Here is a 72,089-nt window from a genome sequence, read left to right on the forward strand (position 1 = left end):
GCTGTCATAAACGAAAGACCCGCCTGTCTCTGTCTCAGAAACACAATCTGCTCTTTAGTGTTTGGAATATGACAGAACTGACTGATGTGGGAGTCAGCATTTTGTGTTTCTCAGCTAATCACAACTGGACATATCTGACTATTATCTGTCTACAAACAATAAATTCATACAGTTGTTTTATAGTGTCAGTCTGTATTTAAAGATCTGTCTACTGTATTATAGCAGGGCTGGTTCTTAATCACTTCTTTCTCTTTTTTTTTTTTAAATCTTGAATAATTTCCAGCTTCTTTACTTCTGTCTCAGGTTCTGAGCTGTGGTACATTCAAGATAACTTTAACTATAAAGCAGCAACAAAGCTGATAAATTGAACAGTTAAAACAATCCTATGGAAAGATTGTTTAATGACTCAAGTCACTCCAGAGCTCATAACTAACTCCTGACTTTACGGTTGGCACTTTACTGGTTTTGAATAAGATGTCATATCTTCTCACTGAACTCCTTACAGTCGGCCGGCTGGCTCTAGCCCCCAGGGTGCATTTGTTGTGATTGATAGTCACTCCGTGTGAACAGGATACAATGAGGCTGACATGGGGACACAAAGTGGAGGCGAGTAACAAGGTTCCAACAAAAAAAGCTTTGTCCCTAACAGGTAAGCTGGCTGTGGTATCTTCAGGGAGTATCCGTCCGCCATCTCAAGTACTCTGCTTTGTGATGCTGCATCTCGCTTGTCATGTATGTGTGTGCACGTGAGACACTATCATCACACACATCTGTGCCAGTGAGGAAAGAAAATGACGCTATTGTTTTTGGACTTGCTCTTCATTTGTCTGTCACCACCACAATGAACCAAACCTGCCAATGAGGCGTCGCTCTCTGAAACAAAAGAGCTAAATCATCCATTTATAGTTGTGTAAGCAAATGACCCCCACACACACGCACACACCCATCCACATACACACACACACACACAAACACACACACACACACACTCTGCCATTACAACAATGCAAATGAAACCGAGATGATTTATCAATTTGTCTCTTTGTCAACATCCCCAGCAGAACTCTCAGAAAGATGAGGATCTGTACCTTCGTGCTGTCATGCATCACTGAACATCAGTTAATGACAAAACCACAGTGGGCTGATAAGACTGACAAAAGATGTCCATGATCTCAGAGACAGAGACAGAGAACTGACAGGTAGAGCCATAAATGACTGGGTTAAAAGAAAAGAGGGATGAGGTGAGAATGAACCTGGACAAAAACCCAAACCAGTTTTGGGTGTTTGGAAGAATTCTGACACAGACTCAAAAGAATGAATTAGAATACGGAACAGTCCATTTCATTACATGAGATGGTAATAATTATTTTCTTTATTAGCTTTTTTGGCTTGATATTTTGTTTTACTCAACCCAAGTAAAATGCTTTATCACTTTGGACAACTGGACATCAAAACCCTGATTTCTTGTGTCTTTAGTCATTTGAAGCAGCCATGATGTTCAAACTGATCATTGTGATCCTCAGCAAAAAATGTTTTGTTGTGGTGGTCATTCAAACTATTGCAAGTTATTGACTGCAACTAACTTTATTTTCTTAAGTTCAAGGTGAGTTAATTCAGAAAGTTAACAACCATGATTTACCTCCAGCTCCCTTTCAGCTGCCTTGACGAGGAGTTCAGGGTCTCACGCACAAGAGAGGCACTACTCCACCAAGACTCCAAGACCAGGACTCCAAGGACCCAAAAGTGGCAGCAGCAGGCAGCAGCAGGCATTGATGTGCAGACAGGCAGGAAGTGTAGGCCCCAAGAAGGCTTGGACACAGCAGAGTCTCGGCTGAGACACAGGGCTCTGGTGGGCACAGTAGCAATTGGACGGGCGAGGATGGGAATCATCCCACAACCATGATGCGATAAGGCCCACAGCAAGGACAGATGCCATTTTGTCCCGGAGGAGGTGCAGGCAGGTGTCAAGGAGCAACAGACCAGTAGGATGGTGGGGCCTGCGGCAGCAAGGAGCATGGACAAGGTGGGAGGGCAAGTTGGAGAAGAGAATCTCTTGGAATGACATCTGTCCGGCAGAACCCCAGCAGATCAAGTTAATGGTTCAAGCCAAATACGACGTCCTGCCTAGTCCAGCAAACCTTCATGTCTGGGGCAAGAGTGACTCTCCAGGATGTACTCTGTGCCCCAGGAGAGCACCGCAGGCACAGCCCAGACCAGCTGTCAGGTAGCTCACCTCTGCCTTGGACTGGGAGCTGCGAGATGACTTGGGGAGGCAGCTCAAGTTCCCGGACCATGTTGTGACAACAACGTTGATGCCAGGTGTGGTACTATCTTCAGCCTCTTCAAGGCAGGTGCTGCTCATAGAGCTGACAGTTCGCTGGGAGGACCGCATGGAGGAGGCCAACAAATAGAAGTGGACCAAATACCAGGACCTTGTAACCCGGAGGAGAGGCTGGAATGCACACTGTGAGCCCATCGAAGTGGGGTGTAGAGGTTTTGTTGGCCACTCACTGAGCAAGGCCTACACCCTGCTTGGCATCACCAGGGCGGCTAAAAGGAAAGCCATCAAGTCCACCATGGAAGCCGCAGAGAGAGCCTCCAGATGGCTGTAGCTCAGGAGGAGTTCCACGTGGGCCGATGCTGCTGGGACACAAGCCAGAGCTGGCTGGGTCGCCTGAGCGAGGGTGTATGACGTTGAAAGACCCGAAACACCATCCTGGGATGTATCCACAATCATTACTCATCCCTGTGATGGACTGGTGACATGTCCAGGGTCCAATGCTTGGTTGTCCCTCCAGTCTCTCTTCTTTCTTCTTTGTCTTCTTTCCACATTAATGAAGAAGATTCATAACTAATCAAGCTTGTAACTGCTGCTTTATTTCTGCCATGATATTGTTAATGATGAGGTAACCTCTGAGTGCTGCTGTGTGTTTCCATTGCCGCCCTAGTGGATATCATTTTTGATTCTCCAGTATAAAAACACTGCAGCTTGTATCATAGCTACTTGTTGACATACGTGCTCTTACAAGCACGTATGTCATGAGTCACAGAAATATAGAATTCTTGGTGTGCACATCTCAAGCAACGAAAAGTGAGTTATTTGAACAAAGTTGCTGAAACTTCTGAACATTTCAGTTTCCAAATTAAAAACATACATTGCAGTGAGTTGCCCTGATATTTGGAGTTCTCCTAACTTTAATTCTCTTTTATTCTGTACTCACACTTCCAGATTCCTGACAAGTTTTTATTCAAGTGCTATTAGAGAGCTAAACTGCTGAATAATCAGTACATGTACTTATTCTGCTTTTATACCTCAGGTTTATACTATTTATTGTTTGTTTTATATTGATTTATATAGGCTGTAATATGTCTACCTGTCTGTAGTTATGTTACTGTATGTAGCACTGGAGACACTTAATTTCATTGTACACTGGGCAATGACAATAAATGCATTGAATTGAAAAGAACTTTTATTCACAGTGCAGTCAAGCTGCATCTAAGGAGATTCCTGCTGTTAATATGGTCGGTGGAGCCCAAACCCAAGGAACAATGGAATATTGATTAGCTTTGACCTAAATTTATCATTAGGTCTGTTTGCTCCAACCACAACACCATGACAATATAATGTCTATTAAATACTATATGTCCTCATGTTCATTTTATTATTTGTAACATGTTTGGTTTTAAAGCTGCCACTTTACCTTTCAGACACCAGACTGAAGAAAATTATTATCCGAGAGAAGACACAATAAGTTTTATTTCCAAGTACAACATGACAAGCAGCCAGTAACTAGGAATAAAGGTTTCAAAGCAACAGCAAACTGTCAACATCCAGTGGTGATTTCAGAGGCAGGTGATGAGAAAAGAATTGGAAGAAGTAGGTGGTAAGAAGTAAAAAGTGAAGAGGAGGTGGGAGGGATTTTCTCTTTTGTCACGATTTTCTCTTTTGTCACGATTGTATTAGACTTAGTAGAGGAGGAAAATGTAGGTGAAGGGATGTGATTATATGTGTGAATGGTAGCATGAGGTACTCTTTGAAGAGATGAGCTTTCAGCCATGGATAGAAGAATAGAGAGTGAGTGTGGCGCTGACTGGAGTAAGAAGGTCAATCCACTTTTGGAAATGAGAGGGGAGAAGAGGTTGGGAGAAGCAGGAAAGTAAAAGCTGGGAGTCGGGACGTGGCTTGAATGAGAGTCCTTCTTTCTCACTGCTGTGAGATGATCCTCTCCCTTCCTCTCAGCTGATGGACATTAGCTTTGGAAGCGTGATGGGGTGAGGAGGTATTTCAGACACTTTACACTGACATCCAATTTTTCTTTTTTTTCCCTACGAAACCGCACTGCAGTGGTCACATTCAATTTCAGCTGCAACTCACAAAAAGTCTTTAAACAATGCCATCACACATACACTGTCATTACTCTTCAGATTGTCCTCCACTCCCTGTAATAACATATGGTCACATGGATTGTACAATGGTTCCATTAAAGCCATCACCCTCAAACACAATGTTCTCGTCAGTTAAATTGCAGCTCTTTTAGCTCATTAACTGAAAGTCATGCATAGGAAATAACTGCAGACCACTTCCTACTTTTTCATGCAGCCACTGCTTTTCCATTCATGTGAGTCCAGTGTGACAATCAACTTGGAGGTACTTGACAGTTGCTTGAAATAGTTAAAGCAGCACAGTGAATGTACATTTCTTGTCAACGGTGCATTACTGTTACTAATGCTGGATCACCACCCAAGCAGCAAGGGGAACTGTTCCAGTGACCCAGACCTCAAGGGCGCCCATAAGCCTCATTGGGGTAATTGTGTAATTTTCTAATGGCAAATTTGTGTAGGAATCTGCACCACTAGTAATACCACAAGTATAATATCAGTTAAGAGGGGTCATTCATTAGTACTGAATCTTGTGGCCCTGGTCTCAAAAAGGGACCCTTCAACTTTTAAATGGTTTAGCATTTATACAAATGTGGTTTTTGGCTCGACTGCAACAGATGGGCTAGCCCTATGATCTGCAATGTCCCTGACTGACAGACAGACCATATTTCTACCACTGGTCATCTGAGTGCCTCGTCTTTGAGTTGGAGTTTCTGGATCAAACAGGTTCATAGGTTCTATTCGGGGGGTGTTTACAGCTGCAGTGTAGCCACCTTAGCTCATTGTCTCTAGATTTAGAGACTTTGTTTCAAACAAAAGGTATAAACCTGGTTCAGGTCTGGGCCGTGTATGGATGCTGAGGGCTACACCTCTTGTTATGGACAGTCCCCCGAGCTGCTCTGGAATTCCAGCTGCTCAAGAACTGCAGGGAAGAGGAGGACAGCTTCCAATACACTGAGCACCTCCAAAGTTCACTTCCCAATGAACACATTAGATCTCATTTTTTAACCCAAATGATTTTATGGTGAGTGATGTGGTTAAACTATTTCCCTCCAGACACAGTGACTTCCTGCAGTCCTGTTGTGAGCATAACGTCAGATCTACCTCATGGACCTCTCTGCATGAAAGTGAAATGCATACATCCCAAAATGTCAAGACCTTTTATCGATGTTGTAAAATCCCGGCTGTTTTTTTACAGCAAAAATCATAATCACAATTATTTTGATCAGTATTGAGATCACAATTATTTAATACAATTACGTATTGACTTTGGAAGCACCGCGCATTTATTGAAATTAAAAACAACATCTTTTTAACAGTGGACATTCTTGAACTTTAAATACAAATCAATGGAAAAACTGATTTTGAAATGATTTAATGAGATAAATAAATAATAAATATAAATAAATAAATAAATATACAATATCAAAATATAAACAGATAAAGATAAAATATAAGAATAAATAAAAATAAATTTAATCAACTACAACGTATCAACCCCTGGCAGCAGCTTGTTGATAGTAAAGCTAATGTCATGAAATAACAAAAATAGATTTCAAAACAAAAAGCGTTGTAACTATAGCTTTTCTGGTTATACACGATATAAGTCAAAGATATGCACGTGGAAAAGCAGCAAAATAAGGCATGTCCCTCCAGACTATATCTAGAAAGGCTCTGAACTGGCAACCTGCACAAGAGGATGCACTGGCACGTACATTGTTAATCTAACCCGGAAGTGGATGGGGGGATGGTTTTTGTAGAGGGAGTTAAATTTGTTGTGAAACAGAATGCAGCACAATCGTCGTTTTATCACAATTATATTGTTTTCATTATCATAAAATTTGATATATCGCCCAGCTGTAATTCAGCTGTGTTTAATTTGTTTTTTAAAGACAATAAAAAACATTTTATAAAAAGAACAGAATTAATGCAGAACTAGAACTTTGTCTATTATTGGTATCAGTTTGTAAAAGATCTTATGTTGCTAAAACGTTATCTTTCCAGGAAGTGAGAGAACTGTTCTTGTTTTCTGTCTGATGACTGAATTTTTAGCTTCAAAGAGGTTTTTCAAAATGTTAAAATCTCTACAACAACAATGTGAGTGTGAGTGTTTATGGGATGTGTCTCACCACTGGGACAGCAACAGAGCACAGTGAACTTCAAACAGTGCAGTGGCTCCTCAGGGGTCCATTATGGTGGGAGTGACATGGTTCTAATGATGCTGATGTGATTCTGGCAACAAAGGTAGCTGAGCAGTTCAAGGGAAGGACGGTCCCATGACAACGAGATGACTGACAGCGCCCGGGTCGTCGTGGTCAGTGGGAGGGAGGGCTTCCTGCACTGATGCACCCCTTGATATGTTGCCAGTGAGCTTGATTGACATGTGATGGTAACAAGGCTTTAGCTCTGCTCATTTTAACGTCCCGCCCTCAGCTGGTAAGACCCATGAGGTCAGACAGGTTAATGCGCACACATTTACCCTACACAATGTGTAGGCTGTTGCCTAAAGGGTCACTTCACCCAAAGCAGGATGTATGTAGCCGTAAAGGTTTTATCTGCTGAGGTTTTTTTGACACATTTCTTTAAGATTTCTGCGTCCACCCAAACACAATGAAAGTGAATTGATTTGTCTTTTCTAAAAACAACTTGGTCCACAGACCTCTTAATGATTTTAACTGGAACTGCTTTTCAGTGAAGGAATAGTCTGAGGCTGTCCTGACCACAAAACTCACAAATGCCTGAAACAGCCCATGTTCACTTTTACCTGACAAGCTGTTGTGACTGGAACGTGAGAACAACGACTCTAAACTGTGTTGTTTCTCAGAATATCATAACAGTGCTATAGATTTGCAATACCTATTCACTGCAATACAGCCTGCAGGTCTGTGAAAAAGTCACTTCACCTGATACTCAGAGACTCAAGAGTCTTGTTTTTCCGTTACAATGTGAATAGAGCAGGAGGGGAGGAGGGTGAGGAGGGTGAGGAGGGTGAGGAGGGTGAGGAGGGTGAGGAGGATGGTTGTGTCAACAAAGCATGTGACTTAGACACCACATGACTCAACTGTCTCTCATTTTCAGTGCATTGCTTTCTCTTTAAACCATGACTACAAACCAGGAAGTAAATGATCATACAGAAATATGTACAGTATACATATACGTAAGTCTCCATGTATGTTTCAATTTTCCGTGTCTTAAAGTAGGGTGACTTATTTTATATACTGTATTAGACTCTCTTTTATTATTTGTTATCACAACACTAAGGTGACATTTCTTTCACAGGTTCACTATGTTGGACTTGGACTTTGGACTGTCTCAGTAAGAGCTGACAAACAGAAGAACGAAGATGATGCTTCTGGTTTGTGGAATGTTATTGTACAGACAGAAATGTAAACAGTGAGAAGGAAGAGAAAAATTCAGTTGAAGAGTCAGAGTGAAGAGATTTATTGATTTCAAAACTTCCCCTTTTGTTCCTTGTTCATTTGATTAAGACTGTGAGCCACAGACGCAAACACCTTCCATTCATCCACACAATAGAGAGGGTGAAGCTGGGTGTGCAATACCAGGGCAGAGCAACAGGTGAGGGAGGGTGTCCGTGCGGGGAACTGAAACACGTTTGAGAGGTGTGTGTGTACATATGTGGTTGGGCTGCTCGGTGAGTACTTGAAGCTGTTGGCTGTGTTTACACACCACAGCTGCATGTCAACAAGGTCACCACCCAGAGCTCATGAGTAAGAGCAGTGACATTTGTAATGGCCCAACACTTCTACTGAAACTGTGTGCTATCAGCGGATTATACTGATTCATAGTCATTATGTAGTGATTCATGTACATTACAGAAATTTAGTAATAAGTTTCATGTTTGTATTGAAAGCCTGATATGTTCCTGTGTGCCATAGAGCTCCATGTTCCTTACTTTGACTCAGTCACAGTCCTGCTGCTGGGAATACTATACCAATACCAAGGAACTATAAGGTTCCTGTGGCCCATTGTTGTCTGCGTTTCCACTGCAGCCTAAATTCCTGGGAAGATTATGCAAAAATATTACTTGACATTACATTATTCACAGCACTTTGAGAACATAAAATTTTGCGTCCCATATGTATTCAATACAGGACGCTTCATTTTATTTTTAAATACAGGACGATCCCGTATTATATGTGACGGGTGGCAACCCTAGTCACGCCGGTTGTTGTGGTCCTTTATTTTGTTGAAGTCCTGTTTCAGTTTTTTTTAACTTCTCACGGACCTGTTTCACAGTGTGGAAAATGTGTTTGCTCGCTCAGTGCTAACTCACTCATATGGATTTTTAAACATGGCGGGTAAAATAAAATGTAGCGAGCACTCGAACAGTCAGAAATGTTCAGCACTGCAGACCACACCCCCCGAACTGAACCTTTGGAAAGTACTACCTCCCGACCAGGTACCTTTTTGGGGGTCGATCAATTACCCCGGAACTAAATTTAGACCCTGGATCCTGCGGTGGAAACACATAGTTCCTCAAAAGATTCCTAGTTCCTGGGGAAAGTTCCTGGGGAAAGTTCCTGGGGAAAGTTCCTGCAGTGGAAACGCGGCTACAGAGTCCTGACAAATACATTACTTTTCCTTCTGTCTGAGTAACGTTAAAGTACAACTGTATATTTGTGACCTGTGTTTTTATGAAGATTTATGTGTTAACTGGAAACCAAGTGCTTCACATGAAAAGAAAAGACATAATCAACATAAAAACATGTTAAAAACATGGAAGTAAAATGAGATGGAATAATAAAATTATAATAGATGAAATAAATAAATAATTAAAATGAAAAAAAGATTACATAGAAAAGCATAACATTGGTAAGACAGTGTCAAAGTCAAATAGCATCTTGTTTATTAAAATGACAACTTTAAAAACTTTTTTTATATTCACTCTGACCTTGCTGCAACTTGTCATTTGATGTCAGATCTCATGACATGTCATGTTCAAAATGAGCGTGGTAAAAGCTTCTTATGCTACTTACAGATGGGATGGCGTTCTATTTTCCCAATCTATTTAAAAGCGGTATTAATCAGTATTTTTGAATCAAATGACATGTAATGTGAAAGGAACTACTTAGTGTGGATCTATTTCTAAGTATTTTGGTGTAAGGGTCTTCTAACATAATACCATGTGTCTCCCTCTTTCTCTCTTTCTCTTTGTCCTTGTGCAGAACGGAGACACACAGGGGAGCGAGCAGAGAATAGTTCATGGATCGTGGATGGCATCGTTCTGATGGATTAAAAAACATACAAATAAAATGTCAAAATGAGTTGGCAGATATATTTGATGGAGTATAAGGGCCACGCTGAGGAAAAATTTCAAGAATGAAGTCATAATATTACAATATTACGGTCATGATATTACAAGATTAGAAATGTAAAATCTTTTGAGAGAAAAACATAATTTTTAGGAATATTACATCAACCAATCAAACAGGTGAAAGGACAGTCAGTGTCAGTCTGAGCTGCTTCTGGCAGCTGCTGTTTGTCTGTCTAACAATAGAACAGAACTGATGCTGATGATGATGATGATGATGATGATGCTGATGATGCTGATGATGATGATGATGATGATGATGAAGCTGATGAGCTAAAAATGTGTCTCCTTATTAGTGAAACCTCTGTTAAAGTAGAACTTCCCAGGATGCCCCACGTTCGTCATTTCAAAGCTTCTGATATTTCCCTCTAAAACACACAACCTACAATTACCACTTTATTCTCATAATATTATGATCCTTTTTCTTGAAATATATCATTTTTTAATTCTCAAAATTATGACTTTATTCTTGTACTGTTTATTATTCTCGAAATTTCAGATTTTTTTTTCCTCACTGTGGCCCGAATACTCCGTGGTAACCTGGGTGACAGGTCCAATTAAGTCTAAGTGTGGGAAACCCTGGTGTTTCCAGGGAAAACATTCAGATAAACCCACTGTACGCTGCCTGCTCAGCGCAGCACAGCCGGCCTGAAACTCAACGTGAACCCTAATGTTGCTCTGTAAGTGCTGGATGTGTATTGACAAATGTGTCACTGTTGTGGTACCGGCAGTTTATTTCCTCGGACCCTCTGAATGTTGCTTGTGACTTTGCTCTCTCCTTTTGAACTGAATCACCCACTGTCTATATTAACTGTATTTAAAATGCGCTTCTCCAATGCTATATGTTCAAACGAACATGTAACATGAAAGAGCAGCAGTTTGACTGACACATGTTTAATATGAACAGGTTCTCTCTGATGTGACAGATACTGCCTCTCCCATGTGAGGAGTTTCTCTGTGGATTATCTTCTTATTATAAGATGTTGACACATCCTTTTGATTATTTGTTTACGCCCTCCACATAACAGAAACCAGGATGAAATTCCACACTCACATGACACAACTGTACGCATGACTGACTAATTAACTCACTCAGTGGAGCTTATCTGTGCAGATGAGTCCAGGGCTGGGCTCACGTTGCCGGGCTCACGTTGCCTGGCTGCCGCAGCGCGCTCTTCGGATCACACAGGAATTTTCCTCAGTGGTCGACATGACTATTTTGCAGTTGTTATGTCGGTATGCAAAATGAGTGCTGTGTTCTCAGTGGCTTTTTCCTATATTTTACACCCATAAAACAAGATATGTAAAGTATGCATACACACACACACACATATAAACACAGACACACAGTTCTGCATTCAAAGCAGCCTCCAGAGAGATTTCATCCTACTCAAACAACTCCAAGCAAAGTCCTCGCAGTCGTCTTCCTACCACACACATAATCAACGTTGACACAGGAGCCTCCTGGGCATTTAAGACACTGGCCCTTGGGTTCTGAACAATGCTAAATTACAGACATGTGGAGAGAGGTTAAGGGCCTAAAAACCTGACTACTCCCGGATGATAAACTCCTCAGCCTCCTCAAAACGAAAAACCCATTACACACCCGCAACGCCTCGTCGCCTCTCTCCGCAGCGCAAGGCATAAAAGCAGAAAAGATAAAACGGAAACGTTAAATAGGAAAAACACGAGGACCCCCCCCCCCCCCCTACACTCTCATCCCCTCCAATCGAGAAGAGAAGCGAGTGATGGAAGCTTCACAATTGTTTTCTCTTTTTGTTTCCTGCTTTTTCCCTGATAAACAGTCGAGGGCTGAGCTCCAGAGCTGTGCAGATTTTTTCATTTTCTGCTGCTGCCTCATAAACAGAGAGCTGTGAGAGACAATGTGGTTAGAAATGATGAATATATAACCAGTGGCTTTAATATCTTTAATACTTGCTGTGGATGTGGCAGAGAGGAGAACGGTGTATTAGACAATGATGAAAAAGAAGAAAAAAGACGGCAAATGCTTCTCAGCTCTGAGGTTTTGTGCTCCATTAGGGTTTTCTTTACTGAAGGTTTTAGTCACGATGCTTCTTTCAGGACTAACAAGGCAGTGTTCTACAGTTATGGCCTCATTGTTCCAAGCTGAATGTCACATATTGGAATCACCACAATGACAGAAGAGCTGCAATCCTGTGTTGCACTGATGAGCAACACAGATGTCCAGTAAACACCATAAAGCCCGACAGGAAGAGTCTGACATGTTGGGAAACACATGTATGCACTGTCTTGTACATGTGAAGATCGATACCACTCTGTATGATACATATGAAGCTACATATTTATACTGCAGCTTTTATTTACTTGGTACAAAAATTGAAGTGTTCAGACTGAACAAACAAGATATATCATGTATAAATATCTGTGAGTTTTAAAGGTTCCTGTGAGCAAATGTTGTGACCTCTGAACAAACCAGCGGCTGGTACACAAAGATGGACTTTGATTATATCTTATACAAATAGTCAGACTTCAGATAGACTGTAAAATGTGATCTTTCTTAAAAACATCTAGGAAAACGATTGCCTTGAAAAAATTAAGTAAATACAAATATTAGTTTCAAGTTATGTTGTTTATATCCACCTGTTAAGTTTTCCTCACATTTTGTGTCTTTACTTTGTTTTATGAAGTTGTTCCAAAATGGCAACTAAAGTTAACTTGCTCTTTTTAAGTTTAGCCTAAATTCATCTGTTGCACAGAGCAGTTTAGTTCTTGACTATCTTAAGCTTGTCTGTCGTACAATGAATTCTGGGTAAATTAAGACCTTTTTCAATATAAAAAGAAATGGCTTACCGGTCATCTCAGTAGCAGAATGTGTTGGTCTTTTGGAAGAATTCAACAGTGACGAGGATGTTTACTTGAAGAGTGAAACAATAAAAAGAAAAATATGATTAGGAAAAAAATGGCTTCCTGTTATTTGCTGTTGGGTTCTAGTCAGCGCAGGTATTATTGACTGTTACCATGGTAACATTTGTTTTTCATTTCATTTCTATATACCTGCATCTGGCTGTTTTCTGTTTTGAATGGCAATGAGTACTCAGTTCATTCATCCATAACATGGAGATTACTGTGATCCCCTTCCTGATCAACTGACACAGCCACATGAGGAGCTGTGAGGCCTGAGGGCCGACTGTTAAACAAACAATACTTCAATTCTAATAAAAAAAAAGAAACTAAAATACTTTCTAGTCTCAATATAACACATACCTCGACACCTCAGACCCTGTTGTGAGGTTTTCATCTCAAATTCAACCTTTTTCCAAAGCGAAGACAGACCCCAGTGAACTGGTGTCGATGCTAAAATAAAGCCAAGAATCTGAGCACCCTAATCTAGACTTGGCCAAGACGTTTGGCGAGCTGGGTGCTTGGCTGTCACAGCTACAATCTTGCCTGTTGCTTGAAACCCTGGCCTGCAGACGCTCTGGCTGAGCGCAGGGAGCTGTGGTGGCCAGCTGATGGGCTATATGAGCTGATTTGGTGGCTGACTGACTGGTATTAGCCAGATATAGTGGAGGGGATGTGTGTCTGGCGCTGGCTCTGTCTTTGCCTGGCTGTATTTTGGAAGGTTCTCCTCCTGACTCACTGGCAGCCTGGCTGGTTATCCAGGCTGGTTGCCTGGATATATTGGCCGACAAAACAACAAGACTGACTCACCAGCTTAGTGACTGTTTGACACTGTACTGGTTCTGTGTCAGAGAGCAGCCATCATCCCACTGATATGATTCTTAATTCTCTGTCTCAATATTACATCACCCACCCCACACACAGCACCCACCCTGGGCCACCTACATACAGCAGGCACGCCTTTGCTACTCTGTGTCCTCTGTACTCACTGTGTTGTGAGACTCATTAATCTCTTGTGTTGTACAATACATGGCCAAGACTATGTGGACATCACCGTCCACTTCCTGTGGTCTGAGGCTGTTTGTCATTGTTTGGGCTCGACCTGCTTTCAATTAAGAAATGTCTGTGAAAACATAATGATGGGTTATTGGGAGTATGTATATATATGTATTTCTGTGGGAGACTATAGAAGGCAAGGAATTGTGTGTTTCACACAAGCAGTTATGAGCGCTGCTCTCACACAGATTTGCAAGCGTTATCATTCTGTTGCTCATGAGGCTTAGCCAAATTATTTTATTATTTCCAATGGCTTGCGCCGCACCACCACGGTTTGTCAAAGTTCAATTTAGTTTAACTTTGACCACTGTGCGCAATGACGAACACGCACGTGGCCAATAGAAACGAGGCATCCAACCAGAGACGGAAAAGTAAACAGAAAGTAGACCTGAAACCGGTCGCTGTGGAAACGGAGCTCCTTCCCCAGGCTGCTCTCTGTACCTGAGGACACCCACAGCCTCTTCCTTGCTGCTCCCCTTCCTCTTCTTGTTAGAGGGGCTAGTGCTAACACTTGTTTCTTAGCACTGGAAAGATACATCTTCGTTAAAAACACAGTGTTAAACACAGTGAGAGCTTCCAGCTTCATAGTGATGTGTCCAACCACAACTTTGAAAAACTCTGCCTATGTTTGCTCTGTCCTCCGCAACAGATCCTGTCCGGTCTGAAAGCTCCATATCTCTTTGCACCTGCCTTGTACGTCACAAGCACCGCTTCCCGCTCTCTCCGAGCTCCACCCGCTCATTCTCATCTTCATCCAATCACAACCTGACATGGTGTCCTTCAGCCAATCACCTGTAAGCTATCAAACTCTCTGATGCCTTTCAGCACCACCCTTCACCACCTCTACCGTTGAGCCTGACCATCGCCAATCAAACCATCCAATCTCATGAAGACGTTCCATCCTCGAGCTCCACTCCTCATCACCATCATCACCACAACCAGCGTCTCTTGGAAGGACCTTAAACCTACGGATCGTTTCCATGGTGATCCACTTCCTGTTGGGGTCTAAGCACCAAAGTCTATTCCTTCTGTTCACAATAAATTTAATTTTACTTAAATTTCTTTTGTTCCTCTCATGAGTCTCTCCTGAATGAAAGTATTGTGTTTCTTTTGATTAGATAAATGAATGTGAGAGTAAATGTTGTAAGACTGTTAGTCCACCCACACGTCCCATTGGTGTCTGGACATCTTCACACTCATGACAGCAGTGACTGACACTGTCAAAAGTTTTGACAAATTCCTCCATAAGAAACGGACTGTGCCACCTTTAGGACGAACTGGAACACCGACATGAGCCAGACCTTATCACCCAACATCAGTGTACGACCTCAAGGATGTGAGAAAATCCCTGCAGCAACGTTCCAAAAATCTTATTGCATGTTGTGTAATATTTGGGTCTCCAGATACTGTATGTTTTAACATCCAGTACATTTTTCTAGATAGAAAATGAAAGATCTGGATTGTTGGTGTCTTATTTCAAATCTTATAAAAGTTGTGCTTCTGAAAACATAGATCAAACTGTCCATCAGTGCTGAGATAAATAATATCTTAAATAAGTAAATCTAAACTCTGTCACTCTCAGGTTATTGTAATAATAACAACAATAATAATATAATTATAATCATTATTCAGTCATTGTGTATTAAAGCAGAGCTACAAAGCAATACAGACAGACAGCGCGTCCATAGGAAAAACATTTTATTGAAAAACATTTTCAGTTTGTAACAGACTGGTGGAATGTGTGTCATTTATCCTCACTTTGAACTTGTTTGAAATTTTTAAAGTTAAAACCATTTTTCACAGCCTGGCCATCTCATACTGCAAGGAAGGGAAGAAGAGGGCTACAGCCACCCAGTAACCATGACGTAACTAAAGAAAACCAGGTGTAGACGAACAAACAATGCAAATATAATACTGTGTTACTTACAAACTGGACTGAAATTAAATCATAAACAGAACAAAGAAGAAAAAAAAGAAACTAATTCAATAAATATTTATGGTACACACTTATGGCACAAATATGCAGCAGTCGGTTTGGCAACTTTTCTCTCATTTTTTTTTTTTTAAACCAAATTACCATGGAAACAGTGCAAAAGGGGAGGGAGTGGGGAGGACATGGGCTTTCCATCGCGCGCTAGCTAAAATACATAGCAAAAAATTCAAATTTTATACAAAACATCTTACTTTAAGAGTTTATAAAAAAATGTTTTTATTGGGTTGTGGTCAATATTTACATCAGCTATTTACCAAAAAAGTAGTATGCTCTGTTTTACTGAAGTGTATTCTGTTTTTTCTGGACTTTTTTCCCATTTACTTCCCTAAAAAGGTGAATAAGGCTATTGTAACAACCCAGGATCCATATACAATACAAACATTAATGTATTTACAGTTTCTTACCTACAGAAGTACGGTGCAAAATTACTGTGTCAAGTGACCAAGGGCTGACCATACGAGCAAGGCATTTACAGTAGCCTGAGGTGCTTCTCCTAGCCCGTGCGCTAAGACTCCCACAGCGTCGCTATGACGTTTCATAACAGGTTGAACCAGTCCTGGTCTCTGTTGGGAGAGCGTTAGTCGAGTGGCTGCTAAGAAAAGGACGTCAGATTTAAAGAAACTAATAAGATTGTCATTTTCTGCCGCAGACAGACAGCAACTAAACAGACATTTCTTTGTTGTATAAGTGTGTCTCTTTTCACCTTTTCTTAAATACCTGTTCAGGTGTGGTATACGTATATATGATTTGTAATGGTTTCATTTTTCACAGTTTACCTTTGTACTACGGCACATAGTTCAAAAAGAAAAGGTTCAAATAATACTACAAATAATGCAGGAAAGAAAAACTAACAGCAGGCTTGTGTGAAGTACTTTGCTAGTTTTGTGTCATTTGTTTGTTGTTACGTCTTTCAGTGGTTAAGAACACTTTCCATAGGTGTTTTTTTTTCTCATAATTGATTAAAAAAATAAATAAGAATTGCATATTTGCAGATTTTGTAGCCTCTTGGAGGCACAAACCTCAGATCATACAAGGCTTGGCTTTTCGGTGAAATTTGATGTTCTTCATGAACACATGACGTTGATGATGGCCTGATAAATGCACGTGACCGGCCTCAGTCACAGTCGTGATCCTAAGCCAAAGATATTAATGAATGTGAAATCACTGAAATATAGACTTGCTCAACACACACACGCGCGCACACACACGCGTACACACACACACATGCACAGAGAATATGAAAGGTGTGTATGAGGAGAATTGGGGGCACTGGGTGTTCATGGGAAATATCCTTTGGGAGATGCTACACAGAGTGAGTGTGGGAGACACAGCTACTCTGCCCTTGTGTACACCAATGTGAGCTATTTTGGGTCAGATAACTCTACTCCCCTGGGGGGCCGGGGGGGCCCAGGTCGCCCTCCCTTGGTCCTCCTTCCCAGGACCGAGCCCTGTGTCTGTGGACGACAGCTCATGAAATATGGTATCAGTGGGTTGAGAGATATCAAATAATCATAAACCTAGATTGCATAATGTGCACTTATACCATAATATATTAACATTACTTCTTCTTCTTCCTCTCCATACCGCCTGACAACACCTGTGCTCTATGTGTCTATCATAAATAAATTCTGCTTTTTATTTTTTTATTTTTTTTATTTTTCATCTTTGCAATGTCCTTTTTTTAAATGTACATCTATTTTGTAACAAAAAAAAAGAAGTAAATCAAAACCTCACAATATGGAAATGCTAATGGAGACTGAGAAACAGTGAAAATGTAAGTAATGTCCCTGTGCTTTTTTTTTTTTTTTTTTTAAACGAGAATAGGAGAGCACCAGTCACACTGATTTTGGGCAACCTTAATCATCAATGGACTCCTACATTACAGTACCTGGAGCTGTTTCAGCTGCGCTAACCTCGACTAGACCTCGGGCCTCTTCTTCACCTGATGCAAAACAATGGCAGTAAGGCGAATTGGATTTTTTTATTGCCCCTAACACTTTCCTGTGTGAAAAGCTCAGGTTCCAGAGACATTGAGGCGAGCTCTTTGCTACTAAATCTGACAGGATACAGCTGCTCTCCCATCTCCAGCTATGACTGTGTCCCACATGGATCGCTGCGAGGAGTGGAGGTACCAAGAAGGGGTTAAAAGTGCTGCTCTATGTTTATGAAAGTCCTCCACTCTTCCCAGGAGCCACCTGGACAGACGGTTTTTGCGCCCTCTCAGGGGGGTAGGGTGCAAAATTACAAAAGTCTTCACTCCCTCTTTTCACGGTCTCGCCACTGTTGGGTAACTTGTGTTTGAACATCACACATGACATGTCACTAAAGGAAAAGAAAAACCACGTATGAAAACCAGATATGACCAAAAATAAGATAAAAGGTAAATGTTGACAGTTAATAAAAAAAAAACTGTCTTTCTGTCTTTAAAACCTTCAAGTAACATCACAAGTTTTCAGCCGGGCGCAGACAGCGATCGGCTGAGAACATCTGGGAATGAGGAGAAATGGTGCGATCCACACTTCAACCCAAAGCGTTCACATTGACCGGCGAGACGGAGTGTGTCTGCACGTGTGGGTGAATGTGTGTGCATGTGATGGTGAGCATGTGGGTGGCAGGGTGAATGGGTGATCTCAGAGAGTCAGTCAGGAGAGTCCCGGAGAGGACTGGTGTGAGAATCTCTCTCCTTCTTCCTCGTCCGGCGGGTAAATCCACAGAGTCTCTCTGGTTAGTGAGCATCAAGGGAGGGCAGCCATTTTGTGAGTTCATGGTTAGCCCATTTCCTCCTTTACCTCTCCTCCTCACTCATTTTTTGTCTCTTTCCCTCTCTTTTTCCAAGCAGTAGTCTCTCTTTAAGGTGAGGTCAAAAATTTCCTTTTCCTCCTTTCGCCCCAGGAAACCTCCACATCCATACGTCCGTTTGTCCTTCCCAAAGAAACAACGCGCTGTGCGTCTGTCAAACTTTCTGATTCAACAATACTCAGTTTTCCCCAAAAAACAGGCAGCGACACCGGGGAAAGAAGAGATTGTTCTCTCCACTTCCCAGAACTCCCAGAGAGCAGCAGCAGTGACAGCAGCAGGCTTCTCTCTGGCCCTGCACTCAACCCATCGGCGCCAACTGTGACCACATCAGACGGCAAGGTATCAAAGACAAGAATAGTGACAAAACAGCAGAGAAGAGGAGGAGGAGTTGACAGAGTGAGAGAGACAGAGAGAGAGAAAGAGAGTGTTTGTTTGCGGGCGTGCCGGCGGTGCCAGAACCAGAAACCTGCTCTGCCCGGGGACTGTTCCAGTTTGTCTCCCGCCTCCCCCTCAGACTTTGTAATAGATGTTGGCCGGGCTCTGAGGCGGCATCTCCTGAACTATGTAGACCGGGTGGCCGTAATCGCCGCTGACCTTCTCGTAGTGCGGGCAGAAGACGCTGTCAGCAGTCCTGAGCGGGATGATGATGTCGCTGGGCTCCGAGCCGTTATTGTTCCCGCCGCCTCCGCTCCGCTTGGGCGTGGCCAGGGTGCTTAGAGACAGCGTGGCGGCGTGCTGCGGCGAGTGCTTGCGGTGCCGCCGTCGGTACTTGAGCAGCAGCAGGACCAGCATGATGATGATGATGATGAAAATGACACTGCCTGAGGCGATGCCGACGAAGATGGCCACGTCAGAGCCGATGATGCTGGAGGACTTTCCACCGTTGTTGTTGTCGTTGCTTTCTCTCGGTGCTACATCTGAAAGACAGAGGGAAGAAGGCGTGAGTGAAATGATGAAACAGCAGGTTTATTCTATTCTTTTCTATTCTATCTGTCGTCTGACTGAAGGCAGATGTTTACAGCTGTGACGAACACATTCGCAGGCGAGGTGAGGAGCAAGCCAATCCCCTTCTGACTATGGAGAGTTGTTGGGGGTTAAAAGAGAGAAAAGATTTTTTATATTCTTCATCATCTTTTCATCATGTCACGGTGAAGGTGTGGAGAACAGGCCGGTGAAGCCAGCCTATAGCAGCCTTTTCTATTAAATACCGTTATTCAAATTGAGCTGGTTGAGACTGCAACCTTGAAACTAGGGCGAGCGCAGCCTGATAGGACAGAGAGCAGCTTGGGAGATTCAGGCAAATGGCACTTTGATAAAATGCATTTTGAAAAACAAAGAAAAAGTTTATTTTCTAAATAACGTCCCCGCATGGAGGAAACTAAGAGGGAAATATCTGATGTTATCATGAGACATCAATTACGAAAGCCAAGCTGTGGGGGCGGTTGTTTTTCTGTTCTCCCCAGGATGGGAGCATGTTCCCTGCGTCTCTGTGTCCCGGCTGCTGCTCTTCTTCTGGGCCTAAAAGTGCTTCTGCTGTGTGATGGGGAGTGGACACAGGAATGGCAGGAAGCCCGAAAGCAAGGACCCTTCCATTGTTTAACAAGGGGATTATGCTGCCTCAGACACTCTGGCCGTAGCACCTATATGCTCCTGCTCGCCGCCCAGATGGATGACACATAAAAAAAGAACAGGAAAACAAAGAAAACAAAATGCTGATGTCTGCAAAAAAAACCTGTGCCAGCATGATTTAAAGAGCAGCGCCATCCACGTCAGATTTGGGAGTGAAAGCACAGAGTGTCAGGCGAGGCCACACCCACAGCGAAGCAGGACACAGGGGGAAGGAGCACAGGACTGTTTATATAGGTCACTTTGTTTTTGTTCTCAGGCCCTTCCTGTTTCTTTTTTCTGCACACAGCTCATTGCGGAAATTGCCTGATTCAAATTTTCTTCTTGGGAGATTTTTAACTGCAGTGTAATGGCAGAGATAAGGGGCGGCGTGCACGAAGTTGCGTGTCTGTCTGTGTTGTGATTTGGCACAGGAACAAGTGTGTGTCATTAAAAAGATGGCAGACTGAGATCGGATCATTTTCCCGAAAATGTCACTTAAGAGGTGTGTTCAGGCTGGAATGGGGCCAGTGTGGAGATACCTTATAAGTCCTTGAGAGGCCAGAGATGCTTATCAGTTTTATGGGCAACATTCAATTACTGGCTGATGAATCTCTGACCTTTCTTTCCTTCGCTTTCACACGCACCTCAGTGTCTCTTGCAGCCACGCACACACTCACTCCACGCAATCTGCTCTCGGCCGGCTGAATGGTCGTGCGCCCAAATGCCAAATTATTTCGATAAATCCTCCACTCAATTACCACCATCCCCGGATTTCAGCTCAGAGTCTGTGATCTCACCTGGTTTCTCCAGCACGTCATTTTGGTTGTAGTTTTCCTTGCCGTCCGAGTGCTTGGGAGAGTAGGGCACTCTGGTGGGGTTGTCTTTGGGTGAAATAGGGTCAGAGGGATCTGGAAGAACGCAGGTAAGACACACAGGAATTAATGAGCAATTCTTTTTCACAGCAGTGTGTGTGTGTGTGTGTGTTTGTGTGTGTGTGTTGTTTCATGTTAAGCAATAGCTTCAGATTTTTTCAGGTCAACCAGGTAGGCCTGTTCATCCTGGTTTTCGTGTTGTTTTGTCAGACAGAAGGAATTTTATATGGAAAACAAACTAAAACTTGTCCAACAATTGTCATTTTGGAAGATATTCAATAAGTCTAACTCATAATTCATCTCACTTTTTGAGCCTCATGTTGACTTTAGCTGAACCTTTCATGCATTTTTGCATCAAACTAGGATTTTGTCCTTCAGCCTGGCTTTTAATTAAATATGTTTTTTAGTAATTAGTCACACTATTTTGTTCAGTTATTTTAATGTAATTATATTCAAAATTGAATTTAATTCTATTTTATCTGTTCGTTTGTTTGCTAATGTTATCATAGCTTTTTGAATCTATTTTATTGCATCTCATTGTCAGCTTTCTTACTTGATTGTCCTTTTTGATCGATTGAAGTTTGAACAGCACAAGTCACTCTTGACTTCACAGCTCGTGTGGACAGGAGGAACAAGAAGAGCATGTGTACGGGCATGTGAGTATTGTACTAAGACAGGCTTGGCAGAATTCTTTGAGTTATCGTTGATCAATTCATACACTCTTCAATTCAAATCTTTCCTCTGATCACCAAAAATGTGTCTCAGAAGACAATTTGGAAAATCTCTTGAACCTCTAAATGCTTCAGCCGTGCACCAAGCAACTCATCACGCAGCCAAACCTTCTTTGACTTGTTCAACTGGATCCATGTAAAACAAAGTGGCTCTTCATGGCTCAGATATTATTGTAATCAACCATAAAGAGTGGCTAATGATTGGTGTTGGTTCTGCAGTGGCTCCATATGGTTGTAAAAGCTGCTGAGATGTATGTCAGTGCAGAACAAAACATTCACTGAGCATCTGCTCTTCTTATCACTAGTGCTCTCAGGCTGTGCACTGTGAAGCTCAACCGTACTAGAACCACACTTGATTGTGCACTTCATATAATAAATCCACTGGTTTATAAGTAACTCATACCAACACTGGGACTGATATTCAGTGCCATTAATCAGCAGAACCAATTTCCAGCCTGTTCAGCACCTGTTCTTTTACAGCAGCTTCCATTCAGTCCCATTCTCAGTAGCACTGATGCTGGTGTCGACAAGAGGGCCGAGCCCAGGACGTTACCAATCTGAGTGGCAACTGATTTATAATTCTGGGTATAATTGTGACTGTGTGATCGTGTACTCTTCAGAGACAGAGTCTACAGTGTCATACATGCAGGATCATGGATCCTGAGCTTTATGTGTTCTTCTGTTCATCTGAATTGGACTTGCATGTGTGGGAAGTCTTCTAGCTGAAAGAGCATATATCAGCAGATATTTCCTGTGTGTGTGTGTGTGTGTGCGTGCAAGTAGATACAGCTGTGTTTGAGGGAAGTGTGTGCCTGTGTGTGTGTGTGTGTGTGTGTGTGTGTGTGTGTGTGTGTGTGTGTGTGTGTGCGCATGTTTCAGTGCATTAGGCTTCCGCTAGATTAAATCTGCTGCCCCCTCACAGCCCCAGGTGTCATGGAGACGATGGAGCTGTATTGTGCAAAGTCTCCTATGACCTTATTAAGGTATTTTCAGACTCTCACACAATTTTGCACAAAGTATAAGCTGCATTGTGGCCGTCTGCTCACATTAAAACAATACTCACTTTGTCCCACTTTCATGATGATTTTCATGGACTTGGTTTTGCACACTCCCCCCTCCTGGTTGTCGATGCCCTCCATGGTGCCGTTCGAAGTAGCTACAGCAGAAAAGAGAGAGAGGGACAAGGTTAGAGTAACTGTCACCAGCCCCTTATATACCTCGCCATTCTATATAAAGGGAATGGGGGGGGGGGGCATTGTTGTTCCGCCTTTGCCAGCAGCAGAGGTAGTCATGGCGGGACAGGCGCCAACACTGTTGTGTTACACGTCACACCTCTGATTCCATCGTCTAAAAACACACGGGGGTGGAGATCTGCTGGCTTTGTTTGGTTCAGTGTAAACAAGCAAAGGCACAATGATGAGGGGTCTGCTTAACAGCAATGTAGCGGGATCGCTGTTTGAAAGCGGCTGCTGTGGTACAAAAAAGATGTGATGGAGAAATTGTGCTGCCATACATCCCTGAAGCCTATCTCAGAAAAACAGGCAGTTCCCAAAGACAACAGAGGCAGTGAAAGCCCTCCACGGAGGAAGGAAATGACTCATATGCTTTAATAAATTCACAATTCACCCGTTCATCCCGTCAGTCGTTCCACTCCAGCAGAATATTTCACATCCCCAAAGTCAATTAGCTTGAGTAATTGTGACTGTAATATCTCTAACTGTGCTGATGGGCCTCATGAAGGAGGCAGTTAAGGGGAGTGAGGAGAGGGGGGAGACTGAGAGGAGGAGACGACGATGGCTACGATGACAGTGGCCATCTTGGTAAACTGCTAACGACGCTACAGAGAGTGGTAGCCGGTCATGAAAGATTTTAAAAGCCCTGAAATACTCAGCTCTAAAAGCCAAATCAGCATCACCATGAGAACATTCAGGGATGTAAACAGGAGAAATGCTTTCAAAAGAAATGGGCACCTTTCCAGGAGACGCAGAGGAATTATGGGAACAGAGGGAGGTGATAAATTCCTCGATAGTCCTGAGATGAAAAGAGCTTAAAGGATCTAAAAAATGTTCAAACAGGAGAAAACAGGCGTGCACCACTCAACACTGTGTGTGAGGGACAGCAGCAGATCTGGTGGGGGGGCGGGGGGGGGGGGGGCGGGGGGGGGGGGGGGGGGGGGTGCAGGACGTCCCACATGAGGAAGGAGGAAATAAATGGGCTCTATGAGCAGATTTTAAAAATGGAAACTGGCCTTTTGATAAAATAAATGTCTGTTTGTGTCACAGTCATACAGATGTGGCCCACACACACAGAGCAGGCCGCCCTGCCAGCGCTCCATCAGCTGGATGTTTTCAAGCCCATTAACTGCTCCTCCGCCTCTGTGCCTGTCTGCTTTTATCTGTGCTGCCCCTGGAGGCTGCGGGGCAGAACTGCAGCGAGCTCAGATCATGAGTGGGACAGGGAACAGGCGAGGAGGGAGGGAGGGAGGGAAACGGGAGGAGGGGGTAGTAGGGCTTGTGGTCTATCAGGTCGGTAACACAGAGGCTAACGAGCTGCCAGGGCTTAGCGGCTTGGCTTCCCGCCAGTGCACAGTGGCCCACATTCACTATGACTGCTCCCACCACACCGACTCCCCTCCCCTTCGCTTCCCCTTCAGCCTCCTCTTCCCCCTCTCTGAACAACACCCCATCATCCCCAGTTTCCTCCTCTCTAGGATGGCCACCTCGTGGCCACCACCTTCTTCCCTTAAATCCTTTGCCCCTGAACAAACTTACACCCCTCCCACACTCGTCCTGCACCTGAAGCTTTTCCATCACCTCCAGATCCCGATTCGAACAGCTTTGAAAAATGAAGCTCTGTGGTTTGCCACTTTCTCTTTCTCATCCTTCTTTTTTCTTCCTTTTCCTCCCTCTAAGCCACCAATCATTTTGATACGAATCCCCCCCCCCAGCTTTAATAAGACGGTGATGGGAGTGGACACAAAGAGCATGTTAACAAGGACTTCCTGCTACCCTCCCTCCTTCTCACCCTCCATCTCGCCTCCTCTCCCCCTGTGTCTTTCTCTCGCTGACCTATGGCAGTGGGGACTGAAAAGCACATTATAGACAAAGCTCCTTAAAGGCTTGTGCTCCTGTGCGTGTGTGTGTGTGTACGCAGATGTGCGTGCATGTGTTCATTTCATAAACCTGTTAGTGAATCACACGTGAATTTTACAATCCTGTGGGACATTATTAACCATCTTAACATGTTTACTTTGCTGAGTGATCGGCATGGTGACGGTGTGTTCGAATGTTGAGGTGCGTGCACGCTCAAATGCTCTTGTGCTTGAGAGGTCTCGTGAACTCTGACCTCCACAGAAGGTGTATTTGGGTGTCATATGGTGCACGTAGCACCACTTGTGTCGCCTCCTCTTCTTCCCCTCTTTCCCTTTGCCCTATTAAACCATTTAACACATCCACACCGATCCAGACTGAAGATTAAAAAAAGAATCATTCTTCTTGTCACGCCTCAAAAAAACAGATCTGCTTCAAACTCGCCTGTAACATTTCGCTGACATTTAAAATACATCAGGAAAAATACTTCAATCTGGACTCAGTTTAAATGTTTAAATTCTCTTCCCCTTTAAATGCAGAGCAAAACACACACTCTCTATGCCAAGGCTGCAGTCCAGGCAAGCCTGACTTGGATTTAAACAGAATTTGATTGTCAAATCTGCTAAGGCTGGCTGAATGACTTGGCCCTCCTTGGCCCAGCCAGACAAGGCCAGGCTGGACTGGCTGACAGACTAGCTGGCTAGAGTTAACCAGCTAATCCATAATGCTGGGGGAACACAGTCGAAGGAGGGGGTGGGGTGGGGGGCGGGTGGGATAGACCTGCTTCATACAGGACCCTCACAAATGGATTGCCGCTGTCTTTACAGCACCAAGATAAGACTCATAGACAGGGGGGTGGGGGGTGGGGTGGGGGGTGGGGGTGGGTGGGAGAGGAAGGAATAAAATGGAAGATTAAGCCACTACTTCGTCTTGTGTGTGACCTTCTGCAAACACGCAGAGAAAGAACAGGAAGAAAAGCTACATATGATTTTCACCATTCAGTCCATCTTCACTATGAATTACAGTCTTAGTTTTCTTACTACTTTCAAACAAACACACACACACACACACACACACACACACACACACACACACACACACCTCCAACCTCATACATGTGACACACTGTCTCAAACAAATGGATGAAATGTGTCAGAGACGTGTCGTCACTTTGTGTGTGTTTGGGTTAGAGCCTCCTCTTAAAATTAGCAGTCATACACCGAGCATGCAGCACTGCAACCGCAATCCCACCCCCGTGCTGTAAACACACCAAACAAACCCCCCCCCACTCCCCCCACCCTCACCCTCCTTAACTCAATTTACCCTCCTTAACTTAATTTTCTCCTGTTTATCAAATCAAGAGGCTGGAAAATCAGCCAGTGTTTAACGAGACAGTCAATTGTGAGCTGTAATCCAGATAAAGACTGAGCAGTTAACTCTGCTTCTTCCTCTCTCCTAATGTAACCAGCAGACAGCCAGACAAACCTGCAGCGCTGCAGAGAGCTCTGCTCGCATTCACAGCTGGTTGGAAAGTAGCAACGGCTAGTTCAGCTAACGTAGCGTGCAAAGAGTGACGCTCATGGTTCATAGCAACAGTTTAGCTGGGAGCTAAAGTTGTAGTTTCATTTAACATGAAGTAGGGCAGTGTCTCTGAACTATCTGTAGCCCTGTGTGAAAGCTGCTTCGCTGACGTTGCCAAATTCTGTGGGTATAATTAATACACAATGCACTGCTGAAAGATAATGCTGGGCGGTTCATAAATACTGGAACAGAGCAACACAGACAGACAGACAGACAAACAGGAGGGGAGAGAATGATCAGATGGAGAGAATGAGGATGTGTCCCAGAAAAGACAGAGAGACAGGAAGAGGAGAGACAAAGGCAGCTATCATCTAAACTCTGAGCATGATTACCGTAGATGACCATTACCGCAGTGCCAGAGTTATGGACCGGTTAATGCCTGTAACAGGGGCCTTCGCATATAGGGACCCATCCAGTGACCCTCACACACAGGCCGGGCCAAGCTGAGTCAGCCAAATACCAGCTGCCAGTCAGCACTGCACTCAAAAGCACACACACATTTGAAATCCATCATTTCCATCTAGAAAAGTGTAGGTGACATGTTGAACCCTCAGTTGTGAAAAGTGAAAATTTCAGGTTTAAAAACAGAAGTTGAGCTACTTTTAGCTTTTATCCCCCTCACACATCTCCCATACCCACATGCTGCTGATGAATGAGTTTTCATTCTATAATAATAACGCTGTCACTGATTGAATACTATGAACCCGGAGTAAATAAAGAGCAGATCATCTCAATCAGGCAGAAAACTGAAAAGACATTTTAAATTCATGTCGACGTTAATGAGAGGGATCGCTCCTCGGAGCTCACACTGCACTCACAGAACAATGAGGCGAGGGGACTATCTTCTGTTGTGACTGAAGGAAAAGGTGATTAAAGTCTTGATGAAATTCTGCTGTGCATGTCTGCTCTGACTGTGAATTCAGCCTTGTCCTTCTCCTGCCCTCTTCAGCTCATCTCTCTCTCGTTGCTATGCCTCCGCTTCCCTCTGCTTACTGTTCCCTCTCTCTTTAGCTCTCTTTCCCTCTCCCTCTCTTTCTCCCTCCCTCCCTCATTAGCTGTCTTTCGTTTTTTTGTCACTCTTGCTGCCCCTTTTCCCTCCTCATTCAGCTCTCTCTCCTCACTCCCTCTCCCTCTCTCTGCTTTTCCAAATGTCCCTCGACCTCTCTCTCTCTCCCTCTTTAGCTCATGTAATCATCTAGCTCACTAGGTTCTCGACTGCAGGCCATGCTGCCACAAACAATCACATCAAACTCATCTGCTCTCAACTGGAGCAGCATTGTGCATGGCCACTATAAAAAGGACACACACACACACACACACACACACATACACACACACACATGTGCCTGCACAAATACAAAATTGTGCACACGTAAGCATGGTGACAGAAATCTGCACGATACAGCTGCCCCTTCTATGCATGCAAGCAAACAAGAAAATAACATGGGAAGCTGCCCACACACACACACATATACATACATATATATATATATATAAATATATATACAAGCAGGCCATATGATGCACACTAGCATGGAATTAACTATTTGAGCTGCACAGGAAACAGATCTACCACCTGTCAGTCTTTGCTAGTCAAATGCTGAGGCCTTTGTCACAGTTGTTTGACTGGAACAGGGTGTTGTTGAGTTGTGGGGGTTAGCATCTAATCTAGGTCTAGCCTTGGCACAATACTCAACACAAGGCAGCGCTAATCCAATTGGTTGAGACTCAGATCCGTAGCGCTGATGTGGGGGCCTTGGCAATTGTGAGAAGAAATGGAGGATTAAACGCCGGTTAATTAATTACATATCGAGTGCTCGCTCCAAAAGGCTAATAAAATCCTCGCTGTGAACTTTCTGAGGCAGCGTCACACTCTGATGGATCTTGGACAACAGCACTGGAGGGGAGGCGCGGGGTCAGACACACAGATTACGATATGGAGATGCTTTCTTGTGGAGGTACACAGACCAAGTGTATGTGTATCTATTCATGCCCATAAGTGCACCCACAAGTAAAGATTCACGGTGGCTCCCTCCAACACTACAAGCTAACAGCAAGCATGAATGTGAGTGAGCCCACACACACCTCTGTGCCTTTCCCTCCTTCTGTCTTTCTTTCCTCGGATGTTTATTTGTGCTTTACTCCTGGTGTTTACTCATGCAACGCTGGAGCTTCTCCAAGCAGCCAATTAAAAAAAAAAAAAAAAAAAAGCAGCAGCACTAAGCACACATCATAGAAGTGGGCTGTTAGAGCTGCAGAACTGGGGCCAGAGCTAGCCAAGAAGAGGCAATTAACAGCAGAACATGACACACTCCAATGGAGAACACACTAGCATTTTGGGTAGGTGCAGAGGGAGGCGGTGTGACGGCAGCAGGAGGGTGGGGGTCGGAGGCTCGGGGATGTTGGTGGAGGGGAATTTGCAAAAACTGCAAAATTGGATTTTCCAAACCCTCTTTCTAAAGTTCCAAATTGAACTTTCCCATCGCTCCAACTGCTCCAACTGCTCCAACTGCTCCAACTTGTTGACTCAGCAGGTTGATGCAGAGGAGGGGTTCTGGCATGAGGTAGTGTGAAATTGAATATTTTGAATATTCCCGCCTGCACAGGCTGTGGTAGAGAGACACGGATAGAAATACATGGGTAGATGAAGTGAAGAGGACTGCTGCTGCTCTGATACAGCTGTGTGTGCACAGAGAAGCTGCTCCAATCGCAGCTGCAGCCTCCTCAGGGATAACGTGCGTACATGTGTATGTTTGCACTCACACGCATGTATCTGCCGTTCCGTCCGCACCATATGTTCATCTATATGTTCGATCGTCTACGCTGCAGTTTCTCACCCATGTTCTTCAATAACCTGAACTTAACCCCATCCTCCAGATTCTGTTCCCCCACGCTGTCATCACATTCAGCTGCAGGAGCGCAGGCACATCACCGGGAGAACCGGGGGAAGTAAACACCGGCATCAGCCCATCAATAATTAACCACTGCGTTTGGGTGGAGGGAGGCGAGGAGGAGGAGGAGGTGAGGGGCGGCTGATCGTGTCTATGTCTCTTCAGTCAAAAGCCTTTGTAGTTCCTGAGCACACACACCCACAAACCACATCTAATGGTCTGATTTTCTTCTGTGGGTGTGGATGCTCATGCACATGTAGGCATCCACCCCAATCAGGTATTCTCACAGATCTTATCTGCCACCAAACATAATATATAAAGCTAAACGTGAAGTGCAGTGTTGCCTGTGAGACACTGTCAAGCATTTAACCTGCTTTATTTGCTACAGCTTATTTCCCAGAATAAATGTCTGACCTGTAAAACCATAATTATTATTAAATTATATGTTAGACTCTAACACAGCAAGACATGCCCCACCATGCAAATACCCTGCAGCCATGACACATTAGTGACAGAGCAGCCACATTTGCCCGTTCGGTGAAACGAACTTCTGCAGAAGTGAAGAAGCACATTGTGTCGGTGGAAGTGTTTTGTTTAACAGATCTTTCTGTGGGATCTCTGAGTGCTGTGAAGCTCTGGAGAAAATTTTAATTCGTAGGACTCGGCTACTGCTGGCCGTTTAAAGAGGGATTTACAGTGCAGACGGTGCAGTATAATTAGCTGTTACCCTCCACATGTGATTTGCAAAATTTAACTTCCTCTACCACAATGTACGGTTTGGAAAGGATGCAGCATTTCTGCTCCTCTCTTCTCTCTCCTTTCTTCCCCTTCCTTCTACTCACTCAGAAATATGGCCTTCCCCTACTGTGACAGCTCACAGATGGCTGTGGCAGAGCCTCACAGATGGTCCTATCTGCGGCACAACCCCCATCAGCGCCACACAGATGGTTCAGTCCACCTCCAATGTTTCTAACCAGGGGGCCGTCGCTAAACCCCATCACAACTTCCTCCCAGGATGGCATTAGTACATCACAGGTAATCGGCCACACCTGCACCATGGGACCGAACGGTGAAGGTGAATCACCTCTAAGACAAAAGGACGGAGGCTGAGGATGAGCTGCACAGGGTCTGAACACTGAGGAGACTTAAGGAAAATGTCAGAAAGGTGTGGAGAGGGGGGGTTTCATGATCTGATGAAGAATCTCTTTTAGATTATCTGTCTGTGATGATTGCAGACTCATCTTTCACCTCAACCTCAGCTTCATTCATATCCTACATTTCCCAGTTTCCCTCAACACTTAGCGAGGGGCATGAAACGGCATTCAACAGTTACATACACATGAACATGAAGAGTGCAACGGTGTCAAACTACCAAACTAATGCAGAGTTTAAACTCCACTGTAGCTGTGTGGGAGCATGTCAGTGTAACACTGCACCAGCTGTGTCCGGCCAGTTATTGACTAAAATAAGACGAACACACAACCACACAAGTGACTCTGAAACTCGCGGTATGTCAGAAACAGCTGGTTCTTCAACCTTGCTGAACCGTTCAAGGCTGTTTTACCCCTTAAATTATGCAAGTCCTAATTTATTATCCCTTCATGAACGGGGTGAACAAGTACTCACAGATGATGTAGTAGTCCTTCCCCCTGAAGAACTCCAGACCCCACAGGTTGGGGCTGAACTCCTGAAACTTGAGGGTGAACTTGACGTCCTGGTCAGGCTTCACACAGTTGAGGAGCGGCGTGTCGGCCTTGGTGATGGTGCAGCTCTCCAGCTGCTCCCTGGGGACCATGTACACCTTGTAATACTCCACACTGTCACCCGAGCCGCCATCCACGCGCGGGCATACAATGTCCAATTTATCCCCGATCTGGGGGTACAGCACCACGCCTTGGCCTGGCACGAATCTGAAAGGAGAGGCAGGAACAACAGGAGAGAGGGAGGAGGGTTAGTCAGCTGCAGAGGAAGTGATGAAGACTCATTCACTGTGCACTGTACGTTGGAGTGTTTGCTGTTGAGCCTCTCTATATCTTACAAAGAGAAAAAGAGAGTCAGCTCAATTATTGATGTGATAATTACTGATTGTGTCCATGAATTTTAGATGAAGGATAATGTGTGTATATATGTGTGTGTGTGACTGTGTGTGAAGAAAAACAACTCCCATCATCATAGAGCTTTCTTCTTTGTTGTGGCAGCGATGGAATGAGGGAATATTTAACCGGATAAATGAACAGAGGTGACGCGGCGGATGCGAGGGAAATGGCAGAACAGTTTTAGAACACAAAATTAACAGAAAATTAACAATAAATAAAAGCCAAGATTCGTTAATTTTACAACAACAGGAACAGCAGCAGACACACACACACACACACACACACACACACACACACACACTCACACACACACACACAGCCAGAGAGCCTGGAGGGGTTTGTCTGGGAGAGTAGTTGAATTTCCCTAAATTCTTCCCAAAAGTAAAATAATGTTGCCATTTAGTCTCCGAGTGCTGAGAACCCCTGCAGCATTCCTGTGATTGCACACACTCTCTCACACACACTCACAGCTGGAGCTGGAGTTAGAGGTGAAACCTCGTAGCTGCTAAATGAATTTGCCCCACGCTCGAATGCAATTTGAAATGTTAACCATGGACGCCCAGGAGGCTTTTTATGGCACATTGTGAAAACTGACATGAGCACAGAGACAGGGATGAACTGTAAATATTGACTAATGAAAATGATGCAAACATCTGGTCAGTGTTTATGTTTAACATGTGGATCATATACACCTGTGGTATTGTGTGGCTCTGGTGTGTGCGGATGGACGGGGGGGGGGGGGGCTAGAGCTGAACAATAAAATGATTAGTCAATTATTGGATTGACGGAAAATGAATCTGCATCATTTTGCTGATCATTACCAAGCTGATCATTTGCTGTTTTTCTCATGTGACAGTGAAGTGAATATCTTTGAGCTTTGGACTGTTGATCAGATAAAATAAAGTATTTTACAACGTCACCTCAGACTAATGGGAATTCTAATGGCCATTTTTTCTCCACTGTGAAATTTCACAAACTAAACTGATTAAATGAAAAAAGATTAATCAACAGAAAAAGTAATCAGCAGTTGCAACCCTGGTGTGAGCTGCAGTGAATGTATTTTAGGAATTCATTGGTTCTAGTGCTGCAGTCATGATGAATGATGACTGATGAATGATGAATCTGTCAGGTTGTTTTTCAGGTTATCAGCTAATTGATATGAAATGTCAGAAACTATTAAAAAATGTCCGTCACAGTTTTACTGAGTGAAAAGTTCACATAGATATTATCTATATATAGATAAAGATGTGTGATTTACAATGACATACAGGCTCAACATGTTGCTTGATTAATGACTGACATGATTAATAAATGATCAAATGAACTATTAATGAACCTGCATAGTTTTTTCAGTTATTGTTTCAGAGTTTTTCTGGCTCACCCTTCAGAAGCAAAAAACTGAAAAATACAAATGTCTTAAAGTGCGGGCGGGCTCTGGATCCAAGGTGAACTACGACCCCTTTTCCTGGAAGAATGCTCAGGAGAGGAGACGTGGATTTGAAAAGCGATGAGACAGAAAACAGCACAGTCTCCTGCTCTCTCGGCGAGGACCGAACCCCAGCATCAGGCTTTTGTTTTCGTCTTTTCCTTTAAACTACAAAGACAGCCACTGCAGGGTGGCAGGGGAGCCTCCTCACAGGAGACCGGTGACAAGGCAAAGCCGATTCATAATTAACACAGAGCACACAACAAAAATATAGTATTATTTTTATTGTGTGCTAAAACAAAATAAAAATATATTTATATTTTGTGCTCTCACTTCTGTTCCTCTACACGTCTGTCACATTCCCTCTTTGTCTTTCAAACGTACAGATACAGACACACATGTTATTTCTAGCGCGCATCATCGTCTTTGCTATAGGCATGAGCACATGCACACACGTACACACAGACAGACACAAACACATGCACATACAAAGCGACTAACTAGGCCGAGCAAATTTTTTTTCTGCCCCCTGGGGACACACTCAGCGGTGGTGCAGTGTGTCCAGTGACGGACAGACGGAGAGAGAGAGAGGGAGAGAGAGGATAGGTATGTACGCCTATGCATTGTAGCGCCATCTGGCATCATCTTATCATATGTGTGTGTGTGTGTGTGTGCGCGTGTCTGGAGGAGGAAGGGATAAGGGGGAAAAGTGGAGCACAGAGAGGAAAGGTCCTCAAGGGCTTCACTTCTATACAAAATACTGAGGAGCTGGATGTACGCATTAACCGTGTGTGTGTGTGTGTGTGTGTGTGTGTGTGTGTGTGTGTGTGTGGCTGGAAGCACTTGTTCATGTGTATATACAGGGGTGAAAGCATGCATTTATTCATGTGCTTATTCTAAATGTCTGTGCGAGTTATTGAGCGTCTGTGTTTGTGCGTGTGCCGTATCTCGTGGTGGCCATTACTGATTTAAAGAGGTTGATCTGGATGTGCTTCATTACTCTGCTTCCACAGCGACAACACAAAGATCCCTGTCCTACAGCTCTGCGTCCTTATCGTCTCGTCCCATCATGCTCTGCTCGTCAGGATCCATGTGTTGATGGCTGTATGATGCTACTGTCCTCTTAAAACAGGGCCTCACTTTACAGATTTATATGGTATGAAAAACGGTCAGCCTGGCTCTGTCTGAGTTCAAACATATGTAATTAACATGTTTTATCTAATTTGTTTTTTACCCTAAAACCAACATTTACATTTCTATTCATGTCCAGGTTCATTAGATACAGCGTGTAAATAAAGCTGCTTTAGAGCCAAGCTAGCTGTGGCCCCTGCTGCCTGTCTGTATGCTAGTGTGGGCTAAACATGTCCTGGATCCAGATGCAGATTTAACATACAGATCTGAGATTAATATCAGTCAATCTCACCCTCAGACAAGAAGCGTGTACACCACATTCACACAGCTACAGTTAGCTTTAGGTTGAGTTCAGTGTCTGGAATAAACGTAGGATGTCAGGCCCCGACACAATAACACATACAGACACAGGCCCACACCTACTGTACATACACACACATGCTGTACAACAGATGAATCATTTCTGATGACAGATTTTACCTCCCTGATAATACTATCAACCCGGACATCAGAACTGCTCTGATAGCATGAATGCTATCTCTGCAGGAAGTTGGCTGCTAGCAAGAGATCAAACATGATTAAACCAACACAATGTTAATGCCACACGCACACACACCAACACACACACACACACACGCACACACACACACACACACACACACACACAAGTGTTCTGTGTATTTTTTAAGGTTCAGTAACATATTGATGCGATCTGCTTTAACCAGGGCCACAAAATCCGCACTAACACACAGCACTCTCTTGTATTTTATCAGCTGATTTACAGCAAAGTGCTGTATAATGAAAGCCTTCAATAAAAATTAGGATGAAATTGTTTGAATGTGGGTTTAAAGATAAGCTGCCAAGAGGCTGATTAGGGGCAAATATGAACGGTTCTGGAGGAAAACACTGAAGGAATGACAGAAGTGATGAAAACAGAGACTTTGTTGAGTCGGACACTCATTAATTAGTTCTGCACTTCCCTCCTGCGCTCTGTCTCCTCCCCTGCCTGTGTTTTGCAATGGGTAAATGTGTGTGTTAGATTCCAGACACCTGGCTCGATGGCAGCCATTAGAACAAAACACCAAGTGCACAAGGTTACACAGAGGCTGAGACAGAGAGGAGGAGGGAAAGGAGGGAGAGAGGATGGAGGGGGCAGGAAGCAAATAAAAGCTTGCCCCGGCAACTCATGATTGTAAATGCATCTGACCCCCCCCCCCTCGCAGACCCCCACCTTAGTTCAAGGCCCTTCACCCCTCCTGTTTTCCAGAAAGTCATTAAGTGAATTTAGGGACGTGGATGTTAGATATATCTGAGACTGAAACATTTGGGTGAAATACGTGACTAAATAACAAAAGTAAGTGAAGCTGTGTTTAGTGACATGTGTGTGTGTGTGTGTGTGTGTGTGTGTTGTAATCATAAACTATAGAGACCATCCTGAGATGGGATCAGCCGTGACACCTGTCAACACACCTGCCTCAAAGTCCTCAAAACCACCTACAGTAGCATGCACACACACACACACACACACACACACACACACACACACATACACACGCCTCGTTGTTGCGGCTGCTAACAATGTTAAAACTATTTGGGTGTGTAGATGGGAAAATTCCTGCTGATTTCAAAGGTAATAAAAACAATCATGTGACCGTTTGACTCCACAAATGTCAGTGAGTTGACAAAGACAATATCTTGAAGCAGGAATGCTGTAAAACTTCACGTTAGTCACACTAAAAAACAGAGGTGAAGATTCATCAATCAGCTGAACAAAAATCCAGTAATCGTAAATCGTAAATCGTAAAGTCATTTATCAAACAAAAATAAATCAAATAATAAAAATATATCAGGATTGGCTGCTGTTCTCTGTTTCAGACCAGTGTAAACTAAATATCTGTGGAGTTTGATTTAATCATTAGACAAAACAAGACGCAGGATGGGCATTGTTTCATTTTATAGACAATACTATTGAAGAAGACTTGAAAAAATAGATTTAAAAAAAAAGAAGATGAAAAGAAAATCCCAGTGAGTGGCGGGCCTGCTGTAGCACTTCTTTTCGGTCGTGTCATGCACCATTTGTTCTTCCCCATGAGGGCAACACTTGTGGAAAAGTGTAACCCTGCAGAATGTATAATCACAGGAGGTGGCAGGAGCACCAGGGAGGGGGAGGGACAGCAGGGGACAGAGACACATACATTAGCACTGCTCTTCTTCCTTTTTCTGATCACTGTTTGTCCCTCCTCCTCCTCCTCCTCCTCCTCCTCTTCCTCTACAAACACACACCAACTGCTCTGAGCACACGCTGTGTCAGCTCCATCAGCCTGCCTCATCTCTCTCATCTCCAACCACACCGTCAGGCCATTTGGTGGGAAGGTGAGAACAGTCACAGCTGCCTAAACTCGCTCCTCATAATCTCCACGTCTCTGTCAGAGCTACAAAAAAAAAAGCTTTTACCGTTTTTCATAACAACACGGCGAAATCAGACAGCATCACAAAGCGCTCGGCTTTTCTTAGAAAGGAACGACTTTTGTGTGCAGTTGCTCTTTAGTGGATGTTTAATTGTGTTGCACTGAAGTGGATGATACAATCCAGAGGGAGCTGAAAGTCAAACTTACAAAACAAGCAACACGCAGCTATGAAATGATCTTTTTGTGAAATACAGAGGTGTGTGTTTCAGGTTGAGGGCAGCTTTAAAAGCAAGTGAAAGTGAAGTGAATGACAGTCACTGCTGATGCAGACACACAGGTGACACTCACAGGGAGTCGAGTCAGTCTGTCACATGGCATCTGGTTTTCTCGCTTGTCTTCTAACCGCCTCTCTTCGCCTTTAGGTTCTTGTGTCTTTTTTTAGTTTAGGTGTGTGTGTGTGTGTGTGTGCGTGTGTGTGTGGGTGTGTGTGTGTGTGTGTGTGTGTGGGGTTTGGGGAGGAGAAAGGAAATGTTTGGGGCAAACAGAGCAAAGTAAAAAAAAAAAAGGAGAAGGAAGGGGAAAAGGAGGAGGAGGACTGTGGACCTACTTCCTGGAGTTATAATGACTGCATCTGTCACCAGTAAAAAAAGAAAGTTAGATACCCTGTCCTTCACTCTCTCTCTCTCTCTCTCTCTCTCTCTCTCTGTGTTTCTCCTCCTGTCACTGCATATCTCTATATGACCCTTCATTCCTCTCCCTCTTCTCTCTCTCAGACTTTGTGTTTAAACCTCTGGATTGTTGGATTTGTGTGTGTGGGGGACAAAACAGAGCCACAGTGGCCGCCCCGGTGTAATCCTCCTGTCCGAACCCCCCCCCCCCATTCTCTCCCTGTGGCCCTGAAGTTATGAGAAAACAGAGTGAAGTGAGGGGAGGGTGAATATTTACTGCAGATCAAGAGCAACTGTTTGACTCTGAATCCCAGCTGCAATGCAAGGATTCATTATGGTGGCAGACAAAAAGGCCAAGCTGGGGCATAGTAAGGGTTAATCCACCCACAGTTCTTGGCAGCGCCCCGGCTTTCGCCCTCTGTCGGCTGAGGGGACGGAGGTCTTTACGCTGACTGTCACCCTATCCCCTCTTTGTCCTCTCTCTGGTTCTGCCTGTGCTCCGTGCCTTCGGCCCTACCTTTCATCCTGTAATCCAGGCCTATGGGATCTGAGCAGGCCTAGACATAATTATCCTCCTCACCCTAAGGGGCCCCGATGCTTTCTTCTCTCCCTCTCTGTTTCATTTCTCTCGCTTTTTTCCTATTCTTTCATTCCCTGTTCTTTTATTACTCTATTTTAATCATAAACTTTTCTCTTGGCAGTAATCAGGAAGGAGCCACGTCAACCTCTCTAACCCCAGCAGTGTGAACTCTCTGTCGAACATGGCAGGATATTTCACTTTCCCTCCTTCCATTCCTCCCTCAGCCTTGTCGCCGGTCGATGTAGCTAAATTAAAACAACTGATCTTTCTCTCTCTCGGCTCCAGAAAGAACTGAAGAAAAGAAAACGACAAAATTAGAAGCACTGCGGGGATTTTGGAGGGAGGGATGGTCGGAGGAAGAGGGAGGGCATCGTTACAAAATTCAGCACAAGGCCTCATCAGTCATTCATGATGGACCTGCATCTCTATGCCCACCCCCTCTCTCCCACTTCCTCCCTCTCTCTCTACCCCCCCCCCCCCCCCCCATTCTCTCCCTGTGGCCCTGAAGTTATGAGAAAACAGAGTGAAGTGAGGGGAGGGTGAATATTTACTGCAGATCAAGAGCAACTGTTTGACTCTGAATCCCAGCTGCAATGCAAGGATTCATTATGGTGGCAGACAAAAAGGCCAAGCTGGGGCATAGTAAGGGTTAATCCACCCACAGTTCTTGGCAGCGCCCCGGCTTTCGCCCTCTGTCGGCTGAGGGGACGGAGGTCTTTACGCTGACTGTCACCCTATCCCCTCTTTGTCCTCTCTCTGGTTCTGCCTGTGCTCCGTGCCTTCGGCCCTACCTTTCATCCTGTAATCCAGGCCTATGGGATCTGAGCAGGCCTAGACATAATTATCCTCCTCACCCTAAGGGGCCCCGATGCTTTCTTCTCTCCCTCTCTGTTTCATTTCTCTCGCTTTTTTCCTATTCTTTCATTCCCTGTTCTTTTATTACTCTATTTTAATCATAAACTTTTCTCTTGGCAGTAATCAGGAAGGAGCCACGTCAACCTCTCTAACCCCAGCAGTGTGAACTCTCTGTCGAACATGGCAGGATATTTCACTTTCCCTCCTTCCATTCCTCCCTCAGCCTTGTCGCCGGTCGATGTAGCTAAATTAAAACAACTGATCTTTCTCTCTCTCGGCTCCAGAAAGAACTGAAGAAAAGAAAACGACAAAATTAGAAGCACTGCGGGGATTTTGGAGGGAGGGATGGTCGGAGGAAGAGGGAGGGCATCGTTACAAAATTCAGCACAAGGCCTCATCAGTCATTCATGATGGACCTGCATCTCTATGCCCACCCCCTCTCTCCCACTTCCTCCCTCTCTCTCTACCCCCCCCCCCCTACATTCACAGAAGTACCCACAGAGGTGCCCCCGTCACTGCCCGGTCACAAAGGGCCTTTGGGCTTCTATGTAATCTCTTAATGAACTGCAGTGGAGGAGCGGGAGCGCTCCTTTTACATAAACCATGTAAAGCAGGCCTCTCTTTTGTTTCTCCCTCCCAACTACAAAATGGATTACCAGGAGAAGGAGGTGTGTGTGTGGTGTGATCTGACTTGTCCATGTGTGTGTGTTGGGGAGATTGGGGTAAGGGGGGGTGGAAGGGTCATTCTCTTTTTTTTTTACCTCTGGAGTTTCATGCATAAGGGCCGTAAACTAGTAAAGCGCAAACAATAATGACATTTAATTGACATGGCCACAGGCTCTGTGGAGGGGCTGCTTTTTTTTTTTTTTTTTTTTTTTTAACAGATGCACACACACTTCATGAACACACACTCACACAGAGTGAGACACAGAGAGAGAGAGAGAGAGAGTGCCTAGCTATTTCTTTATCCTCTCCCCCAGCCCGCACACACAAAGGCATTAGACTGGCCCCGAGCCTTCACATTTCCAACATTCATCCTTCCTTGAATACTCAAAGAGGAGGACTAACACAAACTAAAGGAGCGGCGCAGAGGCAGCAGCGTCTCGGGTCTGTTGAGCATATTGCTGACCTGCTGAATAAATATTCCCACTTTGAGGTTCCCTGTGAGCGAGGAGGAAGAAGTGATACACAGGCCTGAGGAGGGTAGAAGTGTGTGTGTCACTGATTCAGCTGATGCTCACAGGAAACTTATCGATCAGACAAACCCTCAGTGTGAAACATGAGAGGTCTCAAAGTTTTTAAATTCTACTAATTTGTCTGCTCTTCATCATCATCATCATCTCCTCTGTGAGTAATGAGTAATGAGGGAAATCGAAATATGTTCAGAGGATTAGATGAAGTTATTGTTCTCATTCAGCCGCTAAAACAAACTCAGCTCACAAAGGCGGAGGTGTCTGAGCACACAATGATATCACTGCGTGGCCTTTTCTCTCTGAACTCCTCACCCAGACAGAACGTAAAGAATGCGCACATGCACAGCTAATTCTGCGGAATGCCCGACGCATTTGTGGCAGCCTGAAGCTTAGACTCTGAGGGTGGACGCACTTGGTGGATGTGTTTTTTTTTTGTTGTTTTTTTTTTTCCCCTCTTTCCAAAATCAGAAGTGAGTCGCCAAATGAAATGACAGACTAATTTTGCAGAGACTGCAGCTGCAAAATGGAGAGGGGATTCTGCTCCGGCTCTGTGAGAAAGGTGGAGCACAAAATGACTTGTTGGTCCCTATATAGAAAAAGACTGAGTATCCTGCTGTGTGCGGACATTCTTCAAACATATATGATCTCTGCGGGGTTTATTTCTGATGTGATCTGCTACTGTGAAGTCTCTCTGCACATCAGACTCCAGCAAATGTCTCCTGCTAAAACCATTTGAGTGTTTGTGTGTCACAGTCTCTCCACTGAGGTCAAACGGTCATCAAATGGCGCTACAGGCTACAGACGGGGGTCTACGCTACAGGAACCTGCACAGATATTAACCTGTAAAAATGCGTTTTCTCCTCTATCTCTAAGTGAGCTTAAAGCGGGCTGTAATCTGGTGCGTCATTAGGCGCACAGCCTGGATGTAAAGGCGACGCACAGAAGGCCGTGGCGGTGGAGGGGCTGAAGGCCGGAGGTGCAGCATGAGGAAAACTGGAGCTGAGTCCGACGGACGACGCAGCAAATATACAGGGACACTCACAACACAAAGCCCGTGATTCTGCGCGCCACAGGTTACTGCTCATTTTCAGCAGTTAGAAGCAGGAGACGCCTGTGAGACCATCATAACGTCTCTATTGTACGTCCTCCACTGAGGACAAACAGCAGACAGAGAAGGAGAGGGGCTTTCTGGCTGTACCGGAGCCAAAAGCTGAATTATTGAGTGACTTGGAGTTTGGCCGTGACGAAACGGCCACAAAGAGCGGCGCCCCCCGCCGGGCTGCGACCAGGGGTGTAGAGGAGGAGAAAGACACCTTTTTTTTTTTTTTTTTTGAAGAAAAGAGTTTAACCGCCTTTTCTGGGCCTGCAGGGACATGAAGCCAACGGATGGTCTGCATTAGCCTATCTCAGATCAGTGGATGTGATAGAAGAACAAGGCAGGAAAGGAGAATTAAGGTACAAGGCCTGTGTTTGTTCCTTTCACCCTGATGATCACCCGCAGAAGGTCACAGCTAATGTAGCCTGTTCATGAAAAAACACATACACACCGTGTCCGGGACATCCTGAAACCCCCGCAACCAAACGCACCCAGCTCCACTGTTGTGACGCTTTATATTCGGGCGTCTGACAGCAGCACGACGTGGTTGGAAACGGTTTGGAGAGCAGCGGGTCGGAGGCGCACGGCGGTCTATTAAAAGTTTTCATCCCTCTAAACATTTCCCAGCATAATTTGCTTTTTAAAAAAATCCAGATTTACTCAGTGAATTATGTTATTGTGTCCCCCACAGAATGTGGACCCAGCAGAGGCCCGGTGGAGCGTCCCGCCAGCTCCATGAAGCCTCCGCCTCGTCATGTTGAAGCACAACTAGGATTCATTTCTCCTCTGTTTCTCTCTTTAATATTATCTTCATCTGTGAGGATAAAAACATCCTAAATTTGAGCCTGTGCAAACAGAGCAGCGGGGGAACAGAGGGGCCTGCTAATGAGCTCGACCCAGCCTCAAATGTCTGCTCCGTAAAACGTACTCAGACCTGTTACAAATATGAATAGTAATACGCCGAGCCGAAGTTATTATTGACCGAGGAAGCGAAGCGTAAAATTACCTTCAAAATTTAATTTTACCCCCCCTGCGCACAACCAAAGCCTGACACATATTTCACCAACTCTGCAGAAATATGCCAATAACAGCAAATAATAGATGAATCCCACATAACCGCCGAGCCGCCTGCTCTGAGGCGGGTTTGTGTGCTGCTGAGTGCCATCATAACGCACGGCCGAGCGGCCCATCGCCGTCCACTGCGCGTAAATATTCCCCCACGGCGACAGGACACAAACAGTCAATTTATCAGTTAAACAGTAAACTAATGACGCAAGAGCCGACTAGTTTCTCTTTATCTTGACAGGTGTTTTTGGGTGAGTGCGATGGCTTGAACGGTTTGTGTGTATTTCTCCCGTGCGGTCAAAGCCCGATACTTCTCAGAAATAAAAACCTAAACTCAGTTGAAAACGTGTGGTGTTCAGCTCCGGAGCGGGTGGTTGATTGATTTTAGATTTTTACGACTCATTAAGGTTCGCAGGGAAAGTCGGGAAACAGATGAGCAACCGATCTGTGTTTCTTTAGACAAAATCTGACTTTCCAGACGCGAGTCCAACAGATCGCCACTGTGCACGGTGGAAAAAGACTGAGAGCGTAACAGAGGAAAATAAATTCAAATTTGAAACCACGCTTCTCTGAGAGCTCTTTGTTGTGCTCACTGTGTGCTCAGCTACCGTGTGTTAACTGATATTTTACGCACGCAAACCATCGGCGGCGAAGAATAAACATTAAATTGCCTGATTTTTCAACGGAGTCTGGTGTGAAACAGTCTCCACACGCGGAGGGCGTACGGCACTACTGGAGCCAGTACTAATCTGCGCGACTTGTGTTCCACTTACTTGGTATTTGTTGTGTTCCAGTAGATGGACTCCAGGATGAGCGCCCGGCACAAGTCCACTTTGAAGGCAATAAACAAAACTCCAAAATAATATCTCCACATCGAATCCCCCATGGTGAACCCTGCGCGCCTCCGAGCGGGTGCACAATCCGTCTCAAAAGAACCAAATCTGTGCGACAAAAAAATCAGACGACAAGCTCTCCACAAAGGGCTGATTTCTTCACTTTATATCCCGAGCCAGTGGGATGCGCACGGACCACAAACCCCGGTCAGAGCATCTCCAGATGAGAGACCTGCTACAAAAACCAAAGGCGCACGGCAGTAGTTCATTCAGCAGACAGTGCGTTAATATTCTCCCCTGCTCAGAGCGCAGACTTCACCCCGCTGTGATACATCCCTCAGTGAGAAAAAGTGGCGGTGTCCGCTGTGGACCGGGCGGCAGATGGAAATCAATACAAATATAAATCCCCCTGCGTTAAAGTCCGGCAGTACCAACGCCAAAATCCAGAGCAGCGGCGGCAGCAGCAGAGAAAAGGACAGTGATGGCTGGTGGTGGAATGGTGAGATATTCCCCTTTCAGCTGGTGCTGGTGGTGGTGAGCAACAAACTGTGGATGACAGCAGCCGAAAAATGAGAGAGGCTAAACAATGAGGTCGGATGGTCAAAATTAAGAAAATGATCAAATATGAGAATGAAAGAAATCAAAGGAGCTGGAATGAAAATTCTCATACTATAGGCCCCAAAACAAGTGCTGCGGCTGAATCCTGCAGATCCGTCCCAGACGCCCGCAGACAGGCGGAGAGATGAAGCCTCAGCGATGCTCCGAAACCTGGATGGAAAGTAACTGCAAGGGACCGCGACTGTGAATATTTGGTGGAGTTGGTTATGCCCAGGCCCCGCCCCTCGCCGCCGCTGATTGGTCCCTCGGCGGGAAAGTCAATAGGAGCTCTGCTGTCAGTCAAAGGGGGCAACTGGTTCAGTACGGTGACTAGTGGTGAGCAGAACGACACACACACACACACACACACACACACACACACACACACACACGCAGCCCAATCCTACTTTTGTTAATCGGCAGATGGATTAATTAGATTATAACATCAATAAATGTCATTTTTGTCTAATTATGACGTAATAAAAGTGTGATACATGATATTAGCCTCCACAGCCATAATCAGGAGTAATATTAAGACAAAAAGTGATAACAAAGGTGAATGACACTACAATTAAAAATAATGTCTATCAGTGATAAACAGCTGTAAAAGGCGGCAGCAGCTTAACTACAGACTTTATGTAAATTCTCACCAGTTTTGCCCTTCATGAAAAACATTACAAAACACAACAGTAACCCTCAGACAACGAAACGCGCTTCTGGCGGGTTATAGTTAGTGTGGTTGGCCCGTAATGAAAACAACGAGACAACGTTTGCTCCCATCAGGCTCGTGCACGGGACGGTATAGAGCCACAGAGCTGCATGTGTCTCTATTGAGTGCAATATAGAGCGGCTCAAGTTCTTTCGAAAGGCAAGAGCGCCCACTAGCGGAAAAGCCTCCTCAGAGACAGCCGAGGACAGTCACCGGAAACACTGCAAATATCTTCAGTTTTACATCGAAATCAAACTTCAGCATCACAAACTAAAGTATTTTAATTTATGACAAACAAGTAAGAACATTATAGTATTTATAGTTAATATTTTTTCCTAATATAGAGGCAGTTTTAAATGTGAATTTGCCTTCTCTTTAAACTTCTAGTAGCTGGAAAAGGTTTGGCATTTTTATTTTTAAGTGTATTTTTACAGCATGAACTTTAAATATTATTATTGACATGACTGGGCTGTATATTGTAGTTTAATGGCTCCACTGAGCTGATGAAAGGTGACTACCTCAGGCCTGCAGTAAAGTTCCTTCAAAGCCTAATTGGAATGACACACATTCACACCTCTTGCAAACACTGAATTTTTAGTTAGTGGCCTCTAATTTGACGAGCACGCATACGCACACACACGCACACGCACACACACACACACACACACACACACACACACACACCTCTGTCAGATGTAGATTACAGCTCTCCCATTGTGTGAAGTTTTGGCACTTTTTAACGACTTAATTCGATCAGTGCGTTTTGAAGGCAGCCGCTGCGGTTCGTGGCTGTTTGCTTAGCCGATAATCAAGCTGATGTAACACCGGGGAGATAAGTGAGGAGTCCGGGCTCACCTTTCTCCTCCGCGGCCCTGGAATAAACACAGAGCCGGGCGCAGGCTTTCACCACACACTCGATGTTTATTGCAGCTGCGAGGACATTAGATTAATTTAATTCATCCAAACCCGGGTTAAAGGCGGGCTATTAGTTTAACAAGACTGGCATGTGCGGCTCCGACTTTCACCAAATATTTATGAAGTTAATATTTCACTTTTTACTGGCTGCAGACCGGCGGGAAATCTCGGGGTTTATTAGCCTACAGACTTGAGTAGACGGTGTGGAATAAGTTGTCAGAGATTTGAACGGTAGGAGAGTTTAAACTGACTTTTAGTCCTCTCAAATAATAGGAATGGCCGAAAAACCCGTTAGTATAAATATATATATATATATATATGGCCTATTCACTTTGAAATATTCCTACATGCTTATTCTTGAAGTCTCATTTAAAGTGTCTTAACTGTGGACTGTGGGTCGTGGAGCTCACAGTCTCTGTATTTTAATTGTATGTGAAGTTTTACAGTTTTGTTGTGTCCTTAAATTATTTTTAGTGAAAATTGTGGATGACAGCGAAGCAGCAGCTCGAGTTTCTTTATTTTTAAATCTCTTCCTCCCTGTCTGCGCGAGGCTCAAACAAGCCGTCCGACAGGCAACAACTGCTGCGGGATCCTTCCTGCTGAAGACCAGCGCGGCCGACACACACACACACACACACACACACACACACACACACACACACACACACACACACACACACACACACACACACACACGCACACACACACAATCACTTACCTGCTAATTCTTTGGGCTTGACACTTGAAAACAGGAAAGGACTTTTTGATTCAATGTAAGTTCTCCTCGTTACTAACTTTGTTAATTCCCTTCATGTTAAGCGCACAAATATCCAAGAACTCAAAGTTTGAATGACTTTCAGTTGCTACATTTAAAAATAACATTATTAATTATTGTTATAATTGCTGTAGCCTACCTCAAAAATAGTTGATCCTTTCTTCATTTTTTTTCTTTAATTCTCAAACACCAGACTCAGATTTCAGCTGTTTCTCTTCGTTTGTGGGAGAGAGAAAACTTTTCACAGGCCACTGTATTTAAAACTAAAACCCTTGGTTTTATTTACACGACTGGACTGAGCTGAGCCGCTGAGAGAGACTGACAGCGGTGGGACAGAGAGAACACGGGCCGCGGTGCAGCTTTGTTGATTCAGCAGCGCACCGGAGCGGCTCGGGCTCCGCGGGGTCGGTGAGTCCCCGGGGTGCGGGACTTCCAGCTTCTTTTCCGCCGGTCTCACGGACGGCGGAGTGACGGTTATTAAAAAAAAGTCAAATGCGGCTCATGTTTACTAAGGGAAAGTTAGTGTGGTGATCTGAGATTAATAACTCCTCACATTAATATCTTCAGCTGCACCTTAACCAAACCACATTTAGGTCCGGACTCTGCAGAGTCGGGTTTTTTTCCCATTAAACCAGGTCTGCAGGTCGGTCGGCAGACAGACGGATAGCCGTGTGTTTGCTGAGGTAATTGTCGACTTTAATCCAGGAGAGGAGGCCGTGTTTCAACAACCCACGGCGGGTTTAAGATGATTTCAGTCTTTTCTCAGCGGCGGAACAAGTCTCCAACTGCACCTGAGGACTCTGACCAGACGCTGATGACGCTCCTGCACGGCTCAGGGTCAGAGAGTGGACGCTGGTCAGCACCGGCCCGCTCACCAAAACACTCAATGTAGTCACTAACCAGGTCAAAAAGACAACTTCAGGTGTGTCTGGTGAACCGGGTTCAGGTGTGTTATCTCTCCACTTCCTCTAACTTTCACTTATTGTAGTTAAACCCTCAGTGAATAGCTGATCAGTGAATGAAGAACTTGATACACACACACACACACACACACAGAGCAGTTTAGGCATTCGATGAATTTACTCAACTGTTCAGTCCCTTGACAATTGGGGGGGAAATTACATGACAAATTCAAAATCCCACGACAAAACAAAAGTCATTATACCCACCTGAGGTCAGCCTCAGTCAGTCACACACACATACTCATTCACTCTCACTCTCTCTCTCACACACACACACACACACACACACACAAACAAACACGCACACACTTACACTCACACTAACCCCAAACCTGATCTTACCTGAACTTGTCCATCCACTACGAATCAAGACTTACCAAGTGCGGCGCATTGCCAGGTTAATTTACTACAACAAAACTCAGGGACAGAACATCAAGTATATGGTCGGGAGTTTTTCGTGCAATTCACCGTTTTTCCCAAAGAGTCTGATAAAACAAAGCTCAAGTATTTACCATGACTGTCATTTTTTGTTTTCCAAGTGTGGATCAATTTCATAACAAAATCTTAACTTGGGGAGCAGTGGGGAGTGGGAGTCAGCACATCACAGCAAGGCTAATAACATTACATCATACAGGAAATGTCCTCTCTCCCCCATTACCCACAGGCCCCCTTATCATAGATGAGACACGTATCCTGTTGAAGGTTTGTGGTTCAGTCATGGGCAGCTTGGGAGTCAAGACTGGGTTCACTCACACTGCAGCAACTCTGAATCTAACAACAGCTTTACGTTTCCTCTCCGGACAACATGCTGCTATGTCATTTAAAAAAAGAATATACACGGCAGACAGAGATGAAGCTGTAGATTTATCATGGTGAGCAGAACATATGGGCACAGGAAGTAAGGTGGAAGACACAAACCTGTCAGCTGGATGGGAAGTTCACTGTGCTTTTAAAGGCCGTGCTGTGATTTGTTACCACTGCGCCGGCCACTTTAAGGATCTTATTTATATATATAAAAAAAAAAAAAAAAAAAAAAAAAAAAACACAGGAAAACCACACGCCAACTCCCAGGCTGCACATGAGCTTTTACAGTAAGCTGAACTAGACAAACTAGACAATACTCTTCTATATCAGGGACTGGCATTCTATTGTAGTTTGCTGGCTGCAGAGACATGTAAGAAGAGCACAGGTGCGCAGTTGCTCGCTGTTACACCAGAGTTAAGACTTACAGGGCAAGGGACATGTTATAGCATTCTACATCAAAAGTTCGAGTTCCCTAAAAATGAAAATAAAACTGAAAAAAAAAGCAAACAAGTCATCTGTGCGGTCGGGATGGGAAGGATGGAGGGAGCAGTCAGGTCCTTTGTGGGCGAAGAGCTGCCTCCTCTTCAAGCCCAGAGAGGGACAGGGGCCTTCACGAGGACGAGCAAGTTTGGTTTGCACCCCTTTCCTCGGCCTTCCTTCAGCACTTCCAAAACGAAGCGAGCGTTCCACAGAGGAGGAGGATGGGGGTCGGATGATGAGGAGGGAGAGCTGGATGGGGATGAAGGCAGGGCATGACATGTGGACGAAGGGGGAGCAGTGTCATTCAGTAGCCTTGAGGGAGAAGGAGAGCTTGGGCCTGGACTTGCCCTTGCCAAGGATTATTTTCTGCTCCTCCTTCTGCTGCTTCTGACGGTCCTGCTCCAGCTTCATGCGTTCCTCATGAATCTTTCTCTGCTCCTCCACAATTCGCAACTGCTCTTCAGCCTGTCAGAAAACAGAGAAGCAAATGCGCAGCATAAACAGTAAGGTCAGACAAGGACAGAGAACAATGTCCTTCAAACCGAGAGCCCACAAGCTGCCGACATTTTCTTTATCCCCCCCTTAAGATCCAGCGTTAGAGTCTGCTTTTCTTTTTTTATGTATAGTCATTTACTACAGTCTCAGCTTGTCCACATCAAAACTGAATGAAAAGGTCTCAATCAGTGGAAGACAGATTTTTGCATTTACAGACACAAACCTGAACAGAGAGCTTTTCTCACTGCACTTAATGAGTGATGTTATTAATCACTGGATGTGATCAGCAAAATTAATTACACCCAAAAAAAAATGTTGTATATAAATATGATATAAAAATGAAAAGTAAATCAAGTGAGAAAGCGACCGTCTCGTTGTGTTATAATGCTGTATAAACCACTGACGTATTTGTGTTCAGAAAGGATGAATAGTGCTACTCATTTGGTCTGTGATCAACGCAGCATGCAAAAACAATTACACTGAGGGTTATGAGTTTGACAGAAATGGGAGAAATGTCCAGAAAGCTGCTGTTCACAGAGCAGGGCGTACCAGCTTGGCCTGAGCCTCGGCGATCTTGCGGTTATTCTCCTCCAGGATTTTTTCCAGCTCCTCCCGCTTAGATTTTTCTTCCTCCTAAACGGGTGACACAGTGCCATGTTAGTGCACGAAGAGGCTACAGCCACAAAGCACTTTATGTACATACGTACACACGCTTGCCCTCTAATTGTCAGACACACTCACCACCAGCACACACATACATACACACACACACACACACACACACACCTAACTCATCACACCACAGAGAACTTTGTTTAGCCTCTCGCACATGACCACACTGTGGCATTCTTTGCAGCCTGACTTGTTTTAAAAATACATAGTGGAGGCAAAAAGCATAAAGAAACTGTGGGTGAAAAATGGACCCGCTATATTTTCCCCCTACCTCTACTGCTGTTAATACCCTCCTGGAAAAATTAAAAGCTAAGCCACACCTAGGGCACTCTCTGCATTTCTGTGAAAGACATTAAAATTTACACAAGAATTCAAAGGGGGGAAACCCACTCATCACACTCATAAACAGAAGACAGATATAAACTGAGAGACAATACAATCTAGAAGAAAATACAGTTGCTGTTTTTAACATCATTATAAGCAAGAAAAAAGGATACAAATAAAGGAGGGAATAGTTTTGGCTCACCAATGCACGTATACCTACGCATTTTCCTTGCCTGTGTACCTACACAACTGGTGAAACCATTCGGCATTTAACGGTTGAATATTTACTGTCTCGTCCGGACTGTGTGGCCCCTGCAGAGACAGAGAAGCGCTCCTGGGGTGGGAGGGAGGGTAAGTAGGTATGGGGGATTCTGCCATACCGCGCCCGTGGTATTCCTCTTTATTACTCTGATCTCTGTACTGCTTAGCCTGTGCCTGCAGCTTTTTTTTATTTTCCTTTTCTTTAGAGGTTCAGTCCCCACTGAGACGATGCCAGAGTGAAGGTGACGACAGTACAAATAGGTGTCTGTGTGTGTTCGAGGAGGACCGGACCACGGTACACTTACAGTACAGGACACAAGTCACAGGTGAGCTGAAAGGCTGCAGGCCAGCTCAGGTCAAGTGCTAGTTAGGAAGGTGGTGAGTTGTGTTTCCAAAATAAAACAACACAAATGTATTTACAAATAACAATATCAAACTTGGCAGCAGCCCTATAGGAGAAGCAAGTCATGAGTAAAAAAAAACACAGTACATTAGTTTTTCTAGGGAGAAAAGGCTCTTTATCTGAATGAAATAATGAAAATTAGAAAGAATATATATTAACAGATAAAAGTTAGACCACAGATACTTAATGTTATCAAACAGGAAACAGGAAATGTAGTGGTCCATCATTATGTATCTCAAAGCAGATGCCATGTAACAGAAGACTCTCAAAATAAGGAGTGTTAAAGAGAAAGTAAGGGAGTGGCAAAGAAGCTGGACAGGGCAAACTGTCTGTGAATTAAACAAATGTGATTAACAGTTCCACACAGAAAATTGGACTGAAACGTGAGAGTAGCAGAGACAGGAAATTTCCAATCATATTTAAAAAATCCCATTAAAGACTAAACTGGTATTGTGTTGATTACATTTTTGGCATGTAGTTGACCGTTAATCAACTAAATACTTTAAGGCTGAATTTGACCTTTTGGTTATAGAATAGCTTTGCTAAAGCTACCAGCTGCATCGATAAACAGTGTCTAGGACTGAGAGTGGGAGATTTACAAAGAGCAGTGAGGTAGCAACAGAGCCAAAGGCAGGAGAGAAGTGAGCGAATAAGTCCAAGTAGGTAAAGGTGGCACGCTCAGACTACATTTCTCACCCTATTAGTACCAAGCCGCTGGCTGCACCGTGTGCAAGTCAGGGTCACTGGGCTTTAGCTGTCCTTCTCATCTATAATACATTATTACTGTTGTGTAAACAAACCCCCTCTTCTTAATGACGCCTGGTGAGGTGGGAGAGAGGGTCTGTCATACAGATGTCTACCGTTATTGTCCAAAAACGGGGAAGAAAAAGAAGCAATGGGGCTTTTATTAACTTCAAGGAATCCTGGGACGGTTCCTCTGACAACTGTATTATAGAGGCTGGTAAAGGATCGGCCTTCTTACTAGAATGTAGGCTGGCTGACCTGACACATAAAAACATGGCTGTTTTGTGCATAAAAAAAAAACAACTTCATCTAAGCTAGTTGTCAATTTATAGGAATTCAGGAAATGTTTAAAAATGACCAGTGATGGACAGTGACTGGAAAATACAAGCGTCATCTTAAAAAAAGAAAGCTCTTATTTACAGACATTAATAGAGACACATACAAATATCAAAGTAAAAGATCAAACCGAATCAGAGAAAAAAAGATGAAAAAGAATGAGAGTCAGTCAGTTTTTGTAACCCTGCCATGGCAAATTCTCACCGACACATTAGGAAATCCCCTTGAGACACTACAATTAACAGTGGCCACATTCACATACCTGCTTCAAGTATGAAGCAGTTAAAAACCAGAAGTCCCGTACTTCTAGCTTCTCGGTTGAAGCCTTGCAGAGGCTGCGAGGAAATTAAATATAAATATACTATGGAAACACCAGCTGAGGAGCAGATTCTACTGTGTGCACACTCTGTATAAAGTTGGATTATTTTTGAATAATTGGTAGCCTTGCTCCGCAGTGAGGGACAAGTGGTCCTATAAAGTTTCTCATCTCTCGTATTTGAAATTGTGAGAAATGACCATGTATGTACTAACACAAACACACACACACACGCCCACACACACAAACACACACACACAGACACACACACAAACTTCATATTAAATAACACTGACGCCAGGATCAATTTTTACAGCTACAGCTCCAGGCAGTACTTATTAGTAAAGAGATTCTCAAACTAACATGGTTCCACTTGCTCAATATATTATATTTAGTTCGTTGTGTGTGGATGAATTATTGGTAATACTTTATTGACCAATAAATACATTATTTCCCTGTAGGATGAACTTCCAGGCTCTGCATCTACCCTCCCTGCAGTGAAACTTGTACCATGGCTGGGTTACATTCAGAAAAGTAAACAGGGAGGGGTGGGGGGTCCCTCCACCTCCACCAACCCTGCATGTCCTGTAGGTAGGCACCAGTCAGAGCAGGTGACTGGGAGGGAGATGGGGACAGGGAGGTGAGAGGGTGCAGGGGTATGGAGGGAAGGGAGGGGCTGCGTTCCAAACGACCGAGCGTTACCTCTCTGGCCTTCTGCGCCGCCAGCTCAGCCTGCCGCTGCCTCTCTAGCTCCTCTAGAAGCTGTCGCTCCATGATGCGCTTTGCCTCCTCGACGCGCCGCAGCACCTCCCTCTCAATCTCGTCCTTCCTCTTCTCGAGCTCCTCCTCGACCCGCTTGGCCACCAGCTCCTCTACTCGCCGCGCCGTCTCCTCCTCAATTAACTTCTCCTCGATCTCCTGCTGCCGGCTAGAGCACAGAGCAGGAGAAAAACTGAACATCAACCTTAGCTAGCTCCTGTCCAATGTAAAATCTGCATTTAGATTAGCTCTGTCTGGCATCATATGCACAACTGCAATGGAGAAGATGCTAACATATGATAAACATTAAAAGAAATTGTCAACGGTAATGAGCTACAGGTCAACAAAACAATGAGTACTCAACCTTTACAAAAGTTCATGTTAAATTAGAATTCATCACTGCATGTATTACATCACAACTATAATATATATAGCACATAGTGTATACTTTTACTATAAGTGTGGCAATGGGACATTTTTCAGAGCCAATTTGCCAGAGGATCAATGACAGATGTTGAAAGAGGAGATGTGGTAAAAGAAAATGCAGCCCCAATGAACTGGTAATATGAGGAGCTGCAGGGGACAGGGGCTTTTAGCAGATTGGGCAAATCTTTAACCTCCATGTTTACCCTCACATTCACAGATGACGTATGTAAAATCACCTATGTTGTGTCCAAATCCAAGGCTGGGTGCATACAGCACAGTCGAAGTATTCCAAATGCGAGGAAATTTCACTTCCTATGCCAGCCTACCACCCATGTGTGAGTGAATGAACCTGTCCAGTTCAGCAGCAGACTGAAAGGTTAATGTAGGTCACCTGTCATCCTGTGTACCTACCCAAAATGCTTTTTGAATTGTTCTTGTTTTCCCCAAAACTGTACTATGAACAGGAAGCTATTAGGAGTTAGGAGGTGTGTTCTCAAATTGCCTCTGACAACTGTAAACACACAAACTACATTCCCTGGATTTGATTTCATCCTGTCAGCCAGTAGGAAACCAGCATCCTTATCCAACCCAGGACCAAGTCCTTCCTTCTCTAGCAAGTCTCTGGATCTTGATATGTACATTTGTGTGCCTGTTTAAGTGGCCCTGTGGCCATTACACAGGAAAGGAAAAAAAAAACAAAGAGCCACTCAGGAGGCCAGGTGTGGAGACAGTGCCTCAGATCTCAGGTGTCTGTGTGCCTCTGGCTACCACACACACAGGTACACAATTGCAGCTTCCCTGTCCAACAACAAAAGGGCAGTGGTCATTATGTGTTGCAACCACTTAAGTATTTTAGGATGTCGATTGGTGACAGTCTTGAGTTTTATCAGCATCGCCTGATAACCATGTCATGTACGTACATGTAATCATGTATATTTGTATCGCGGTTTCAGTCCCAGTTTTAGAATCATTACACCCATATTTCTTATATTTATTTTTTTTCCTCCATGTAAGTCTGCTAACGACTACTATTCCACAGAGAATTTGTCATATTTTTTCAGTTTGTCATTTAATATTTGATACTACTCAATCCCTCAGAAAAGCCTCTACTGCCTTATCTAAATCAAACAAGCGCCCAAAACATGATAAAAGTTATATTTATGGTATAAATTGTTTTCGCTCACTGTTGCTTGATAAATGACTTACGGAACTATCAAAACTATAAATTATTTTCTAACCACTGCGGGAGTGAGGTCACACCTTTGGTCAGTTAGCAAAGTGTTGGATTTTTTCCATTGACTATCGGTCTTTCAAACTGATTTGGTGCAAACAGTTTCTATTAAAATTATTGAGGTGGTTTACAGCAGAACAACAACAGTTTTTTTCTAGTATATGTCCTCAAGGGGGGACATGGGCCTTTAATTACCTCACCTGTAGAAGGTAACAGGCCTTTTTTCCCTCTGTTTGATATGTATACTTGGTTATGGATTAAATTACTGCATTATGTGTTAATACAAAATCAATATTTTGTATTTTTTGTACAAAAATCTATATTTTGTATTAACCCATGGCCATTTCAAATTAAAAGACCTCTAGGGTTTCAGTGGACAGAAACCCTTTAATGTCTCATTTGCACTAGCAGGCATTTCAGATTTCCAAATGACCAGTCCAACCATGGAACAGTCTATAGTGCAAACAACAATAGAATCGGGAAAAGGCTTTCTCTGTCAGCGTTTACACTCCTGTGACAATAGCCTATTTATTTTTATGGTGACACCACGTTGTTATATTGCATTTTGAGAACATTTGCTATTAATTATTGAAGTTTATCAATAAGTGTTTAGGCAAAGTGGCACTATCCATGGTACTGAAAGGAAGTTTAAGGGGGGGCTTAATTCTGACATGTTAAATTGGCATTTAAAATCTTCTACTATTGTGTATGATCGCATCCCCCATATGTGCACATAAGGAAAGCACCAGGCACATGGTCAGACCAGGAGAGAAATTCTTCACTAAATTTATAGGTAACATGAATTTATTAGAAATCGCACCCTGCATACACCCAAACACAGTCTAGCTATATACTAGGTTTACTCCATATTTTATTTTACATTTGAAGGTATTCAAACAACAAATACATCACAACCTGAACAAAGTTGTGTTGCTTGGTAAGGTTACAAATCATTACTTGAATTAGTTTACTATCGTTGAGTCTTTTCTATTAAGATCCAAATATTAGTAAATGTAACCAAATATAAGCATATTAAAAACTTTTAGTAAAACTAAAACTTGATGTACAATCAAAGTGAAGAGGTGAGTTGGCCCCCGTGGGAAACTGTCGGTTCTGACAGGGATAATAGTCTCCCCTGTGTAGCTAGGGCCCTGCAGAGTCTAGCTGACGTTAGCATGCTTCGGCGGCTAGCTTGTTAGCATTAGCTTGCTAGCGCAAAGAGCTAATGTAATCTATATAACTGAATGCAGCCACCCTAGCATTTAGCTTAGCTCATATTGAAGTTCAATGCGGGTAATGTTATGTAACGTTTTATGCACTAAGTCTTTAGTTAAAATATACTCACATCTTCCTTTGTCTTTCCATCTCTGCCTTTCTTTCCTCCTCCTCCTTCCTCTGCTTCTCGTCCAGGGCATTTCTTTTGCTCAGCGTCCTGCCGAAGATGTCGATGCGCTCCGGCGGCGAAGCTGCTCTGTCTCTACGGGACGAAGTTGTAGTGGATCGAGAACGTGAACGAGATTCTCTGCGCCGGCTCCTTTTCGATTCTCGGGACTTGGACCGTTTCTTTGACCTCTCCCTGTCTCTGGACCGCGACCGAGACCGGCTCCGTTTCTTGCTGTGCTTACTGCTTTTGGAGTGTTTGGACCGAGACGAGCTGCGGCTCCGAGAGCGGCCCATGTTAACCACCTCCACTAGTCGAGCGCTAACACCAAACTGTCTTATAGCTGGGATATTAATAATATCTGAAATTCCGTCCCACCTGCTCCTCTTAAAACTTGTTATTTACAGTAACTGACCAAATGGAACTGCTTCAGCGCCTCTGTTTTGGAGAAATAATCATTCGAATGTGGTAACTGTTTTGCTCTAATAACTTGCTATAAAGAAAGATGGCGGTTTGTCGAGTTTGTAGTTTCCCAGCAGGCATTGCGGCTCTCGGTATTTTCCGGCGGTCTTCGGAGACAGTTCCCAAACATGTCGTTAACTTTCTGAAGAGAAATCATTTTGGGAAATAGTCAGTAAACAATATTTTGGGAAATATGTGGCTGTTTCAACAGGATTTGGAGCAAACCGTTATAAAATGTTTGTAGTTAATGGTAACTTGAAAAACTTGAATTGGCGTGTGCCTACTGCAGACTTTTTTATATAGCCTACATTCCAAAATCACAAGATTGTCCTGTGGACTATCCATACCTTTACAGATTGTGTGTTTCTTACTTGTTCGCCAGGTTATACAGCCATGTTCAGGTTAAAACCCATTTTAACTGTCAATCCTACTGAGCCAGGACGGAGTTATGAAGGCTAAACATAACATTTTTTAAATAACATGTATTCACTAAAACTGATAAACTGTGCACACAAATTACAAATTTGTGCAAATAAATAATGTTTCTGCGCGCGGGGGGGGGGGGGGGGGGGGGGGGTTATTCCTAAACCTTCAAACGTGGACTTCACATCAGGTTAGGACACTGACAAGGTCAAACATGACTGACAGTGGAGGAGGTGGCTGTGACTTGTTTTTCTCCTGTGGTGAATATGGTCTATCACTATATAGAATAAAAGAACATTCATTGATCTGACTGAAAGCTACTTCATTGTAGTTGAATCAAAGTCGTGCATTCCTAAAAAAAATATACTCAAGTACAGTACAGATACTGAAAATATACTTATGTACAGTACTCAAGTAAATTTACTTAGTTAATGTCCACCCCTGAAAAGGGAGAGCCGTTATGGCAGGACAGACACAGCAAGCATGTTACACATCAGGCCTCTGATTCCAGAACGTCAGCATGTTATCTAAAACCACACAGTGGGTTTGTGCTGATATATGCCGACTCTGTTTGGTTCAGTGTAAACAATTTGACAACAAGGGGTCTTCTTTAACGGCGGGATCTCTGTTTAAAAGACGCTTTTGACAGCAAGCAGAGCAGAACTTGACACTGATTTAAATCCTTGTCCCTACTTGACCTGTGTACATTTTTAAATATTGTTTTCATGCACTATCAGGGACTAAAATGATGCTTTCATCTGAGCTTGTAAATGTAGTGACAGGAGCATCAGATAACCAACCAGAAGACAGAAAAAACACAACATTACAATGACACAGTCCAACACAAAAAGATTGCCATCCTACTCTGGCAAAATGAGGCCATTGTGAGAACTCTCCCCAGAGTGCTGTGCTCAGAATAAACTGCCATTGCTTTATTTAAAAACACATAGCTCAATAGCTTAGTGATTCAACTTTAAAAAGGTCACACCACTCAAAATAAAAATGAAAGTGCTCCAACTTCAGAAAGATTTTTTTTGTCATTTAGTTTATTTTTTTTATTACCTGCAGCTTACAGTTTCTCTGAGTCTAAATTTAGAAGAAAGAAATAATTTGTTCACATGGAGACGGGCTGCGTGCAGCTTCGATTGTAGATCAAGAAGACTTTTAGCTGCTTTGAACTGATAACAGTTGTCAGATGAGTGACTTTCATACCCACACAGATGAAAAGGACTTTTGTGCTGAGTAACTGCACATTCATCTGTGAGCCTGTATTGTCAGATTGAGTGTGAGCACCACCACATAAACATAAATCTGCTCAGAATAAAGCAAAGACAGAAATGATGTGATTTTATTGCTAGACACTGAAGGAAGGTCTTGGTTCATCTATCCAGGAACCCCCCCCCCCCCCCCCCCCCCCCCCCACACACACACACACACACACACACACACCTCTTACACCTCTGCTCGAAGCCAAAGAATAGATTTTTTTCTGTAACTTGAGGTTTTTTCTTTTATTTTAATGATCCACGAATCCTGTTCCTGGAGATGAGAGGAACTGGCATTAAAGAGCCAGAGATGTCTTGTTTTTCGCTTGTGTAACGGGAAGGGAGAACTGCTTAAAGCCCCTTTTGATGAATAATAGAAAATGTTTCATGGAGGTGAAGAGGAAAAGAGTTCCAGCGCTGCTCTGGTGGGAAAAAATAAGCTGAATTGGAGAAGCAGTGGATGCATAACTGAGAGAATTTGCAGAGCTTGTTTGCTTTGCTCCTGGGTGGTTTGGGGTGAGCGTCGGAGGAGAGGCAAACACATGAGCGGGGAAGATGGGACTGTTAGAGAGCGATTCAAAGAGCCCAGAGAGCAGGTTTCAAATTTTTCTAATCTGTATTTGAAAGGATGCCAAAGATCATCTGAGGAGAAACAATCTGGATATTTCACCAATAATCACATGTCAGTCAAGGCTTAAAGTGTCAATGGAGTACCACTAAGTTCTTTGGAGATGTTTTATGCCAAAATGATGACAGACTTGGTCACTGAGTTAATCACTGTCAATTTATTTAGAAAACAACAGACACACTCACACACACACACACACACAAGCAATTGAGTTTGTGTCCTACTGATTGATCTTAGACAGAACTACAACTTTCTCATGCAGGTGCAGCATCATCTTTCCACGACCCCATACATGACTCAAGTTCAAACAATTTCAGCCAAATATAAAGATTTCTTGAAAGAATTGTTCACTGATACCTCGACATTCAGAGGCTGGAAAGGTTCTGCAGATGACAGTACCCAGAGTTCTCTCTGTGCTGAAGCCATGAGTGCATGTTTTACTGCTGAACAGCTTAATGCTAACCATAACCCGAACCAGCAAAGCTGCTCAGGAGGCTGGATCTTTTCCTGATCTACCTGAGGATCCAGCTGCCCCAGCCTTACTTGCTGGGGCAAGTAAGAATTGTCAGGTCTGCCCACCAGTGAAGGACTGTAAAACACATGCTGTGTGCTGCACATGTGAGAAATATATCTGCAAAGTCCATGCACACACAGTTGTGTACTGCCCTACATGTGCTAATTAGTTGATTAATTTATGTTGTCCACATTTTATTTGTATATTTTATGGTAAATTATTGTTTGTTGTGTTTACACACTTATTGGGTGGTAGCAATGGTTAAAAAATTGGGACATATATATTTTGTTGTTTAATTCCTAATTGTACAGAAAAGAATATATAACTGTTCACTGGCAAAAACTGACTGTTATTGGGAATGCCTCCAATGAAATGCATTCAAAACCACTTTCTGCACATTTCTGCTACTTTCTTAGGCTACACAAGTATTATCTCTTGATAAAAATAGTGTTTACCACCTCTGCAGTACCTTAAGAAATGATGATATTAACAATAAACCTCTACTTTAGTAAAGAAGACAATTATGACAGCAGTGTTGTAATAAAAACGAGTGGGGTCCACTGAATAAATGCAGTTTTTCTGCACTGTGAAGAGGGAAAAGTCAGATATTCACACAGTTTGTGATGAATGGCAGGTTGTTTCTTCATGCAAACTACATTTGGTGTTAAAAATTCAATTAAGCTTCTTTATTTTAGGGGTTTAGTGAAGGCGGGTCATTTCTGACCAGGAGGACAAGGGGAGTATACAGAATGTGAAGACAACACAAGGGCTAAAAGCGATCAAGGATAACCTGATTGAGATTTTTCTTTTAAGCACAAAGTTCAGTTATTCATGCTTCTCAGGGGGAATAACCCTTGTTTCAAGAAAGTATTTAGACCATGTCACTTTTTTCACACTCTGTTGTGTTGTAGATTTAATTTTAAATTTATAAAACTGCCATTTTGTCCATCAAGCTACATTCAATAATCCATAGTGACAATTTATCAAAACTTAAAAAATGAAATCTCTCATTTACAAAATTTGCTGTGGCTCCAAACTGTGGTCAAATGAATCCTCTTTGCTTTTATTATTCTTGAGATGTGTCTCCAACTGGACTCAGGTCCACCTGTGGCAAATTGAACTGATTGAACATAGTTTACAAAGGCTCACACCTGGTCCCGCAATTCACAAAAACCAAGGAACTCCCTGGGAACACTCAGAGATTAAAACCATTTCTAAAGCTTTGGGTGTTCCCAGGAGCACAGAGGCCTCAATGACTGTGAACTTCCTAGAGTTGGAAGAAGGGTCTTGGTTTAGGGAACGTGACCAAGAACCCAACAGTCTCTAACAGAGCTTCACCATTCCTCTGCAGAGATGGAGAGGCTGCTGGAAGAAGGACCATCTCAGCAGCTCTCCATCAGTCCGGCCTTTACGATGGAGACCGGACAGGAGACACTTTGAGTAAGACACACAGTCTGCTTAGAGTTCACCAAACAACATTTAAGGGACTCTGAGAGCACGAGGAAAAGATCCTATGATCTTCAAACACTATGTAATTTGGAACTATTTTCAGCTGCGGATTAATACGCGTTTCTAGTGATTATTCCAGCAGGCGAATGGTGTATGTGGGATTGAGTCAGAACAAGTACAGTATGCGTGTAGACTGCGTATGGTCAGTGTAAGAAATTTAGGACATAGTTTAAAACTGTTGTGGAACCATAAATAACTGACATCCCGCTGCTGTGATCCAACTAATCAGTGATGTGCATATTTTTTTGTGAACACTGAACTGAAAGAATCAGTTTACAAATGATGAACGTGAGCGGCGTTTTCACGACAGTTTTACAGCACGCCGCATGTCGTCTCCATAGACACGGCTCAGCTTGGCTGCTGCTAGCGGTACAGACGCATCTACTACTGCTGAAGCCAGTTTGTTTGAGCACTTGAAGCAGTTTTATGAGCAAACAAGTGAAGACTCAGACAGATTATATTTATATACAGTTTTAAATGTAACTCATGTCTGTGATTCTTCAGTGGTATATACAATAATTCATTTAGTTTGGGAGTGGCAGTGATTTGGGGCTATAATTCATGTAATTCACAGCATTCACAGTCCATGACTTTTCTTTAGTGTCAGAATAGTGAGAATTAAACAGCTGGTTGATCTAAACCACACGCTGTAATTTAGGTTTGTAAAGTCACTAATTTCCTTTGAACTGTTACACGAGATGACATGACTTCCTGCGTAGATGCATCCACTGCAGCAGTGGAAACTGTAGTTCCTAAGTATACCGCTACTTGTGAGGATAGCCTCTACTGATCCCACTGGCATTCCATGATTCAAATGAATAATCAATAATCTCACTATAGTCAATATCATTTGAAACTGCACGCAGAGACTCAAAGATATTAAATAAGTCTCTTCAGCATACAGTCAGACTTGGTAAGACTCTAAGAACATCTCATTTGTAGGCTACAAGTTTTCAAAATTCATACTTAGAACTCAGACCTAAAGAATCAAAAAGTCCATCGCTTTCAAAGTTGGTTCCCCCCCCCCCCCCCCGTGGTGTCTCCTCAGGGGGAAAAACACTTAACACAGGATCTCTTTTAAGAAGCCCTGCTACATTGTCACATTGTCATGTGGCCCAGGGGTTCTGTCAGAAAGGTCCATCCCCCACCCAATGAGAACAGTTCTTTCATGGGAGAGGTGAGGTGGACATGGAGACAAAGGGGGGAGGATGGTGGAGGTAGAGATTTTAGGAGAGTGAAGAGAATGAGGATGTGTAGGGGAGGAGGAGAGGAGTGGAGGAGGTGGTGTAGGAGCTCAGTGGAGGGGGGAAGTTGCAGGGAGTCTGCTGGGTCACAGCACTGACCAGTGATGGCTTCTGGGATCACACACCATGTCCTCTCTTGTTACCCACTCAGCGTTTCATCACTTTCCTTGACTCACTCTTGGTTAGCAGTAAAGACTGACTTATATTTTGAATACTGAAGAATTGATACATGTTGGATTTGGGTTGTTTTTCCACAGGTCCATCACACAAGTTAATAACTGCACTAGTTAACATGCAGCTAATAATTATTAATCGGCACATTATGTGGGGTGACAATTAATATAGATTTTTTAAATCAAATTCATTTTATATCATTTTGTATCAGTGGTCGAGCCACATCCATGTCATGGTGCATGTTTGTACCAGTTTAGCAGCAATGAAAACCAGCTGGTCTACAGAGTTGTTGTCTGATCCACTGACTAATAAAGTTGCAAAGTTAAAAATGAAATAAAGTTGACTGTCACAACTTGACCAGAAAGGGTTTTTTTTAAAGTTGCAGTTTTTGTGATTTTGCTCAGGATATTTCTGTTTGGCTAAAATAAGAAAAGGAAGTTACAATCATCACATCATCCTCTCCAGAATGCTCACAACTGTCTTTTGAAAAGAGAAAGTGTGTGTGTGTGTGTGTGTGTGTGTGTGTGTGTGTGTGTGTGTGTGTGTGTGTGTGTGTGTGTGTGTACTCCGCTTGGGAATCTGAACTGATGATCCAAACTTCCATGTACAGAACACTGAATTGTCACATGCAATAACTGTATATGTTACTACTTACGTGTTTGGTTTTGTCAAGCTGGTCTTGATTACTGTGCAAGAAAGGGCTTTGTGTATGTATATGTTTATATATGCATATGTATATGTGTATATATGTGTATATATGTGTAGGTATGTGTGTATATGTGTGTATACATACATACATACATATTTATATATATATATATATAAATATATGTATGTATGTGTATATGTATATAATTTTATTGCTTTACTTTTTTTCCATTTTTTTTAATTGAAAAAATCGAATTGAATTGAAGTCTAAGTCTAATGAGGCTCTACCCAAAGGCGATGTTCTAAATCAGTGTCTTCTCCTTCTGCCACTTTCCTCTACCGTCACACTCTCTGCTGCTGCAGACCTTGACAACCTCCGCTCAACCACCGACCAGATGTCCATCGTATAATGACCGTTACACAAGAAGTGGCCATCATGATGATACACTCAATTCAAAACCACTAACCCTTAAAAGAGCTCCCATTCGCCACGACCGCCATATGCCTGATGTCTCCCTCCTGACAGGGTGTTGGTGTCAGGGCTGGTGAAGTGCTCGGGTCCACCTCGCCTGTGACAGCCATGTCCCCTTCCTCTTTAGAAATGTAATTAAGTGTTAGAGGAGCTTCAGAGATGACCTCTGTGACAAAAGACTCTGTGGGAACTTGGCTGTCACCACCACGTCTATGTGACAAGCGGTGGTCAGTGGCGAAGATCATCTTTCTTGAGGGGCCTTGATGAGAAGACAGAGAGGAGGACAGGGGATTCTGACAGGCCAAACAGAGAGGTCAAGGGTCGGGTTTGAAGTAGTGGCCGGCAGGTAAGTTGATCTGGTGTAGCTGTTGTCTCTGTCCTCATCATCCTCAGACGAGCAGTCTGCTTCTCCTCTCGTCTTGGAGCTCGCTTACTTCTCTGCTCATTCAGGTCTGAATGAGCAGAGGTTTGGTATCGGAGCAATTATCAGCTGAAATTAAAAACTGTGAGTGAGTGCAGGAGGATACGTCCATGTTTGCTCAACTGAAAAGATGTATGAAAGAGCAACGGATTGACAGGAACCCGAGCTGCTCTGTGTGCCGGCACACCGGCTGCAGTTTCATGTCAAAACATGGGGAAATAAAGAATTTGACTTAAAAGCCCCTCCAGCCCTCCTGAGTGTGTCTTTGGCGTGTCCTTTGGTCTGAGGGGAATGAGATTTACTCCTGCGACTCTTTCATCTCCCTCCTCTCTTTCTTCTTGTGCAGGCTTTTCTCCCACCGCGTGCACGGAGAGAGCCTGCCAGCGTGTGTGTGTGTGTGTGTGTGTGTGTGTGTGTATGCGATTCACAGCATGGGAAAAAGAGTACTCCTGAGAAACTACAAACAGGATGAGAGACACATCCATCACAAGCCTCAGCCTGCCACCGCATGCACATAGTTCACAATCCCCTCTCCTTGCTCACTGGTCTCCACTGTAACAATGGCTGTTTCCTGAACGCCGAGGTCATAGTATGTGAAAGCTCCAGAACCGGAGAATAGGAAGGAGCCGGGGTCTTACTCAACACCCAGCCATCACTCACAAGACTGTTCTTCAGGAGCCCGCACAACCAGAGAAGTGCAGTCGTATTCAAACACTGTTTCCTCACTCAACACTCATCTTAGCATTACGCAAAGGAAGGTGCAGCTCACTGCCCTGGAATACAGCGTGACTCAGTTTAATCAGCGCAGTAGATTCTCAGGGTGGAACCCTGAGCCTCACCTCTCAGATATGGACTTTCTGGCTGCTATTCAGGAATCACTTCATTCTGACTGGCATTAGCAGCACATTCACTCCCAGGTTAGAGGAGGGATAATTATTCACACCGAGATGAAAGCACCTAACGCTGAAGGCTTCAGACTCAATCTATTAGTTTGACATCTTTAGAGCAACAGCAAGTGCATCAGAGTGAACAAGGTGTTGTGCCCCCTCAGGCATTGTCAGGTCTGTGCCTCTCTTTGTGGAGCTAGCTCTCATTTACATCAGCTTTAAGTCAAAAGAAGCTGCTCTGTCATTCTCACAAAGCACTGACGGCTGTGACGGTTAGCATGAATGGATGAGTTCAGCTCATGCTGATCCTCCCACACCATCCAGTCTCTTATTAGACATGAATCAGAAGGGGTTCCATGAGTTCAGGGCAGATGTGTTTGTGTGTCACCTCTCAGCGCTGTGAGATAAGTTCGAGGATCTGTTTATATAAGCTGTGGTTGAGTTCAGACAGCCAAACACACCAAAACAAAATCCCAGCTCCCACATGTGTTCAATTAAGTCCAGGCATGGGCCTGATTTCCTCTGGGGAAGCGGATATATGTCCCCCTCACATTTGAAAAGCCCATCTTTGTCCCCTCTTTGTCCTCTAGTTTCAGGCTGATTTCTCTGACGAGCTACAGAATCCAGACAGAGCAGGAAAGAAAATGATTAAGATGTTGATGTGCTCATCAGTCACCTTCTGTTACCATGAGTTCACAGCAGCAGTGAGAAGAGCAAGTGATTAATTGACTTTTTTTCCCCTCTCAGGCTGTACGCCGTCTCTCCTGTGATGGTCCTATCTTGTTGTTGGATGCAGCATGAGAGGAAGACTGCAGACGCAACTCAGGGCTGAAAAAGTACTTCTAAATTTTTTGTGTGTTTTTCCTTTAAAAAAAAATGTGTAAATAAAACCTACACTTTTGAGCCTGTACACTCAAGTACACAGTACACCGTGCAATGCAGGGTTGTGGTTGGACCGGGTTGTGTCTCTCATGCATTAACATGCAGAGATGAAGCCATAGGATTTTTCTAAAAAATAACTAGAATTACCTCCTGGTGGTTGTATCCCTCCGCCAACCAGACAAGTTGCAGGAAATGTAGTCACAGTTACGGCACTTAATAATTTTTACAGAACATTATGACGTCACAGTGAAGTTGCCCTTCGACCTTTTGGATATAAAATGTTATCACTTATTTTATCATATCAGACATTTGTGTTAAATTGTGTCATAATTAGTGAGTTCATTTTTTAGTTATGGCCAAAGATGTGTTTTGTGAGGTGACCTTTGACCTTTGACCACCAAAATCTTATCATTTCATCCTTGTGTCCAAGTGCAAATTAGTGTCAAACTTGACAAAATTCCCTCAAGACCTTCCTGAGATACAGTATCATCCTAATGAGAATGGGACAGACGGACGGACAACATGGAAACATAATGCCACTGTCTCTGACTGTCGCTGGTGCGGAGGAGTAATTCATTGGCACTGTCTGAAAAACCCACAAGGTTGTTTAAAAACACTTCCTGTTGTTCTAAAAGTATTTCCCCTCAAAAATGACAATGACTGGCACTGTAACTTTCTGGAGCTGTTAAATCTTTCCTTATAGCATAATCAACCTCTGCAGTGTTTTAGGGTCTGGTAAGCTTTATGCATCCCCACCAATGCAGCCCCTTACTTTCTTATTTCATGCTCCTCTCAGTCTAATTGCCAGTAAATCCGGCACACACATGTACATACTAAGGTAGCGTTCTGCTTATCAGAAATCTATGTTTCTTAAATACTAAGGTCATGAGTCCAAGTGCAGACACAGAAAAATCTTTTTTTTTTAAATATTCATATTTATCCAAATATGTAATTTTCTGTGAATGTTATTTTGTCTCATGAAGACCCACATGTGATTTAAAGCCCTGCTCACTCTGCTCTGCCAGTCATACAGTGTTTTGGGAAATATAATCCTTTCCATAAAATGAGACTAATTTAAATATATGGACTCTGAAAGTACTGGAATCTTTCTAAAATACACACCGTGTTTATTTACACTCCCCCTACATTGCTATAAATCTGCCGAATTCCTGTGGACTGACCTCAGTATTTACAGCACTGACAATCAACCAGTCTCACAATGGAGACGAGGGAAATCAGAGCTTTGTGATGACTCATGTTAAAAGTCAATACAGGTGATCAGAGTACAGCCATCGTCCTACACGTACGACTTGATTTATGTCTCAGCACAGTAGTGGAGAAAACACTGCATCTGTGTGTGTGTGTGTGTGTGTGTGTGTGTTGGAAGGCATAGGGGATAGGATTAGGTTGATTTCACTATGTTTATACATTATGGGGCTCAAACTACAGTGAGCTGCCAGCCGTGTAAATGTTCGACTATCACAGCACACGCCATGATGTGCATCTCTTCTCCTTTTTTGCATTAGTATGAAAAGACACAGAAACAGCGGCTGTTATATTTTCCATTAGTAACTCCAACCAGTTCACCTTCTCTGTGACCCTCCAGAAGGTCTTCTCTCACCTCCCCCTGTGTTAGCTGAATCCACCCTGCAGAACCAGTGTGCGCTTTTTACCAATTTTAATATGCCCCATCCTCATTCCATCAGCACATACAGATTCCTATCACAGGGGTTAATTGTGGTTATAAAAAACCTCTAGCCCCTCCTCCCATCTCTCTTCACACTCACCCTCCTCCCACCTTACCCATCACCCCATCCCATCCATTCAGTGACTGATGTCCTGATAAAAAGGAGAGGGTGATTGATCCATCATATCCATCATGCTGCTTGTCTGTGGCACAGTATGGCTTCATCCCTTCACTCCTTTGTGCACAATTCCAACCTTTGTATGGCACGTGTGTGTGTATGTGTGTATTTGTATGTGTGCGTTTGTGTGTGCGTGTGTGTGTGTGTGTGCATTCATGTTTGCCCCCCGCCCCATGTGTGCAAAGCACTCTGTATTCCCATGTGAGACTGTGACAAATCTAATTTGGTTGTCATCATCGCTGCTGATCTAATTTCTTTTGCATATGTGTTTAAGTGCTCGGGGACACCATATGTTCATTGTGCAGGACAAAGTGAAGTTGGGGGGGTGTGAGATTTTGTGTTCAACTATCAAACACAGTCTAAGATGTCACCAGGCCTAAATAGACTCCCTCTGTCCGTGTTTCCGACCTCATCCATCTCACTGACAGTGGCAGAAACAGTAGCCTCCATCAGAGCTCCTGCAGGGCCCTCAGCTGACAGTGGCCCCTGCCTCGCCATGTATGGAGGCCTTGTCCGCTGGAGAAAGCCTGTTCACAGTCGGGTTAACTTGTGGGACACCCCACTGTCACTTGACCTGTGTATGGACCTGAAGTGAGCTGCCAGGTCCCAAACCCATTTTCCTGCTGGATATTTAACACCTATCTGTGAGCCGTCGCCTCTCCTCACAGCTGAAAAAGATCCTAATACAAATAATCTGACAAATCCATTGTGTTCATTGTTAAAGTCACCATGAAATATGAAATCAACCCGTCAGCTTTTCACATTATTTCTCTGCAGCAATATACACACTGTAAAATTAATAATAGGTTTTTCAATTTTGTTTTCAAATTGTGTGAAAATTTTCAAAACAACTTACTGTGTCCGATTTGATGTCTACATGCATGCTTTCTACAAAACCATTAAGAGATCTGTGCATGATATTAAACCTTTAACTTGAAGGTGAAGGACTTACTTCAAAATGGACGAGGACAGAAGACATACATGCTGATGTGTTCATGTTATTTTGAGTGTCTGCATACACACAGACCATCTCTGACATGGACTGACGCTCTGTCAGGCTGTTCAGGCACTGAGGCTGATATGAGTTAGGTATTTGGTCATGAATAAAAGTTGTGGACAAAGTGAAATCTTGAACTGTTAACATGGTAAGTGAACAGTCTGTACTTGTAATCAATGTGTTGCTGTTCTATGGCAGCATGTTATGAGGGGGTGTCATAAAGTTTTGACTCAGAAGAAGAGCTCAAATCTGAAGCTATTTTTTTTCTTCACAGCTTCTTTTACATCTAAACATAATCTAGAGGCAAAGTAAGATTTCTTAGTGATTTAGTGGAGGGCATAATATAAAGAGGAGGAAAGAACATATAAAGAGACTTGTGAGCAAACCTGAGTCAAAGGAGTGTTTGTTTTGACCTGTCTGCAGTGCCAGATGGGTGGAGTCTCTGAAAAAAGAAGACAATGCAAGTGCCAAGTGTTTAGACAATCACAGGAAATCAATTGAAAAGCCTTTTGGCAGTTTTGCAGTGACCACCCAAGAATTATCCTAATGCAGCATTCCTCAATCATCTGGTGATTCCAGCAGGTTAAAAAGTGTTAAGAATGATATGAAGGGTAAATTGACCCTGGTGGGTTTGGGAGTGTGTTCCATAAGAGTGCAGACAGCAGGAGGAGAAAAAAAAGAAGTGCCAGCAGTTTGTAAGCTGAGTTAAAGGATGAAGAAAAATTCCCTTTTAGAATGAACAGGTCTGTTGTTTGGAAGAATGAGCACAGTGACGATGCAGCTCGGAGTGTTTACTTGGACAGATCTCAGTTTGATCTTAAATATCACATCAGTAGTGTGCAGCTAATGCATTTTCATTTTGAAGTCCCTCCCTGCAGCAGGAGACAGATCAGCAGGGCTGATACCAGCCGACCCAGAGGGCTGTTAACTTCAGGACATGAAAGGAAACCTATTCTTTTATCCAGACAGCTGAGGTGGACGGGCCCCTGCCCTAAGTCACATTCAATATGGAGCTAGCTGCTCCCACAAGAGGAGGCGTCTTTTGTCAAACTCTGCTGAAACACTCACTCCCTCCCTGGGGCGCATTAAACTTAACTGACACTTGACTCAGAATGTAAAGCCCCAGTGATATATGTGGACCATCCTGGTCTTGTAAAGATTGTTAATTGGAAGTCGAACGGAAAAGTAAAGATTTGTAAAAAAAAAAAAAAAAAAAAAAAAAAAAAAAAGAAAGAAAAGAAAAGAAAAATCTGATGTTGGACTAAATTAATTCTTTGTTGTCAATGTCCAGTCTTGTATAAGAGTTTGGAGGGTGAGCAGCACCAGAAAATCTCAAAGAAAATCCTTCACGCTGCTTGAAACTTGCGACTAGAACATTTTATATATTTTTTGATCCAACAATGACTCACACTTTTCAAACTAGACTAATTTTTTACCAGTGCGAACGATGTCACACCTCTGTGAATAAAGACTAAAGGATTTTTACATTAAATTAAGCCCCTGTTCTGGCTGGACCGTAACATCTGGGCCAGCCCTAAAATCTCCAATGACTGACTAACTGACTGACCGACTCTGTAATAAAGGCAAAAGCCTGAACAAAATAACTCAGAAAAAAGAAAGATATTGTATCTCTTCTAACTTTCTCACTGAGTGATCATATTCCAGTACATCCAGCTGAAATCACAGCTCAGTCTTTGTCTTTCATTTATGTGTTTGGGGATTTTGTCAGACGACGTCGCAGTTATAAAATCAGGATTTGACCAGAGTCCAGACATAGACTAGATTCAGACCTGGTCTCATTTTGTCTGAATAGGGCTCAGAGTCACTTCTTAACCTTACCAGGTCAGACTCAGTAACATTAATAGTGAGATTAAATGCACATCCCTGTTATAAGCAGTGTAAAATCATTAACACCTGAAAGTGCTTGTGTCGTGTTAGATGTTCAAATAGGCAGCGGCATTTGAATAATGAAACTGATGGGAGTGTACTATCCCTCATTTTCATGGTCATCAATCCATACTTGATGTCACAACTTTCCAACAACAGAAACAGCTCTCTCCTCTGAAACAGCCGTGACTGTGTGAGGCTGTTCAATCAGACACAGGTGGATGATAGTGGCTTTGTTTGGTTCTCCATGGAACTAATCAGAGGGTTGATTGTTTGTTGTCCAGGCTGGTAAACATGAGTAAGAACTGAGTAATGATGTCGTATTGTTTTCAGGTTGTCTGTCTGTATGTTCCGTTCTCATGGACACGATATCTCAGTAACACCTTGAGGAAACTTCTTCAAATTTGATACAAACATCCACTAGGACTCAGGAATGAATTGATTAGATTTTGGCGGTCAAAGGTCAACATGAAAAAAAACATGATTTTGGCCTTGTGAATGCAATATCTCAAGAACTCTTCAAGGGAATCCTTTCACATTTGGTACAAATGTCCACTTGACTCAAAAATACTTTTCAGCAATTACTCAAGACTTCACACAGCAATTCTAACAAAATTTCACACATACGGTTCATATTTTCTCTGACTCTGGATAAACAGGGATGTAACCTTGAACTAGGCTGGAGGAGGCAGACAACCACGAGGAGGCGATTCTAGTTGAAATGATTGTATTCTTGACTCCTGTGTGGAGAGAGGGAGATTAGGAACAACTGATAATCAAACTTTTCTCCCACACTCCCACATGCACTCATCATTCCTTTCCCCTGAGTCTTCAGAGGTTCACTGCTTTCTCTGACACATTAGGACTCAACATAAATATAATCTCATGCCCTTGATGAAAATGCATATACGGCACTTCTCATTGGCAAACACAAACTCTGAGTTATTTAATTAGCGGGTCGAGTCTCCAGGCACATTGAATACCAGGTAGAGCTACGTAAATACGCTTTCACCATCTGCAGTGTGACTGTGTGTCTCTCTGTCTTCTCTGTGACCTCAGTTAGCCTCTTGCTAGGTGGCAACAGCTGTGTCTGTCCCTCATGTCTGTACCAGGCTGTGTAACCAGAAGCTGATCCCACTTCTTTCATTTCCATCAGTGAACAAATCAACAGTTCTGCCATCTTTGCTGTTCAACTCTCAATCCTTCAGTCTTTGCAGATATTTCCTGCTCTTTCCCCTTTTTTTCTTCGCCTGTTTTGCTCACTACACCCCACCACCACCAACTCCCACCCCCACATAAGTCACAGCCTTCGAAATGCTGTAAGATGAACTGTGTCTATTCATGTTGCACACACTAGTGTGTGACCTTCTGCTGACCCTTCAGACACTTTCATGTCCCAGGTTAGCTGCTCAGCCTCTGGGTAATGTCCAGCACCCAGCACTCCCACAGCCTGCAGCAGATAAGGCTCTATCTGCCCCAGCCAGCAGATCCACCACGTGTTGAAGTAGGAATGGACAGGAACTCTTTCATTAGCACTCTGGCAGGGTTGTCTGATAATAATGTCTGTTATAAACCAAGCTGGCTTCATCTCCTGCCTTGAGTGTATCAGATAAGATGAGTCAGTATATAAGGAGACACTCAGCCCCGCAAAGGGAAAAGGCAATAACTTCAACTTGGAGTGGAAAATCAGGTTTTTGATAATGTGGTCAGCATGAGGTCAACATCAATCTGGAACCACCTCCTCTGCCTCAGGGCAACACATCTTCACAGATCGCAGCGGTTTCTCAGTTTCATGTACATTTCCGGTGTTCTAATTATTCAAATAGGTCTAGTTTCGTGTTCACTGACACCTCTACCGGCCAAGCAAATCAGAGCTCTGTGGGCGGGATTAAGAATGTAAATGTCATCTTCCCCTGGCAGAAAATTGCGACGTAAAAATTGCCAAGAATGTGGCAACAAGCCTGGAGGAGATGGACGCGGCCGTACGAGTTGTGGTAAGTTGACCTGTAGAAATAACAGCTCTTCTGAAATCTGAAGATGACATGACGTTATCTTTTACTGCGACCGTCACAACAGCAACCCCCCTCCCCAAACAAAAAGTGTACACAGTGTCAGAGTGAATAATCAAGTAAAAAGAAAATGACAATTCAGTATCATTACTAGCTACATATGTCACATTGTCAACTAAAGCCACACTGACACCATGTAAGCAGAGGAAGAGCTGCTTCTTGTTACGACCGACTCACAGCTGGGAGACACAATGGTTGTAAATTTCGTGCATCTTCCACCGAATTTCCACTAGCTACCAACAGGCTGATGTAAAAGATTTTTATTGCTGTTGTGTGTATCTACATGATATGATAATTACCCCCAGAAAAGTCACACAAAACCAATAAACTCTCTTGATATACAGACGTATATGTCATATATGTAATAAATCTATGAGTGCTAATAAAGTAAAGAGAAACTTGACTCACAATCTGCAGTGCTCTCACCTGCTGCTGTGCTCACACACTCCATTATTGGGAAAAATGCTACACCATGTTAAAGCCTAATTAGCACTGCAGTGGCGATGTCACACAGTTTCAACATTACATTATTAGCATTATCTATCATTAGAAACATGTATTGTTGTCACAGCCCGCAGCACTGAGC

General features: G+C 43.6%; 2 protein-coding genes across 2 annotated transcripts; both read right to left on the bottom strand.

Annotated features, from left to right (window-relative positions):
• Positions 1–15,332: 15,332 nt before the first annotated feature.
• efnb2a (ephrin-B2a) lies at positions 15,333–43,349 on the bottom strand. The gene is made up of 6 exons (XM_056389218.1): positions 43,237–43,349; positions 42,507–43,112; positions 30,842–31,125; positions 22,718–22,810; positions 20,849–20,959; positions 15,333–19,360 (listed from the first exon to the last, which is right to left on the bottom strand). Exons 2-6 carry the CDS (start codon positions 42,617–42,619, stop codon positions 18,954–18,956), a joined length of 1,008 nt encoding a protein of 335 aa, XP_056245193.1. The 5' UTR covers positions 42,620–43,112; positions 43,237–43,349; the 3' UTR covers positions 15,333–18,953.
• Positions 43,350–46,619: 3,270 nt separating this feature from the next.
• Positions 46,620–55,685, bottom strand: arglu1a (arginine and glutamate rich 1a). The gene is made up of 4 exons (XM_056389301.1): positions 55,121–55,685; positions 52,062–52,287; positions 48,853–48,936; positions 46,620–48,273 (listed from the first exon to the last, which is right to left on the bottom strand). The coding sequence occupies exons 1-4, from the start codon at positions 55,450–55,452 to the stop codon at positions 48,109–48,111; spliced, it is 807 nt and encodes a 268-aa protein (XP_056245276.1). The 5' UTR covers positions 55,453–55,685; the 3' UTR covers positions 46,620–48,108.
• Between the last annotated feature and the right edge of the window lie 16,404 nt (positions 55,686–72,089).

Source organism: Seriola aureovittata, chromosome 11, assembly GCF_021018895.1.
Source record: "Seriola aureovittata isolate HTS-2021-v1 ecotype China chromosome 11, ASM2101889v1, whole genome shotgun sequence".
NCBI lineage: Eukaryota > Metazoa > Chordata > Actinopteri > Carangiformes > Carangidae > Seriola > Seriola aureovittata.

Excerpts from the sequence above, each read along its gene's own strand:
- arglu1a (XM_056389301.1), bottom strand. The coding sequence starts at position 55,452 with ATGGGCCGCTCTCGGAGCCGCAGCTCGTCTCGGTCCAAACACTCCAAA. Across the intron at positions 52,288-55,120 it reads ATGGAAAGACAAAGGAAGAT|CCGGCAGCAGGAGATCGAGG; the intron begins GTGAGTATATTT and ends TCTGTGCTCTAG. Across the intron at positions 48,937-52,061 it reads CGGCGCAGAAGGCCAGAGAG|GAGGAAGAAAAATCTAAGCG; the intron begins GTAACGCTCGGT and ends TCACCCGTTTAG.
- efnb2a (XM_056389218.1), bottom strand. The coding sequence starts at position 42,619 with ATGGGGGATTCGATGTGGAGATATTATTTTGGAGTTTTGTTTATTGCC. Across the intron at positions 31,126-42,506 it reads TGGAACACAACAAATACCAA|ATTCGTGCCAGGCCAAGGCG; the intron begins GTAAGTGGAACA and ends CTCTCCTTTCAG. Across the intron at positions 20,960-22,717 it reads CATCATGAAAGTGGGACAAA|ATCCCTCTGACCCTATTTCA; the intron begins GTGAGTATTGTT and ends GCGTTCTTCCAG.